The 72,089-nt window shown below is 40.5% G+C and overlaps 1 protein-coding gene across 2 annotated transcripts; it reads right to left on the bottom strand.

The window, feature by feature from the left end:
* Positions 1-9,622: 9,622 nt before the first annotated feature.
* Positions 9,623-42,532, bottom strand: dffb (DNA fragmentation factor, beta polypeptide (caspase-activated DNase)). 2 transcript variants are annotated; one of them, XM_051931211.1, is made up of 7 exons: positions 42,303-42,532; positions 31,395-31,521; positions 30,736-30,924; positions 30,004-30,083; positions 24,136-24,309; positions 21,334-21,434; positions 9,623-9,679 (listed from the first exon to the last, which is right to left on the bottom strand). In XM_051931211.1, exons 1-7 carry the CDS (start codon positions 42,414-42,416, stop codon positions 9,667-9,669), a joined length of 798 nt encoding a protein of 265 aa, XP_051787171.1. In that variant the 5' UTR covers positions 42,417-42,532; the 3' UTR covers positions 9,623-9,666. The 2 variants fall into 2 exon arrangements, with proteins under 2 accessions (XP_051787171.1, XP_028663157.1); XM_028807324.2 differs by lacking the exon at positions 9,623-9,679 and adding an exon at positions 18,459-18,846 and having other exon boundaries at positions 42,303-42,530.
* Positions 42,533-72,089: the final 29,557 nt, after the last annotated feature.

The raw sequence follows: 72,089 nt of genomic DNA on the forward strand, positions 1-72,089 counted from the left end.
GAGTTGGAGTCCGGCTTCACAGCCCTGCTGGGTGCCGTGGGTGCCACCAGGACACGCTGCAGGGAGGCCTGAGAGTTTATATTTCCCATATAGCCCGGAAACACTCGTGAGTCATGGGGACGGAACCACAGGAGTACTTCCGGGCTGAAGAAATCCACAAAGACTATTTAAAGGGCTGGTGGAGACTCACCAAGCAAACCGAAGTTGGGTGGGAGCAGGACAGAGCTTGATGGGAGGAGAGATTTCTGAATAGTGATTGTTACTTTGCTTGTGTATGGTGGTGGAGGTGCTTTTGGGCACTGCATCAGGAAGAAAAACCATTAAAGATCTTCTTGGCGATTTTACCCTGTGTGCAATGTGTCTGTCTGTCTGTTGGGTTGAAAAAGGCAACAGCAACCTCTAGCGTCCACAACTGCTATACAGTATATGAATGTACAATACAGTGGAACCTCGGTTCACGACCATAATTTGTTCCAAAACTCTGGTCGTAACCCGATTTGGTCGTGAACCGAAGCAATTTCCCCACATAGGACTGTATGTAAATACAATTAATCTGTTCCAGACCATACGAACTGTATGTAAATATATATATATTTAAGTTTTTAAGCACAAATATAGTTAATTAAACCATAGAATGCACAGCGTAATAGTAAACTAAATGTAAAAACATTGAATAACACTGAGAAAACCTTGAACAACAGAAAAAACTAACACTGCAATAGTTCGCGTTATAGCGCTACCAACTGCTGGCTAAAAACACTTTTTTTTTAATGAGTTTTAAGCACAGGGAAAAAAGTAAACATTTGAAAAAATCCATAATTTAATAAACCACCAAGAAAAGTAACATTGCAACAATGCACGCTACGAACCGATCACTGTAAACAGAAGTGAAAACAAAAACAATCCTAGTGCATTCTTTAACTGCCTTCCTACCTTATGTGTCCAGCTCTCTCTCTCACGCTGCCTGTGTGTGTGTGTGTGTCTCTCTCTCTCGTGTGTGTGTCGCACTCTCTCGCTCTCTCTCTCTTGCTCACTGCACAGGAAATGCACTGGGAGAGACTGAACACGTACAAACCGAAAGGGAAACTGGCTTGTTCATATACCGAGTGTGTGGTCATGAACAGATGCAAAAGTTTGGTGAACTTTTTGGTCGTAAACCGATTTGTACGTGTTCCAAAATGTTCATGAACCGAGTTTCCACTGTATAAGACTTGGAACATTTTCACTAATACTTGTGTGTTTGCTAAAAATGCAACATGTCAACTGTGGCACACTGGTTAGTGTTATAGTTGGCTTTTATTGCACTTTTGGAACTATTGTTTCTTTGTGTTTTAGTTATCCTTACATGTTTTTTTGGGTTGCTGAACTCATTTTCAATGTTGGTTTGTTCAGATGCTGCCATTGCAATGTAGTGGAATTTAGGATGCGTTTTCTCACATCATTTTGTATTTCTATTGTTGTCCCCCTTTTTTAATGCTTTAGCATTACAGATGCTAAGCAGTTCATAAGCAGTGACATGCGGGATCACGCTTTATGACATTGTGGGTCATTTTATATATAAACATCTATGCGTGGAAGTGTGTATGTCTGTCCGGCCCGGAAGTGAGAGGTGGAGACGGGGTAAGTGCTCAGAAAACAGAGGAAACAGAAAACTATCTGTTTGTCCAGCCCAGAATTGCGAGGCTACTACAGCATAAAGCTCAGAGAGCTGGCAACGCTGCCCCAAGTTAACAAGTTGGAAGAAGAAAGCGACTCTGTTGCCAAAGTAAAACCACAGAGTAAAGAGAGAAACTCTTAAACAAGCGAGACGTGCACATCGGCAAAATGAAACCCTAGGAGAGAGATGCCCAGAGTAGTTCCTTTCAATTACCTCACATCTTTACATTTCGATTTTTTTTTCTGACAATTTCAATAGTTTCTAGGACCCCGGACTTTTTACAGCACAGGCTTACACAGCTAGTAGGGTATAAAGGTCAGCCCCTGGGATTCCCAGATTTCCAGACAACTAAAGAATTCTCAATTGCATATGTAAAGAACATTTTCTGTGGCAAAAGATTAAATTCTCAATTATGCCTTCGAGACAGGATACATTTTGGCTTGGACTCTTGGTACAACAGACTCTCTGCTTATGTCTCAACTCTCACAAAGTGTGCTTTTTCCAGCAGCAGAACAGTTAATATGGTATCCTCCCAGCTGCAGGTTGTCCCCATATGTCAATGTTTTTTTCTCTCATTTTCCTTCCACATCCGAACCATGTATGGTAGCCTCCTTAGTGTTATGTTTAGCCCAGGAAAACAAACCCAGAATGATGACTTTTTTTCAACAAGAAAAAAGTGTTAATATGTGTTACAAACATATAAACACTAAAACATCAACATAAATACAGTAGGAAAGGTACAGTATGTCTAGTGTCCACTGCTGTACTAATGTAGATATTAATACGCATCCTTTGTGTGATATATTGTGAAACACACAGCCCGATGGTGCAATTGGGACAGAAGAAGCGTGTTTCTTTGCATGCTTTTCTTAAATTTATTCTGTTGCGTGCACATACAGTTAGGTCCATAAATATTTGAACAGAGACAACTTTTTTCTAATTTTGGTTCTGTACATTACCACAATGAATTTTAAATGAAACAACTCAGATGCAGTTGAAGTGCAGACTTTCAGCTTTAATTCAGTGGGGTGAACAAAATGATCGCATAAAAATGTGAGGCAACTAAAGCATTTTTTTAACACAATCCCTTCATTTCAGGTGCTCAAAAGTAATTGGACAATTGACTCAAAGGCTATTTCATGGGCAGGTGTGGGCAAGTCCGTCGTTATGTCATTATCAATTAAGCAGATAAAAGGCCTGGAGTTGATTTGAGGTGTGGTGCTTGCATGTGGAAGATTTTGCTGTGAACAGACAACATGTGGTCAAAGGAGGTCTCCATGCAGGTGAAAGAAGCCATCCTTAAGCTGCGAAAACAGAAAAAACCCATCCGAGAATTTGCTACAATATTACGAGTGGCAAAATCTACAGTTTGGTACATCCTGAGAAAGAAAGCAAGCACTGGTGAACTCAGCAACGCAAAAAGACCTGGACGTCCACGGAAGACAACAGTGGTGGATGATCGCAGAATCATTTCCATGATGAAGACAAACCCCTTCACAACAGCCAACCAAGTGAACAACACTCTTCAGGGGGTAGGCATATCGATATCTAAGTCTACCATAAAGAGAAGACTGCATGAAAGTAAATACAGAGGGTGCACTGCAAGGTGCAAACCACTCATAACCCTCAAGAATAGAAAGGCTAGATTAGATTTTGCTAATGAACATCTAAAAAAGCCAGCACAGTTCTGGAAAAACATTCTTTGGACAGATGAAACCAAGATCAACCTTTATCAGAATGATGGCAAGAAAAAAGTATGGAGAAGGCGTGGAACAGCTCATTATCCAAAGCATACCACATCATCTGTAAAACACGGTGGAGGCAGTGTGATGGCTTGGGCGTGCATGGCTGCCAGTGGCACTTTGACACTAGTGTTTATTGATGATGTGACACAGGACAGAAGCAGCTGAATGAATTCTGAGATGTTCAGAGACATACTGTCTGCTCAAATCCAGCTAAATGCAGTCAAATTGCGTTTCATGATACAGATGGACAATGACCCAAAACATACAGCCAAAGCAACCCAGGAGTTTATTAAAGCAAAGAAGTGGAAAATTCTTGAATGGCCAAGTCAGTCACCTGATCTTAACCCAATTGAGCATGCATTTCACTTGTTGAACACTAAACTTCAGACAGAAAGGCCCACAAACAAACAGCAACTGAAAGCCGCTGCAGTAAAGGCCTGGCAGAGCATTAAAAATGAGGAAACCCAGCATCTGGTGATGTCCATGAGTTCAAGACTTCAGGCTGTCATTGCCAACAAAGGGTTTTCAACCAAGTATTAGAAATGAACATTTTACTTCCAGTTATTTAATTTGTCCAATTACTTTTGAGCCCCTGAAATGAAGGGATTGTGTTAAAAAAATGCTTTAGTTGCCTCACATTTTTATGCAATCGTTTTGTTCACCCCACTGAATTAAAACTGAAAGTCTGCACTTCAACTGCATCTGAGTTGTTTCATTTAAAATTCATTGTGGTAATGTACAGAACCAAAATTAGAAAAAAGTTGTCTCTGTCCAAATATTTATGGACCTAACTGTAAGAGAGTAGAACGTCAGTGCCTGACCAGCACCATTGATGTTCTCCTTGTGTTACTGCAGGCTACCACAGCGCAAGGCTTAGAGATTTCCACATTTCTCTTGATGCAAACAGTGACAGTTGCTCCATTGTGTGCAGGAGGCTACCATCTTTCATGTTCTTCCACTTGATAGAAATCATTTTGCCTTTTTGCCATATAGATGCTACACCCCACTAAAGCATTATGTGACTAAAGTCACCAGGCGTATCATGGTCTTTTGGTCATTCAGTGCCTTATGCAGCAGTTTCATTATTCATGTCAAAGTCTGATGACCAGTTCACATTGTCATCACTATAACTTGATTCAACTTTTTTCTAAAACTGGCTTTACAGCTGTTTGTTTACAGACCATTGGGTTCTTTTGGTTGAAGGATCCACCCAACTTGTGAATACTGATGAGTTATCATAGATTGGCAAAACATATAGAAGTACAGTAATCCCTCGCTATATCGCACTTCGACTTTCATGGCTTCACTCTATCGCAGATTTTATATGTAAGCATATCTAAATATATAACGTGGCTTTTTCGCTGGTTTACTTCTGGTACATGCTTCCTCAGTTGGTTTGCCCAGTTGATTTCATACAAGGGACGCTATTGGCAGATGGCTGAGAAGCTACCCAATCAGAGCACGCAGTTAAGTTCCTGTGTGCTGATTGGCTCAGCGACGGTGTGCCGAATTCAATTCCGCTGCGTTAACCAGGAAGTCTTGTCTCGCTCATTCAGCATCAACATGTTTCGCTGTGTAAAGAGTTAACTTTTGTGTTTATCTTTGTACATAGTCAAGCCCTTCGTTATGGCTCTAAAACGATCTGCTCCTGCTACTGCTTCAGGGGCCGTGCCCAAGTGCCAAAGGAAGATGCTTACAATTGACGAAACGGTAAAAGGTTTCGATATGTTGAAGGAAGGGAACAGCTACACCGCTGTAGGACGCTATTACGGCATCAATGAGTCCATGATTCTTTTTATTTAAAAAGGAGAAAAAGTATATAAGATCTACGGCTGTAGTGTCCTTTAACCAGGGCGCAAAACGAGTTGTAAGTGGATGTAATAAGGCGGTAAGGTTTATAAGAGTGTGGAAAGGGTTTATAAAGCCTTAAAATATATATAAATAATAAAATAAATATAAGGTCGCTACTTCATGGATTTTCACCTATCACGGGGGGCCCTGGAACGTAACCCCTGCGATAGGTGAGGAATGACTGTACCATGATTTTTTTGCAGCATGCTGTTATATTATCCACTAGATGGCAAAAGAATACTGTCCAGAGTGTTATTCAGGCTCCAAACTTTACATCAGAACCTAACACGTTAACCCAAGAGACACTCAGGCTTAAGACAGAAGAAGAAGATAGAAGATAGAATTCTTTATTGTCATTATGCATACACATAACAAACTTTTTTGTTGGTAGGACTCAGCTTCAAGGCAGAATACTTAAATACACAATACACTATAAATAATAAAATAAACATAATGAGTATAAAAGACAGCAGCAATAGAACATCATCAAGTCCAGACTTTTCCTGAAGTAGTACGCCTGCAGAGACCAGTGATCTGTGTGCGTGGGTCTGCAGGGGAGGAATACGAGTGTGTGTGTTTGATTACGAGGGAAAGTGTGTGTGCATGTTTACAGGGGGGCAGGTTAGGGGTAGATGTATGTGTGTGTATCAGCAGGGGCAGATGGACTTCACAACTCTGGGGAAAAAGCTGTCTTTCAGTCTGCTGGTACGTGTTTTTATGTTTCTGTACTGCTTTCCCAAAGGCAGTGGTACAAACAGTCCATTTCCCGGATGGGTGAGATCCGCAGCTATACATTTGGCTCTCTTCGGCACCCTTCCAGCATATACAGAGTCCAGGTCTAGGAGAGGACTTCCCACGATCCCCTGTGCTGTTCTCACCACCCATGCCAAGTCCTTCCTGTCCTGTGCAGCTGCCGTACCACACTGTCATACTGTGACAGAGTATGCTTTCTATAGCGGATCTGTAGAAGTTTTTGAGCAGCCGAGAGGAGAATCCAGCACGTCTCATCTTCCTGAGGTAGAAGAGCCTTTGTTGGGCCTTCTTTACCAGGTGAGATGTGTTCAAAGACCAGGTCAGATCCAATGTGATGTGGATACCCAAGAACTTGATATTGTCCACACACATTACAGCCTCCTCATGTGTGAATATAGGACCCCTATAGTCCACAATGATCTCTTTGGTCTTGGTGGTGTTCAAGATGAGGTTGTTGGCTGAGCACCATAGTGCTAGGTGTTGTATCTCCTCTCTGTAGTGAGTCTCATCAATGTCTGATATGAGACCCACCACGGTCGTATCATCCGCAAACTTCACAACCATATTTGTTGCATGGATGGCAGAGTAATAGTGCATAAATAATGTGAAGAGTGCTGGGCTGAGCACACAACCCTGTGGCGTGCCTGTGTTCAAAACCAGTGTGGCTGATGTACGATTTCCAATTCTAACCAAGTGAGGCCTGTTGGCGAGAAAGTTCCTGATCCAGAGACACAACGATGTGGACAGACCCAGATTATGAAGGTTTTGTTCCAGCTTGTCCGGGATTACGGTGTTAAATGCTTAACTAAAACTGACAAATAGTATCCTAACATAAGTGTTAGGGCACTGCAGATGAGTCAGGGCTATGTGAAGTACTATTGAGATGGCATCTTCTGCGGATCTGTTCCTCCTGTAGGCGAATTGATGGTTGTCAAATCCAGCAGGGATAGCATCCTTGATGTACTTTAGGAGGATTCTCTCAAAGCACTTCATTATTACTGGGGTCAGAGCCACAGGGCAGTAATCATTAAAGCAGGTGACCACTGATTTTTTAGGCACTAGCACAATAGTGGAGGATTTGTGGCAGACAGGGACCATTGCAAGTTGTAGAGAAAGGTTGAAAATGTCCAGAAAGACTCCTGCCAATTGATTGGCACATATTTTCAGTGTCTTACCCGACCCCTTATCCGGTCCTGCAGCTCTCGTGGTGTTGATCCTCCTCAGGGTGGACCGCACTTGGTGTAGCCATTTTTATATTGAATTCCAAGCCCAAGACAGGCTCTGGGTTAACACCAAGGTGGTTAAACTAGTTGGTAAGTGTAAATTAGCTCATTATAAATGTGCAAGAAAGTACTGTAGGAAAAGTAAAGAGATTTAATTTGGTTAATTAATTATCAGTTCTACCTTTGGCAATTTGGGAAATTAATTAAATAACTTGGTAAGGCTACTTTATTTACCTTATCTTTCATTGTTGTAGGAGGAGGGTCTCTGGCCATTAGACTCATATCAAGATGAGTTTAGCATACTTGTTTTAAGAAACAGAATAATTCAATTTATTGATAAACACAACGATTATAGAAATATTATAAATTGTCATAGCCAGGAAGACACCTGGAGCCCACAATAAATGTTGGGGAGCCAGCCAGGCAGCTGCTTAATGAAATCAAAAAGAGAACATTTGGGTTTAAATACAGCAAACAAAAATTTGGCCAATCCAGACTCACAATACTCTTGATTTTAGACAACAGGCTTCAGGCAGCTCAGGTGCTCCTTCTACTTTGCAGTCTGGGTCCATTGTGAGACACTGCTCTCTTTTTATGTGGTCCAGACTGGAAAGGACGGAGTCTTATCCAGGATCTGCAGGCAGAGTTAGCTGGTGACGTTTCCCTCGGTACTGCAGGTGGAAAAGAAAGGAGAGTTAGCGACAGAGCCTCCTCTTAGCCCAGGTAGTATTGTTTACTTCTACTGAATCTTGAAGGTAATCCCCAGGAGCACTTGCATGACAATACATTACATATTGACATACAACACTGGACGTAACACAGAATTGACAGACAAACATATAACATAGAAAGGTTGACCGTTTGCTTGCTATTTAGAGTTATAATTATTATCTTGGCACAGATAAACAGTTTTACGATACCAAAGCTTTAAGGGTGATGTCCAATGTTGTATAGAGGTGTTGCTGTTGTTGTTCTGGGTTCAAGTGGAAGATTTTTCTTGCATTGGAGTTCACTCTTTCTCTTTACAATGTGACCCTTTGTTCATGATATTCTGTGATTTCTTCAGTTAGGTCGTTTGATGTGTTCTCTGTAACTTCATTGGGAAAAGTGTTTCTCTTTCTGGAATAAGAGTTTATATGCTGAAGTGATTAGTGATTTTAATGATTGGCAATAATGGATACAATGAGGTTATTAGAAATAAACTCGATGCATTAGGATTAAAAGTCAAGACGGAGGTAAAAAGCTTAGGGGTAACTGTTGACTGTAACCTGAATTTTAAATAGCATATTAATCAGATCACTAGGGTAGCATTTTTTCACTTAAGAAACATAGCAAAAGTTAGGCCTGTTATATCATTGAAAGATGCCGAGAAATTAGTTCACGCGTTTGTTTTCAGTCGACTAGATTACTGTAACGCAATCCTCTCAGGACTACCCGTTTGCAACTAGTGCAGAATGCAGCTGCTAGAATCCTAACTTGGAAAAGAAAATCCGAGCACATTTCTCCAGTTTTGAAGTCACTACACTGGTTACCTGTGTCATTCAGAAATGACTTTAAAATTCTGCTTATGGTTTATTAAGCCTTAAATAATCTCGCCCCATCTTATCATTATCTTATCGGAATGTCTGACACCCTATATTCCAAATCGTAACCTTAGATCCTCAAATGAGTGTCTGCTTAGAATTCCAACAGCAAAACTTAAAAGAAGTGGTGAGGCGGCCTTCTGCTGTTATGCACCTCAAATCTGGAGTAGCCTGCCAATAGGAATTCGCCAGGCTAATACGTGGAGCACTTTAAAAAACTGCTGAAAACACATTACTTTAACATGACCTTCTCATAAATTTCACTTTAATTTAATCCTGATACTCTGTATATTCAATTCATTATAATAACTATTCATGGTGGCTCTAAAATCCGTACTAACCCCTACTCTCTCTTCTGTTTCTTTTCCCCGTTTTTTGTGGTTGCCACCACCACCACCTAATCAAAGCATCATGATGTTCCTACATTGATGGATTAAAAGCCAGAAGTCTACATGACCATCATCATCAAGTCCTTCCGTGAGAACCCTAATTACAAAGAGGACTATTTCATTTATGTTAGGTAGAATGCCCAGAGGGGGCTGGGTGGTCTCATGGTTTGGAACCCCTGCAGATTTTATTTTTTTCTCCAGCCGTCTGGAGTTTTTTTTGTCTTTTCTGTCCTCCCTGGCCATCGGACCTTACTCTTATTCTATGTTAATTAATGTTGTTTTATTTTAATTCTTACTTTGTCTTTTATTTTTCTTTTCTTCATCATGTAAAGCACTTTGAGCTACATTATTTGTATGAAAATGTGCTATATAAATAAATGTTGTTGTTGTTGTTGAAGTCCCTTTCTTCAAGTATTGGTGGCTTCTCTGCCCACTGGCACAGATCTTGGCTTGGCAGGGTGGGTCTCAGCTTAGAGGTCTACAAAGAGAAGTATAGAAATTGTCAACTTTCAGCTTTCCAAACATGGATGGGCAATTCAGCTCATATGTTTCAGAGAAAAGTTATCTTAGAGAGTGCAAGAGGTCATTTGTATACAGTGTCCAGAGAGTTCCATGAAGATGAGTGCATGTAGTTTGTAATGTGTAACTTTTTGTGCTTGGATTAAAGTCACTTCCAGTTACAAAATAAGTGCCTGCTTATAGGACTGTTATTTTGTCCATCATGGTGACCACTCATTAAATTCTGCCTCTTTGTTCTAGACGTGGGTGTCTATTTGGTGACTTCTGGTTTGCATCTTTGTCTACATCTTTGTTATCAAACAAACTTCAAGGCCGAAATTGGTAAAACTACAGTTCAGCCACTTAGTTTCAAATGTAAGTCGGGTTTGGTAAGGCTGGATTTTTACATTCCTGTTAAATCTGCTATCTTAACAGGCCTGGTGTGCCATTAAAAACCTAGCAGAATGTGCAATGCCCACTTTGTCCTACAGTGCCCTGTGAACATCTGCAGTTGATCCCTGACACTTTTGGGATTGGCTCTGGCTCCCCAGTGAAACTAAACTGGATATGCATGTTAGAAAATGGAACAAGGCAAGTTGATCAATAAATTTAAAACTAACCTATTGTTGTTTCCAAAATCTTTTAAATTATTTTAGCCATTAATTAAGGAAATATTTTATAATCATTATTTAGAAGGATAATGGGACATCAATTATCAAAGTTGCCCAGAATTTATATATACTATATTTATTCCATGTGTGACAAAAGCTGCTATACCAGCACTCAACCTGGCACAGACAGACGCAGGAGACACACTGATAAAACAAATAAATGTTTTTGTTTTTCTTTTCTTCTCCTGTGGGCAACGCCTTCCCTGTTCCCACAGGCACAACACAGTCCCAATAAGCACAAACCCACACAATTCTTCTTCTCTTTCTATTTCTCTTTCTCTTTTCTCCACCACTCCTCTCCGACAAACTTCACACAGGCTCAGGAACCACTGCAGCGCCCCCTGGCGGCACCCCCGGATCAAAAGGGGTTGTAGAGAACTCCATCTCACATGGAGCCCTGGGGGAATCCGAGGCACCACTGCCACCAAGGGGGGCTTCCATCCAGCATCCTGGGGGAGATACTGTTTAGTCCCTGCTTGTTCCCCCGGACCATCGGCCGGGCAAGGGCCCCAGCCATCCGCCACACGTGCAAAGACAGAAATACAGTAAAATAAACATTGGCTTACTGTGGACATATTTCTTTAACATTGCTGGTAATTTGGTGATTGTCATTTGATCAGTTGACATAACTACTTGAATTGTAATTCTCCAGTTGAGATCAATTTAATTATTTCTTATTTTTATAAACACAATTTGGCCATATGCATGGAAAACAAGCCCAAAATGGCCCATGAAAAATAATAACCTTAAAATGATGCTAACATTATTATCATAATGACAAAATATTTTAACAACCAGGTAAACATATCACAGAGGCTCTAGGCTAACAAAGTAAGATCATCCAGATGGTTGAAAATCCTCTTTCATGACCCTTGCTCCCAGGGGACTTATGCTTTTGAAAATGTATAATCTTTTATTTTTTGATAAAATATAAAAATCACTATGCAGTATTGGGTGGCACGGTGGTGCAGTGGGTAGCGCTGCTGCCTCGCAGTTGGGAGACCTGGGTTCGTTTCCCGGGTCCTCCCTGCGTGGAGTTTGCATGTTCTCCCCGTGTCTGCGTGGGTTTCCTCCGGGTGCTCTGGTTTCCTCCCACAGTCCAAAGACATGCAGTTTAGGTGGATTGGTGATTCTAAATTGGCCCTAGTGTGTGCTTGGTGTGTTTGTGTGTGTCCTGCGGTGGGTTGGCACCCTGCCCAGGATTGGTTCCTGCCTTGTGCCCTGTGTTGGCTGGGATTGGCTCCGGCAGACCCCCGTGACCCTGTGTTCGGATTCAGCAGGTTGGAAAATGGATGGATGGACTATGCAGTATTCTTTAATTTGCTCAATGTCTGCCCATCTATTGTGAAACTGGTTTAATTTTGTTCAGAAGCACCAAGACCAGTCGTGTCGCACTCTATCTACACAAGCCAGGAACCTACCCTGGATGGAATGCCAGTCCATCACAGGCCCACTCTCTCAGAAAGAGAGTCAACTATCAGCCTAATGTCTAATGGATGTGGGAGAAAATCACACAGAGACACAGGGAAGAGCCCTCAGACACAGAGCAGCTAGAGTTAGATGCTGAAGCTGTGAGACAGCAGAATGAAACACTGCACCTGCTTTGTGCGCCATCATCCAATTCAGTTTCGAAACTATTTAATCCAGTTTGGGTTTAAGTGGATGGGAGCCTTTCAAGGTAGCACAAGTGCACAGCAGGATGAATCACCAGCTTGGATGCCATTCCGTGACCAGGAGCCCTCACTTGCAAGCCCACATTCTGTCATGCAGGGTGAGTCAGAGTGGCCAGAAAGTCTAACTTGCACATCTTTGGCATGTTGTAGGAAACTAAAGTAGTGAGTTCTGAGTTTTATGAACATTTTGTATGGTGGTGCTCTTGATAGATGGCTCGATCCCAGCTCTATAGTCCTGGGTCCCATTCCCTGCCAAGTCACACCTTATGTCAAGTTTGGAGTTTCCTCCCATTGTTATGTCAAGTTGTTCTTATTGTCCTTGTGTATTTCCTTCTACATTTCTAAAGGCACTTGGTACTCTAAATTGGTTCACTTTGAGTTAATATAGCCCATGATGGGCTGCAATTCTGTGAAAAGTTGTTTTTTGCCTGCCACAAAATGCTCCAATTACCTGCAGCTCATATTGGAAAAAGAGGTTTTAGAAAAATGAGTGAAGAATAAAAAATATCACAGCAGCATTCAGCATGAAAGCCTGCTACTTTGCACTGGCACTGATGACATTGCCCCTTTAGGTAGCAGGTGTACCCAGGTTACGTATGTCCTTTGGCTCATCTTATGTATCCAATCCACTGAAGTGCTGTGATTATGGTTGTGGTGTTTGGTGGTGGACAAGTGGTAGTTGGCATTAAATGGTTAAACTCTAGAAGCAGTGCTGCCTTTAATCGCAGTGAATTTATGCAGAGAAGACATTGACAGGGTGTGATTAGGGACCCATTCTGACACTGTGTGATCCATTAGCTGATCACAGTGCCATAGACATGAGGTGTCATTACTGCCTGCCAGCAGCAGCAACATTTGACTGACGTGTTCTGCCTATCAGATTTGACTACCCTGAAAGAAAGTTATGGAAGAAACTCCTATGGAAAAGAAGAAGGATTCTTTGAAATTCCGTTTCAGGTGAAATTGAACAGTATTAGGAGTAAATATCTAATTACAATGATCATTAACAGGTCTGACTGGTGTGTTTACTGCATCAATGAATAGCAAAGACAATTATTGAAATATTAATTTAGAGGCATTATGTTATTCACTTTTCAAATCTGCTGATTCTGACATATAGGGACTGCAGCACTGGGTGCATGAACCCAACCTAGATGGTATGCTGGTCTGCAAGAGGGCACACTTGTATTCATATGCCTACAGTCCTTCACTCAAGGCCAGCTGACAGGTGTCCATCAAATGTACAGGAAACCTGCTGACTTGAGACCATCACACCACTCCACACTGCAGCCTTCTCAGCAACATATTTACACGTTAGACGTCCCCTTCATTCCACTGAGAGCCAGGAATTGTGCAGACCACTGAGGTAAACTAAGTCACTGCCTTGTTCATGAAAGCTGCCCGACATGATGTTCTTTTGTATATGGTAAAAAATCCTGCTGAAAATACCCATTTGAAAAAGGACACAGAGGGTCCATGACAAACCTAGGTATGTGTTAGCATTCATATGATATTTATTTGGTATTAAAAAATCTAATATGTGTCAAGAAAACTTTCCCCACACATTACACAACCATGAACAGCCTGCCCCTTTCACACAAAGCAGGCAAGAGCATGGATTCATGTGGCTTACACCAAATTCTACCACAGCATTTGCATTTCACAGAAGAAACTAAGATTTGTCAAAAAAGCTAAATTTTTTCAGAATATAGTCGTCTTGTTTTGGGCATACTGTGTCCAGTGCTGCCTCATTTTCTTGTTCTTAGTTGGCAGAAGTGAAACCCTATGCATACTTCTGCTGCTATAATCGATCCAGTTCAAGGTCTGGCAAGGTGTGTATACTCAGAGACTCCCTCCTACTCTCCACTGCTGTAAAGAGTTGTCATCCAAATATTTGTAGCCATTGTGTTAGTTTAATGAAGTCTCGGCATTTTTCCCTTATTGACAACAATTTCACCCACAGGATTTGCTTTACATACTGTATCCAGCAGGGGGTACATACTCCATGGGAATGTGTTCTTCCAAGACTGTAGTCATACTTGAGACAATATGCACTGATCAGCCACAACATTAAAACTGATAGGTGAAGAGAATAACATGTAATATTTATAAAGGTATCTGTCCATGGAAGGGATATGTTACGATGAATGTGAACAGTCAGTTGTTGAAGTTAATGTGTTAGAAGCAGGAAAAATGTGTAAGCATAAGGATCTGAGAGAACTTGACAAGGGCCACATTTTGATGGCTAGATGACTGGGTCATAGCATCTCCATAATGGTAGGTCTTGTTGGGCCTTCTCAGTATGCTGGGATTAGCAGCTACAAAAAGTGGTCCAAGGAGGGACAACAGGCTAGTGACAGGGTCATGGGCACCAAGGCTCACTGATGCATATGTACAGTGAAGGCTAGCCCATCTGATCACGCAGAAGTGACACTTGTCACAGGAGGCTGGGGGTCAGACCCAGCCGGGATGCCTGGAAGGACCGGGAAGTGGTCTATACGTCCCCCGGGCCACGAGGGGGCAACTACCCGGGATGATGAGAGGACCACGGGGACGGAGCAAGGAGGCTCAAACCCACAGGGGCCTGTGGCCACCACCAGGGGGCACCCCGAGCGTCGTGGAGCCCGGGAGATCAACACTTCCGCCACACCTGGGAAGGTGGAGGAAGGACCTTCCAGGGACGCCTGGAGTGCTTCCAGGTGCAAGGGCGGCATTTCTGCCGCACCAGGAAGTGCTGCCGGAAGAGTGTCATTAGGCACCTGGAGCACATCTGGGTGGAAATAAAAGGGGCCGCCTCACTGCAATCAGAGAGTTAGAGTCTGGAGCGGAAGCAGAACCAGGATGAAGCTCCCGTGAGGAGAGGAAAGGTGGGACACGGAGACTCAGAGAAAGGCCCGTGTGGAGGGTGATTGGTGACAGGAGCACTTTTTGTTGGGCGTGCTTTTATTTGCAAGAATAAAAGTGTATTTTATAAAGAAGTGGTGTTTGTCTGATGGTGTTCGGACCCGTGCTCACAATGGCACCCCAGATGGGACCCTCTGCCTGTTCCAAGGCAGGGACCCATCGCAAAAATAATTTTGTGAGTGGTCCGGCACTTCAGACCACCGCACACACATGCCGCGTGGAAGCGGCCCGCACACACACCGTGGATGGACTGCGACTCACCCAGGGTACCGCTGATGGTTTGCGGATCCACCATCTCCACCTGATGCGGACAGAGAAAACCCGGTGTAGCAGGAGTGCAGCTGACTCCCACGAGCGCGCCGCCGCTAAGGGTGCCCAGGACGGCAGTGCGTTGGGGAAGGCCATGCCGAGGAACTCCCCACGGACAGACGAGATCCGGGAGGTAAGTTCCCTGCCTAATGGCATTCAGCCCTGGGAGGCCGGACCTTATTTGTGTGTTGTAGGCAGGGACTGCCCAGATCCGCGTCGGTGGCAGATGCGCGCAAATCCATGGGGCTTTGGCAGCTCGAAGAGCTGGGGAGGAGGAACTGTTGCAGCTCGGAAAGCCGCTGCAGCAGAGGAGCTGCCAGGAGGCTTGCCACTGCACCAGGGACCAGAAGAAGATGGCGGAGAACCGGAAGTCCCTCCCTGAGGTGGATGAAGGATTGAACAGTGTGTGTCGTGTTCCCGTCGATGATTGGTCAGAGGCGGGACCGGTGAACTTCCATCCCGAGCCGGGGGAGGACCCGACGAAAGCAGGAAGAAAGCTCCACAGTGCGCTGCTGACGCGCAGGACTGATCAACAGGTAGGTCCTCCGCCAGCTGATGTTCTGTTTGTGCCTGCGGCTCAACATGACCCAGAGGTTTCCCTTCAGTTCACCGAGTCGTTTTGACAGGTATTACGTGACCTTCGAGACTGCACAGTCGAGCTGGAGGGAAAGGTGATCGTGCCACAACAGACACTATGACAGTGGGCAGAGCAGTGTGGTGCTGGAATCTCTGGTTGGAGGATCGTGGCGGTGCAGGTGAGGCCTGTACCGTAAAGGGAAATGGAGATGCGCGCGAAAGCGTCCTGGTATCGTGCAGTTCCGGTGACCAAGTAGCCACACCTTTCCCGTAGGGAGACTCAAACCGTCAGGGCGCCCCAGAGGAAAAGGAAGAACCGGAGGAGTGAAGCCGGCTCTTCCCACAAAGTGAGACGTCAGCTCGGTGACGGGTCACCCTCTGCGGTGGCAGAGGGAAGCCCCGAAGTCAGCGGGGAAGACGGGAGTGCGAACGGTCCTGTTAGACAACCCGATGACGGGGGCACGAAGGCCGCGGAGCAGGTGCCGAGGTTTCGGCTGCCAGGATGCCGGCCGAAGGGGGGAGCGTTGGCCCTTTAACCTAATGGAGAACGCCAGGCAGTGGTGTCAGGGCAACGTCTCTGTCCATTTCCGCTTTGTCTTTTACAGGACCGGGCCCTGGACCACCACATTTTGAACCCGCTTCGTGGGAGACCTGCCCTCATGGGATGGGCTGCTACGCCCAACAGGTCTCCACCGGCGATGGGGCAGTGTCACAGGAGGCTGGGGGGTCAGACCCAGCCGAGACGCCTGGAAGGACTGGGAGGTGGTCTATACATCCCCTGGGCCACGAGGGGGCAACTGCCTTGGATGATGAGGGGACCACAGGGACGGAGCAGGGAGGCTCAAACCCACTGGGGCCCGTGGCCACCGCCAGAGGGCGCCCCGAGCGTCATGGAGCCCAGGAGATTGTCACTTCCGCCACACCTGGCAAGGTGGAGGAAGGACCTTCTAGGGATGCCTAGAGTGCTTCCGGGTGCAAGGGCAGCACTTCCGCTAAACCAGGAAGTGCTGCCGGAAGAGTGCCATCAGGCACCTGGAGCACATACGGGTGGAAATAAAAGGGGCCGCCTCACTCCAATCAGAGAGCTAGAGTCAGGAGCAGGAACAGGACGAAGCTCCCATAAGGAGAGGAAAGGTGGTCCACAGAGACGCAGAGAAATGCCCGTGTGGAGGGTGATTGGTGCCGGGAGCACTGTGTGTTGGGCGGACTTTATTTGCAAGAATAAACATGTGTTTTATAAAGAAGTGGTATTTGTCTGATGGTGTTAGGACCCGTGCTCACACACTGTAGCACAAAACGCTGAATGAAATAAAGGTGACAGAACACACAGTGCATCTCAAGGTGCTACGTTTGGGGTGCTGTTGTCACAGATCATTCAGAGGGACCATGCTGAACTCTGTCCATAACCAAAAGTGCCTACAATGGGCACACGAGTGTCAGAACTGGAACATCTAGCAACCGAAGGTGGCCTGGTCTGATGCATCTCAATATTCTCTTAGGTCATGTAGACAGCAGTTGCCTGTGGACTGTTTTCCTACAGATGAGATGGCAGCAGGATACCCTATGGGAAGAAGGCAAGCCGGCAGAGGTAGTATGATGCTTTAGGCAATGTTCTGCTGGAAAGCACTGGGTCCTGGCATTCATGAAGATGTTACTTTGACACATACCACCTACATAAAGATTGTTGTAGACCATGAACACCCCTTCATAGCAATGGAATTCCCTGACGGCAGAGGCCTCTCTTAGCAGGATAATATGACCTGCAACACTGCAAAAGTTCTTTAGGTATGGTTTGAAGAACATGGCAAAGAGTTCTAGGTGTTGACCTGGCCTCCAAATTCCCCAGATCTCAATCCAATCGAGCATTGGTGGGATGTGCAGGAAAAACAAGTCCGATCAATGAAGGCCCAAACTTGCAACTTACAGGTCTTAAAAAGAACTGCTTCTAAAGTCTTGGTGCCAGATACAACCACAGGACAACTTCAGAGGTCTGTTTTAGCAGCACAAGGGTGGCCTATACAACATTAAGTGGTTTTAATGCTGTAGGTGATCAGTGCATCAACCCCAGTAACCATTACACAGATATTAACATTACGGTACAAAAGAAAGGATGTATTAAACTGGTTTAAGTAATGCACTTACTCCTACAAACAAAATAACTGTTGTAGCCTACAGGACAGTACAATTGTCTTATGATGTTTAAGTAGGGTCTTCAATGATTGCCTGTCCACTTTTCGGAAGATACAGATGCATTGTTCTTGGCACAGATAGATAGCAGGAGATGTCTTGCACCCTTCCATAGTTTGGAATGGATTGGATTGTAGACACATACACATACATATATGTGCTGATTGATCTTTTTGTAATAGTATTTATTATACTCTTTTAATTGTTATGATAAAAAGGATATAAAGATTGTGCATGAAAATATAAATGTGTTTACTAATTTTACTTTACTAGTTTTACAAATCATCTGGGCATAATGATAAACGGACCATCACATTTGTGATTTTGTTGTTAGATATTTGGATCATATGTGCAAAAACAGCATTAAAATCCAATGTAATTCTCTCCAGTGGTGTTTCAAGCTGGCTACAAAAAGAAAATCCTACACATAAAATAAAAATTATATAAAAATGAACAAAATATTTTAATAAAATCAGCATTTCAAAATTAACACTGTTGCAAGTAATACACTTTCATTTGCATGAATAAATATATTTTTGGGAAATCCTTCATTTACTGCTGCATTTGGTGTTATTTTTCAAATAAAGATATTATGCTTCTATTTCTTAGTACTCTGTTTTTTTTCCTTCCTTTTAATTCTAACATACACTCTCTTTGCATCACAAGTCAAATTGTGGACTGTTTTCTTGTGGCAGGCGATGTGAACCAACTTGAGGTTGTCTATGGTGAATAGGAGTCTGTAAAAATAGTTGCAGTTAACTTCTCTACCGTTACGATTCTTCACAGCTTCTATCAATGCCGGAATGATGGCTCGTTTTTTTTCAATCCTGAAAACAATTAAACATTTCTTTAATAGTTTGCAAAAGTTAAAAACTTTTATTAGTATATTAAAATGAATGTGCATTCATCCATCCGTGTATTCTAGTAACTAGGTTGTGGCATAAAGCTCAGGCTATCCTGCCAGAATGAGGTGTAAGACAAGGGCCATCCTTTCACAGAGTGTCAGTTCATTACAATTATTCATACACCCACACTCACTAATAGGATGAAGGTTCAATAAAATCAAAGCAAATAAAAGAAGACACTATTTATGCTTGCACTTTCAAAGAAGCAACTACATTTTCTGTAGATGAACAATGTCCAACGTAAAGCATTTTCAGGTAAAAGTATAAAAGTAAGGGAATAAATCTATGGAGGATGGAAAGGAATTCTGTACAAGTAACTGGAATCTGGACGACCAAAAGTGCATTTTGCTTTTCACTGTTAACTGGATAATGAACAAAACAGTCAATATCAAATGGTTCGAAGGAATGAAAACAGGAAGGATCATTGGCTTTTGACTACTGCAGATAAAGTGGAGGCTTTCTGTCACGTTCCATCAGAAATAACAGAGATTATGGAAATAACGCCTAAGTCACGCACAAATTTTTAAAAAAAAAGTGTCACAAACAAGAATTACAAGATTCAAAGTGTTAAAGTACATTTTCTTGTCAAATATCAAATTGAAATAAGTTGCTTTTATATAGTATGTGCATTCAACTGTTTAAAAATATTGAAACAATTAACACAGATAAATAAGCATTAAGCAGCTATTTAAAACGATTCAGACATTGTGAAGTTCCCAGAAAAACAGACCAATAAAGTCAAGAAAAAATATAATTATTACATCATTAGGTTTATGAAGGCAATGCAATGATCACAGTGCAGTACTTATAATGTTACAAAAGCACCTACATTATAGCAAATATTAGAATAGCACAAGTTATAAAGGTGGGTATAAAGTGCAAAAAAATGACAAAATTGGTAAATGAAGGGAATAAACTAAGTGTAATCTGAAAGTAGAAAACAATTTTAAAAAAATAGGAGAACCAGAAATAAGGAGAAAGAAATACGAGAAAACCAAAAGAAGTTTGAAAAAAATGTTTATCTTGGGTGAGATGTTAATGAATGATTTTGGTTTTGATTATGAGAAACTATATTAATAAAAACACAGCATTATACACAACTAAGAAAGCTACAAATGTTTAAGTCAGTGAAGTACGTTTTTCTCAACTAATAATTATTAAGTTTTATTTGTTTTGAAAAATTACCCATTATACCTCCTTACCACTCTTTTATACTTATACCACCTACCTTTATACCTCCCTACACAGTTCACAGGAAGCCAAAAATCACAACTTCAGTTAAAACTGCATCTCTCCAAAAGTGATGCTTGAAAATACTCACTGACATCGAGGCAAATGAGTGGGAGATTGATATTTACGTTTGGCTAACATCCAACTGGCACAATCCTAATAGCCTCATACACAATATGTTGGTCCATTTCGCAGCTCTCCGAAGCAACAGTAGTTCAGTTAAAAAACACTGTAACCTGACCAGACTTGACCAAAATGTTATCCAGTATGAGCTCCTGGTGGGAACGACTGACTCAATGACAGCCTGATGACTTCAACTGTAAAGTAATTTTAAACAAAATAAGCCTCTCGAAAGCATTACTGTCTAACGCAAGCTTTCCAATGCAGGTTCTCACTTAACAGGCTAATAAGAAACATAAGATATTCTATCCAAGGAAGCTTGTTGGATTAAATGATCTCCTTTCATCTGGCAAAATTGGTATATTCTTATAAAACAAAAGATATGTAGGTAACCTGGAATGGAAATAATATTTTTATGAAATTATGAATGTATGGTATATGAAAAAGTTCATATAAATAAATCACATTTTAAACAAATTAAAAATGCATCAGTTGATTTGAAATATATTTTACATTATTAGCCTGTACTAACTCAAGGGAGAGCTGGGCTCTCACTAGGTAGAGATATAAAAAAAAAACACAAGTATTTCTAAGTGGAGCACAAAAAGAAACCCTGAAAATTTGCAGAGCATCCTGGAGTATGATTCAGGAAAGTATTTACATTTACATGTGAGAGAGCACAAATGCGACCTAAAGAGCGAGATTAAACATTTTAATCCAGTTCCTGATCATTTATACTCCTGTACTATCAGGTTCAAGTTATTAACAGTACCTTATGTCAGCATCTGATCTAGAACCCGTTTTGTAGTATAATAAGCCTAATAAAAGAGACCTGAGGAAAAAACATAATATGAGACAATTGACACTTGTGACACCTGAAGAGTGTCAATTCTAATGAAACAGTGAAAAAAGTCCTAGAAGTGACTTCCTTACATTACAGTACTATTAGTTGCAATTTTAATGTTCAAGTGGCTTCTGCTAAAAAGGTTGTGTATTAGTAAAATGCACACTTTCCTCTTTTTGCATAAAAATTATCTAGATGATAAGTCAATACATTACCTGTGGTCAAGGTTCCAGGTGCTAAAGAGGATCCTACTTTCTCGATTCCCATAAGGATTGATAGAATGCAGTGATAAGCACTTGTCTGTATCAAATGCTCCCTGAAAATACATTGATAACAAGTTAATACAGTAAAGGTTGAGAGATTTACAGGTATTAAAAGCTGCCTCAATAAATACACATTTTTAAGCTTAGAAAACTAATCCATTCTGTTGAAGGAAAGTGTAATATACAGTGCATCCGGAAAGTATTCACAGCGCATCACTTTTTCCACATTTTGTTATATTACAGCCTTATTCCAGAATGGATTAAATTCATTTTTTCCCTCAGAATTCTACACACAACACCCCATAATGACAACGTGAAAAAGTTTACTTGAGGTTTTTGCAAATTTATTAAAAATAAAAAAATTGAGAAAGCACATGTACATAAGTATTCACAGCCTTTGCCATGAAGCACAAAATTGAGCTCAGGTGCATCCTGTTTCCCCTGATCATCCTTGAGATGTTTCTGCAGCTTAATTGGAGTCCACCTGTGGTAAATTCAGTTGATTGGACATGATTTGGAAAGGCACATACCTGTCTATATAAGGTCCCACAGTTGAGAGTTCATGTCAGAGCACAAACCAAGCATGAAGTCAAAGGAATTGTCTGTAGACCTCCGAGACAGGATTGTCTCGAGGCACAAATCTGGGGAAAGTTACAGAAAAATTTCTGCTGCTTTGAAGGTCCCAATGAGCACAGTGGCCTCCATCATCCATAAGTGGAAGAAGTTCAAAACCACCAGGACTCTTCCTAGAGCTGGCCGGCCATCTAAACTGAGCAATTGGGTGAGAAGGGCCTTAGTCAGGGAGGTGACCAAGAACCCGATGGTCACTCTATCAGAGCTCCAGAGGTCCCCTGTGGAGAGAGGTGAACCTTCCAGAAGGACAACCATCTCTGCAGCAATCCACCAATCAGGCCTGTATGGTAGAGTGGCCAGATGGAAGCCACTCCTTAGTAAAAGGCACATGGCAGCCCGCCTGGAGTTTGCCAAAAGGCACCTGAAGGACTCTCAGATCATGAGAAAGAAAATTCTCTGGTCTGATGAGACAAAGATTGAACTCTTTGGTGTGAATGCCAGGCGTCACGTTTGGAGGAAACCAGGCACCGCTCATCACCAGGCCAATACCATCCCTACAGTGAAGCATGGTGGTGGCAGCATCATGCTGTGGGGATGTTTTTCAGCAGCAGGGACTGGGAGACTAGTCAGGATAAAGGGAAAGATGACTGCAGCAATGTACAGAGACATCCTGGATGAAAACCTGCTCCAGAGCACTCTTGACCTCAGACTGGGGCAACGGTTCATCTTTCAGCAGGACAACGACCCTAAGCACACAGCCAAGATATCAAAGGAGTAGCTTCAGGACAACTCTGTGAATGTCCTTGAGTGGCCCAGCCAGAGCCCAGACTTGAATCCGATTGAACATCTCTGGAGAGATCTTAAAATGGTTGTGCACCGACGCTTCCCATCCAACCTGATGGAGCTTGAGAGGTGCTGCAAAGAGGGATGGGCGAAACTGGCCAAGGATAGGTGTGCCAAGCTTGTGGCATCACATTCAAAAAGACTTGAGGCTGTAATTGGTGCCAAAGGTGCATCGACAAAGTATTGAGCAAAGGCTGTGAATACAGTAATCCCTCGCTATATCGCGCTTCGCCTTTCGCGGCTTCACTCCATCGCGGATTTTATATGTAAGCATATTTAAATATATATCGCGGATTTTTCGCTGCTTCGTGGGTTTCTGCGGACAATGGGTCTTTTAATTTCTGGTACATGCTTCCTCAGTTGGTTTGCCCAGTTGATTTCATACAAGGGCTGCTATTGGCAGGTGGCTGAGAAGCTACCCAGCTTACTTTTCTCTTTCTCTTGCGCTGACTTTCTCTGATCCTGACGTAGGGGGATTGAGCAGGGGGGCTGTTCGCACACCTAGACGATACGGATGCTCGTCTAAAAATGCTGAAAGATTATCTTCACGTTGCTATCTTTTGTGCAGCTGCTTCCTGAAACGATATGCTGCACGGTGCTTCGCATACTTAAAAGCTCGAAGGGCACGTATTGATTTGTGCTTGAAAAACAAACTCTCTCTCTCTATCTCTCTCTTTGTCTGCTCCTGACGGAGGGGGTGTAAGCTGCCGCCTTCAACAGCTTTGTGCCACGGTGCTTCGCATAGTTAAGCCAAACAGCCCTATTGATTTGTTTGCTTTTCTCTCTATCTCTGTGACAGTCACTGCTCCTGACACGCACTCCTTTGAAGGGGAAGATATGTTTGCATTCTTTTAATTGTGAGACGGAACTGTCATCTGTCTTGTCATGGAGCACAGTTTAAACTTTTGAAAAAGAGACAAATGTTTGTTTGCAGTGTTTGAATAACGTTCCTGTCTTTCTACAACCTCCTGTGTTTCTGCGCAAATCTGTGACCCAAGCATGACAATATAAAAATAACCATATAAACATATGGTTTCTACTTCGCGGATTTTCTTATTTCGCGGGTGGCTCTGGAATGCAACCCCCGCGATGGAGGAGGGATTACTGTACTTATGTACATGTGATTTCTCAGTTTTTTTATTTTTAATAAATTTGCAAAAACCTCAAGTAAACTTTTTTCACGTTGTCATTATGGGGTGTTGTGTGTAGAATTCTGAGGAAAAAAATGAATTTAATCCATTTTGGAATAAGGCTGTAACATAACAAAATGTGGAAAAAGTGATGCGCTGTGAATACTTTCTGGATGCACTGTATAAAACACTAGTACAGTGTACACACCTGACAGGAAAACCAGCCTTCTTGAGTGCAGAGATGATTACATTCCTTTTCTTGTCTGTCAAAATAACATCCATTATACTTTGCTTGCTTTAACTGGTTTATCATGACATCCACCACCTTTCTGTACTCGGTCTGAAGCTTCTGTGTGTTTAATTTTGAAACAGAATCCTCTACCTGAAAAGCACAATAGATTATTCCCAGGAATAGAAAGGCTTCTCTAAAATAAAATGCATCGTACATAATTTATTAATTATCATGGACACTACTGTAAAACATTGAAAGACTGTTAATTTGGTAAAAGATGTTCAACTAATGTACCTGTTGAATTAACTGATCCAAATTTTGGACATGGCTTCCCATCTAAGACACTAATCCAAAACGTGAACCCATTGTAGTAGCAAAACATACAGTTAGGTCCATAAATATTTGGACAGAGACAACTTTTTTTCTAATTTTGGTTCTGTACATTACCACAATGAATTTTAAAGGAAACAACTCAGATGCAGTTGAAGTGCAGACTTTCAGCTTTAATTCAGTGGGGTGAACAAAACGATTGCATAAAAATGTGAGGCAACTAAAGCATTTTTTTAACACAATCCCTTCATTTCAGGGGCTCAAAAGTAATTGGACAAATTAAATAACTGGAAATAAAATGTTTGTTTCTAATACTTGGTTGAAAACCCTTTGCTGGCAATGACAGCTTGAAGTCTTGAACTCATGGACATCACCAGATGCTGGGTTTCCTCCTTTTTAATGCTCTGCCAGGCCTTTACTGCAGCGGCTTTCAGTTGCTGTTTGTTTGTGGGCCTTTCTGTCCAAAGTTTAGTCTTCAACAAGTGAAATGCATGCTCAATTGGGTTAAGATCAGGTGACTGACTTGGCCATTCAAGAATTTTCCACTTCTTTGCTTTAATAAACTCCTGGGTTGCTTTGGCTGTATGTTTTGGGATTATTATCATGAAACGCCGCCCAATCAATTTGACTGAATTTAGCTGGATTTGAGCAGACAGTATGTCTCTGAACACCTCAGAATTCATTCGGCTGCTTCTGTCCTGTGTCACATCATCAATAGACACTAGTGTCCCAGTGCCACTGGCAGCCATGCACACCCAAGCCATCACACTGCCTCCACCGTGTTTTACAGATGATGTGGTATGCTTTGGATAATGAGCTGTTCCCTGCCTTCTCCATACTTTTTTTCTTGCCATCATTCTGATAAAGGTTGATCTTGGTTTCATCTGTCCAAAGAATGTTTTTCCAGAACTGTGCTGGCTTTTTTAGATGTTCTTTAGCAAAATCTAATCTAGCCTTTCTATTCTTGAGGCTTATGAGTGGCTTGCACCTTGCAGTGCACCCTCTGTATTTACTTTCATGCAGTCTTCTCTTTATGGTAGACTTGGATATCGATATGCCTACCCCCTGGAGAGTGTTGTTCACTTGGTTGGCTGTTGTGAAGGGGTTTCTCTTCACCATGGAAATGATTCTGTGATCATCCACCACTGTTGTCTTCCGTGGACGTCCAAGTCTTTTTGCGTTGCTGAGTTAACCAGTGCTTGCTTTCTTTCTCAGGATGTACCAAACTGTAGATATTGCCACTCGTAATATTGTAGCAATTTCTCGGATGAGTTTTTTCTGTTTTCGCAGCTTAAGGATGGCTTCTTTCACCTGCATGGGGACCTCCTTTGACCACATGTTGTCTGTTCACAGCAAAATCTTCCACATGCAAGCACCACACCTCAAATCAACTCCAGGCCTTTTATCTGCTTAATTGATAATGCCATAACGATGGACTTGCCCACACCTGCCCATGAAATAGCTTTTGAGTCAATTGTCCAATTACTTTTGAGCCCCTGAAATGAAGGGATTGTGTTAAAAAAATGCTTTAGTTGCCTCACATTTTTATGCAATCATTTTGTTCACCACACTTAATTAAAGCTGAAAGTGTGCACTTCAACTGCATCTGAGTTGTTTCATTTAAAATTCATTGTGGTAATGTACAGAACTAAAATTAGAAAAAAGCTGTCGCTGTCCAAATATTTATGGACCTAACTGTATTGTTCTGCCTACTTTTAACATGCAAATGGCACACATTAATTCACATAAAAATTAATCGGGTGACGATAAAATTATGAGTTTAATATATTAGAGGAAATAAATATAATGTGCATGGAGGTACCCTCTTTAGCAGTATCTGCCCTACCTGGATTATGTCACGTGACTAACATATACTTTTGTGGGATTGGTTCTAGTCATTGCACTAAAAAAAACTTTTCAGTTCTAGAGCAACAAATTATGTCCAAGAACTAACAGGCAAGTTTGACAGACTAAGGAAATTAAACATTTTCAGCCTTAACAAGAGAACCCTGAATAGGGACTTAATATAGGTCTTCAGAATTCTCATAGGCACTGAAAAATTCATCCATGTTTTCTGTTTTTGTTTTAATCCTATGTACTTTGTAAATGTTCCTTTTTATATTGAGTACAGCTCACATAATCTTAGCACATAATGGCCAGACTTTAGATCCTTGTCCATTCATTACCTGAGTACAGTAACCAGCCAATTATCTGTTTGTAACAACACACAATGTCCAAACCCCACATGACTAACTGGCATAAAAAACAGACCATGAGAGAAGGATGACATTGGAGAGAGAAAGAGAGACAGAGACACACTCCTTCCATCTAGAAGTCAAAAATGATGTTCATTCATTGGCCCAACTGCTGAATCTGAAAGCACCCCCTAATATCTCTCCTCCTCTGACACAGATGTTATTTTAACTTTACAGAAAGTATTGTTAATGCTTTTAGAATTTGAAGTAATGGTACATTTTTAAGGCATTACATCCATTATTTTTTATTATTTACCATCCGTTTATATTTTCTGTAATTTATTTAATAAATATTTTTCTGTTGCTCTTGTTCTGTTCTTAATAAATGTTATTTTGCTTTTAAATTTCTATACTTTGACAGTAAATCTTTAGTGAGTGAAGAAATAAAAGTGTGGGGAGATGCCACTTTCTTTCTTACTTGGTTAGCTGGCAGAGGAAAATATAGTGAAAGTAATGCATCATTAGTTGTTAAGTGACATTCGTCATAGTGTATCAAACTCCATTTGTCCTGGTTATTCTTGGGGACCAAAGTGCATCAGCCTGTAGGCCTACATTAATGTCTGCGTGTTGTGGCCACCAGTTTACCAGGATTGCACAGCAGGCTGGCTGCCAGACTGTCTTTACGTGGTGAAAGCAGCAGTGCCGGTTGCAGTTCCACTGCATTGCAATCTGGTTTGTACCTCTTGTCATTATAAGTGATGGTCCTCCCAGGCAAATATTGCTGTAGGCACATCAGATACATGAACCTGATCAGCACCTCGATCAGCTGATGCTGGTACCTCACATTAATTTTCTATCACCTGTATCAAAATAAAAGTCTGACAAGTCACAGTCCAATTCAGCGATAATATGCAAAACTTCATCCATGGAGTATACTGCTTTATGCACTCTCTTCCATCTCTCGCCAGATATCGATGCCATTTTTGCCTTTGTATGCTCCTCGCTACTCACACGAGCACATGGAATTTAGGTCAGACCAATGAATTTAACTTTCCTTCTAGCAAAGAGAGTCCAACTAAAACAAAATGATAGATTTTGTCACCATATACAGTTGATTATCACCGTGAACCCCTCATTTTCACAAAAGTCGATATCCTCCCTGAAAGAGTTAATGGTTGCCCTCATGTTCGCATATACCCTACGATTCACATAGGAGTTATGTGTCTTATACAGCCTATATAGCTGTTTTTTTTCCTTTGCAGATTCTTTTCCAATTTTTTATTGACCTACTACAAAGTTTTTTAAATGTCCTACTAATTCCAAATTTATGTATGTACCTGTCCCTGCATTATATGCAAAATGTTTATAAACCCATTTTTAAACCTGTTTCATGTCATGTTAAGGCCTAGGAAATTTCCAGGAACTGCAAGTACTTTTTATATATGCAAACTATTGTACATGTATAAAAAATGTAGAATCCTGGGTAATTTGACCCAGTAGTTTTCCAAAGATCTTATATAACTCCTTGCTTCAATGGTCTGTATATACGTATGCAAGTTCTTATAGCATCAAAGGAATAAGAGGATTTTAAGGTAAATACATCTTCACAAATAAATAAAATCCAATGCTCATATTGAGGAAGCTGCCAATTACACTGGTCAACAAAGAGTTTTCCCAAAGAACAACTTGGGTGGGTTTAAAAGCACTTTTTCATTCTGATTTCAGAAATGCAATCAGACAGAAGCACCTATGTTGTTATATCTTTAAAAATGCATTTCTTGGATTCTCATCTGGACATTCCCCCTGGAAATCTCAGAGTGGTCAGGTATGAAGATGACAAACAGTGTCATCACAACATGTCTGAAGTGGAAAAGTGATACCAAGCCAAGTGGAGTCCCAGTATGCTTGTTGACTACTGCGGGACCCTTAAGAGGGCTATTTCTGAAGCAGAGTACAGCAGAAAATTGTGAACTTCTAGCTTTTTTATAAGACACTCCTAACATGTATGAGGTGCCACCTATTGCATGGTTGTGCTCAGGTCCTAATTGGGATCTGAGGTGGTTTTTTGTTTGTTTTGTTTGGCAGGTGCAGCAACACACAATGCGGCAGTAAATGCTCCCAACCTCCTCCTCCTCTGACATGTATATGTTACGGCCAAAACCCGAAATCGGCCAAAGCAGGAAGTGTCCAACCAAATCGGGAAATGACCAATGTCGCTGTAAACTGACCGGCCAATGTCAGATCTCTTCCTCGATTTGGCCAGCCAGGCGATCGGCCAAAGTCGAAAGAAAAAAAGGCATAAGCAGCAATTTGTTGCGCACTTAGTAGTGCAATTGCATCGAGTGTAGCCTTGGCAGCTCTTGTTCAGAAAGCAGACACCACTTGGTTGTTTCACAATAATTAAGATTAGGTACATAAGTAGGTTTCACATTTCTGTTATCATTTTAGCCCTAAAATAGTGACTTAACATCAGGGACCTATTTTATTGACCTTAAGATTAGTGTTTGGGCGAGGGGAAGGCCATCTCAAGTGGCACTGCTTTCTGGACAAGACCCGTCTTGAGCAGTTTCTCGTGCAGAGTGAAAACTCACTTCTGAATCTGCATCTGAAATTTTTAAGCATCTTCACAACTTGAGTGGACAGTCTTACATCAGTGCATCGAATTTTGGCCAGGGAGTTCTCGCCACTTCGCGAAATGGTCAGCCAAAGTAGCATATACACTGGTCATTTATAGTAATTCGGACTTTGGCCACACCTCTCAGCCAAAATGCTAAACAATTCGGGAACTACACAAACTTCAAGTTTTGGCCGTAACATATATATAATATAAATAAAATTTCAATTGTGCGTAACTTGAAATCCTTGAATGATACAGAAAGTCTGATTAGATACTGGAATTCAGTACGGAAAAATACTGTAGGATTCACCTATATTGATTTATGTGACACATAGTTAAATTTTGTTGCTAAAATCTATAGATTTTAATGTTTGCTTGAAATTAATTCTTAAGATTTAATATATGATTTGGTTGGCAGTAAAAGTGATTTTGTTTGATTAATCCTGAAGTCAAGCTTCAATGTTATATGAATATGAAAACACTTCATTCAGAAGTGCTTATTAGGTCAGTCTAGTGCAACATTACTTACTTAGTTTTAAGCAAATGTTCACTTGTAAACACTGCTTTAAAGTAATATTTTACCTGCATACTACATTTAATAGTTTTCTGAATTACCTATAATGAATAGCTAAGGTCTATTTTTTCCTTTTATCTATTAACTGAATAAACATTTTGTAAAATATTAATAAAATTACACTGTACCTCCTTCTGATAGCCACGGATCCTGCTCTCACAGCTGTATTTAAGGTATGCTGATTTGGTCTTAAATCTGGAATCAATGCCTACAGAAAATTGATATATCAAATTGGGGAAAATTAAATATATAACATAAAGTTACATTACAAGGGCAAAACATATAATTAAAGAACACGGATGAGTGCTCTACTAGAAACACTCCACAGAGAAAAATAAGGAACACAAATTATTTCTGATAAATAAAAACGACTTCTCAATATGGTGTTTTCCTCCAGTTACGTTCTTATTTCCTTTTATATAAAATGTATAAATTATACTTACCTTTAAAGGAGTAAAACAGGTGTCTCAAACTTAGTTGGTAATTAGTGCTGCTAATGTAACATATTTTGTTGCCGGTTAACAATAAATACTGAGCTGATCCAGGTCAAAAACATTTGGATAATAGTCACAGACAAAGAAAATAGATTAGAAAAGTCTGATGTGTCAAACTGAGTATATGGATTGCCAAGCAGGGGTCTCAAACACACTTCCCAGGGGGCAACAATGGCCTCAGGTTTTCACGGCAACCTTTTTAATAATTCAGCTGATTTTTGCTGTTAATGATGTGTTACTTTTATTAATTATATCACTTGGCTCTTCAAAGTACATTTATGTAGCTTCAGTATATGCTTTTAATTAAGAAAGTGTGTGCAAAGAAAACCTGTAGCCTCTGAGGTAAAAGTGTCATAAAAAACATACCTTCAAACCAAGCCTCGTCCTCTTCTCTGCATTCAGCATCAGTGTTCTCACTAAGGTTGGCTATGAAGTCTTGCAGAAGCCGACGTCTTTTGGGTGCCTTTTCAGCGACCAAAAGATTTTGGGCAGCTTCAATGAGTGATCTGGAATGTTCATCAGACATGCCCAGCAGACATTCAATGTCAGAGACATCTAGGGGGAAAAAAGTTAAAAAATGGCTGCACATCCTAGTCCACACTAATATTCTAAAATATGTTTCATAATCCACTGTACCATTTTTACATCTGAATTTTATCCCATAGCCAAAAAAGCTGAAAAGTGTCACCAGAAGATTTTTTTCTACCTGTTTCTCCCTATGTCTAAGCTGACTATGCTGACTGAAGACTTGTTGGAAGAAGGTTTCTTTCTCATTTTTCCCTTAAAACTTCACTGGGCAGGCTGGCTGTGCTGTAGCTGAATGGAAACTCCAATCCTGATGCATCCTGCAGCTATTTAACAAAATTATTTGTTTTATTTTAATGTTATGTTTGGAAAAATACATGGTTAAATACAAAGATATTATCTCATTTTTAAGGTGAAGGAAAATCTAAATATTAATACTTACACAATTGTACACAAGAGTCACAAAATAATCTAACAATGGAAACACACTTAAGACTTACAACCATGCCAAGATTGCCCCTTCGGAAGTAAAACAAGTTCAGTGTTGTTTGGGAGCCTCTGGAAGTAATCTTCAGTCACTTCTGTTCCATCTTCATATAGACAGACACGACACCCATCCAGGGGGACCTAGTACAAAGGGAAGAGGTAAAACACTTGTTTAAAGAAAATATGATCTTATAGTCTTGTCAAACATCAGTCCTCTACAAAAGTTGTAACTTTCCTTTAAACGAAAATTAAAAATCAAATCATCATCCTAATGAAAATAAAAAAATAAATGACTAGACTTTTAAAAGTGCAGCATAATTCACTTCTTCCATCATCAAATTCATTCACTGGAATGAAAACGTGTACATCATGAACAAAAATACATAACACAAAATGTCATGAAGAAAAAAACAAGGGAGGTTACTCTTAAACCATAGAGTGGACTCCTGAGTAACTTCCAGGGTGCATGGCACGAACGCTTCATTATGGTTTAAAAGGCTTAGTAGGTCTTAAAATAAAAGAAATCTGAATGGTATAAAAGTGTTGGTGTGAAAGAAATGTTAATATGTGTCATTTATGATTGTAGCTTTCCCTTCAAAATGTAATATACAGTGCTGCATTTCACTGATTTGAACATTCCATGCTGACCTGAAAGTGATGCAAAAGGCTGCATCTTGGTCTAAGAACAGAATGAGTACAGCTACACTTAACACAATAGACGGACTGTACCGAGAGCCAGGTAGAACAGCAAGTGTATATTCAAAAAAGAATAAAAACATTCTTAAAGGCCTTCTTAAGAGGGCAGATTATTTCATATCTTTCCCACAGGAATAAATTAGAAACCAAGAAAGTAGCAGAACTAAAAAGCGAAATTACTAGAATAGATGAAGAATATGCCAGGCTTCCAAGTGAGGCTCTACATAGGAAAAGGCAGGCTCTACATTCAGAACTCAACCTCCTGACAACTAAAGAAACTGCACAACTAATTTATACGTCCAGACATCATTACTATGAACACGGAGAGAAAGCTAATAAGCTTTTAGCTCAACAAATCCACAAGCAAGAAGTTCGCAATGCAATACCAGTAACCACCAACACGAACAGAGACAAAATCATTAACCATAAAAATATAATGTACACATTTAGAGACTACTATAAATCCTTATATTCTACTGAGTTCAAAGAAGACAACACACAATCTAATGCATTTCTGGATACATTACAGTTACCACAAATAGATACTTTTAATGCAGAGGAACTGGATAAACCTCTGCCGCTATCAGAATTACTAGATGCTATAAAGTCACTTCAAGGCGGGAAAGCAGCAGGCCCTGATGGCTACCCTGCAGAATTTTATAAGAAATTCCCCGCTCAGCTAGCTCCCCTCCTATTGGCAACATTTACAGAAGCTAGAGACAATCAAATTCTACCTCAAACTTTTCGCCAAGCATTAATCACCGTCTTCCCTAAACAAAATGACTTATTACAATGTGCATCATACAGACCAATTTCACTTCTGAATAATGATATTAAGATACTCTCAAAAATCATAGCTAGAAGGATGGAGAAAGTGCTGCCTTCGGTAATATCACAAGATCAAACTGGATTTATCAAGGGTCGACACTTATCCTCCAATCTTCGATGCCTGTTTAATGTAATATACTCACCAACAAAGTCAAACACCCCAGAAATATTATTATCATTGGATGCAAGAAAAAGCATTTGACATGATTGAACGGAAATAACTTTTAACTACATTAGAGAAATTTGGGTTTGGCCCGAACATTTGTGCATGAATCAAACTACTGTATACCAATCCAGAGGCTTCAGTTCGTATTAACAATATTTGTTCAGACTACTTTAAATTAGAACGTGGTACCAGACAAGGATGCCCCTTGTCACCACTGCTATTTGCAATCGCCATTGAACCACTGGCAGTTCACTGTCGAAATGCAGATCAGATAAATGGGATTATCAGAGAAGGACTGGAACAGAAAATTTCTCTATATGCAGATGATATGGTACTGTATATATCAGACCCACAAAATTCTGTGCCTGCAGTCTTAACAGCACTTACAGAATTTGAAAAGATCTCTGGTCTCAGAATTAAATTGAATAAAAGTGGACTCTTTCCAGTGAATTCTCAAGCACACAATATTAGATTGGACACCTTCCTTTTTATTATTGCAGATCAGTTTAAATACCTATGGATAAACATCACAAGTAAACACAAAGCTCTTTATCAACAAAATTTCGCCGGCTGCATGGAAAAAATTAAGCAAGACTTGCATAGATGCTCAACCCTTCACCTCACTATAGCTGGAAGAATTAACGTTGTTAAAATGAATATTCTTCCTAAGCTTCTTTTTGTATTTCAAAACATTCCAATATACATCAATAAATCATTCTTTAAGCAATTAGATTCAACAGTAACCTCATTTATTTGGAACTCAAAACATCCACGTATCAAAAGAGCGACCCTACAAAGACCTAAGGCAGAAGGTGGCATGGCTCTACCTAACTTTCAGTTTTATTACTGGGCAGCAAACATACAAGCTATAAAAACCTGGACACAAATAGATGAACTTAAACAGGCCTGGTCCGCAATAGAAGTAAAATCCTGCAGTACTTCTTTATATTCCCCGCTTTGTGCCCCAATAAATGCAAGGTATCGGCAATATACTAATAACCCAATTGTGCTTCACTCACTCAGAATATGGAACCAATGTAGAAAGCATTTTAAGATGGAGAAGCTTTTATCTGTGGCACCTCTGCAAGAGAACCACCTTTTTCAACCCTCGCAAACATATGCAGTTTCTAATATCTGGAAAAGATTTGGGATTAAATTGCTCAGAGATCTTTATATAGACAACATCTTTGCATCCTACGAACAATTACATTCCAAATTTAACTTTCCAGCTACACATTTCTTTCACTATCTTCAAATTAGGAAGTTTGTTAAATAGAACCTGTCCGATTTTCCTCATCTTGCACCCTCGTCGACACTGGAAAAAATACTGCTCAATTTCAGGGACTTAGACACCATCTCTGCAATATATAAAATTATTTTACAGTCCCTCCCTTTCAAGGATCCAAGAGGACAATGGGAAAAAGATCTCTTAATCAATATATCAGAAAAGGAGTGGAAAACAGCAATGCAGAGACTTCACTCGAGCTCCATATGCACAAAGCATACAATTATACAACACAAAATTATATATTGAGCACATCTGTCTCACCTAAAACTGTCCAAAATTTTTCCAGGGCAAGATCCAACCTGCAAACGCTGCAATCAAGTCCCAGCCTCATTGGGTCACATGTTCTGGGCCTGCACCAAATTAACATCATTTTGGACCAAAATTTTTAAGTGCCTTTCAGACAGCCTTGGTGTCACAATCCCTCCTAACCCATTAACAGCTGTGTTTGATGTTCTTCCAGATGGTTTTAAAGTGGAGAAGGACAAACAAACTGTGATTGCATTCACTACACTTTTGGCACGCAGACTTATTTTGCTGAACTGGAAGAATCCTAACGCTCCTCTTTGAAGTCAGTGGGTAACCAATGTTTTATACTATTTGAAATTGGAAAAAATCAACTATACAGTTAGAGGTTCTGTACAGAATTGTTTTTTAAAACCTGGCAGGATATAATCAATAAAATTTTAGAATAAGCTCTTAAAGCACCAAGGAAGCAATTATCTCCGCATCTCTTTTTCCTCTCCGCTCATCTCTACTGGCCTATTAAACTCCTCAATTTAGGTATGTCTACAAACCTTAAGTTTTACTCTGTTGGCCATGCTCTCTCTCTCTCTGGGGTGGGGGTCGACTTGTTTTCTTTGGTTTTTTTTTTCCAATCCTATTATTTGTAAAAAATTGATTGATTTGTATGAATTATTACAATTACATTATAAATAATAAAAAATAAAAAAAAAACATTCTGTATCCAATCATATTTCTTGGTAAGCAACACTATTACACCTATATAGATTAGACAGCAAGAGATTTAAGCTTAGGAGGCTTATAACAATATTAAAGCTTGCCCTGAATAAACTCAAAAATCCATATGTTTGATTATGTCATGCCTGGGACAAGATCCTCTACTTTCCAGAGCTAACATAGGTCAATTTTAAAGGTAGCAGAGCTTGGACTGTGGCAATACTACCATAGGCTTCGCTCAATTGTTGCTAGCTACTTAGTATCTTTTGGTGTTTTATATTTTCTTAAGGACACATACATCTGTCTCATCTCTAATCAGAAAAGATAATTGCTGCACAAAACAGTGCTCATCTGGAATGTACAGTTTTAGTCTCTGTACTACAAAAACAATATAGCCACATTAGAGAAAGAGCTACTAGTCTTGCACAAGGACAGCAAGCTTTAGCAAGTTAATACTTGTCATTTTAAAGAAGCAAAGGTTAAGAGAAGATATTGGAATCAGTATAGTGACTGCCAGCATTTACTTTAAAATTAGTTCTTCAAAAAGAAGATAGAGGCCAAAATCAAATGCGGCAAGAAGAAAATTTTGCAGAAAATGCTGAGCAAAAAAAAACCCAACTTTTATTGGCTAATTAAAAAGATTACAATACACAAGCTTTCCAGGCAACTCAAGCCCCGTCTTCAGGCAAGATGTAATGATGATTAACATACTTCAGAAAAACATACTTCAGAATTCCTATAATATACAGTACGTTTACATGCAAACATAAATTGTGCCATTGGCATTCAAAAAGAAAACTGTAGCTTCTTTCTCCGGTGCGATGCCCCAGTGTCCCTCCTGCTGAAGGAGTCTTCCCTCAACAGGATGCCAGACTGTTTGCAAAATCTAAATAACAATATCTTGTTCCACTGATTCACAAAGATTCATTGACTACAGAAAAAAAATCAATTTATTATATGTTACTCTTTTATACTTTACACTATAAATACAAATAATACCATGAATTATATCAGAAATTACAGTGGAAATTCTTTCTATTCATTATTTGTGCTGGAGGTTTAAAAGATTCACGCTGTACATGTGGACAGGAGCACACCAGGTTGGTCCTAGATGATCTTCAAATGGATAATTTTTTCTGCCGCATTACAATGTGTGCACATACAGTGCATCTGGAAAGTATTCACAGCGCATCACTTTTTCCACATTTTGTTATGTTACAGCCTTATTCCAAAATGGATTAAATTCATTTTTTTCCTCAGAATTCTACATACAACACCCCATAATGACAACATGAAAAATGTTTACTTGAGATTTTTGCAAATTTATTAAAAATAAAAAAATTGAGAAAGCACATGTACATAAGTATTCACAGCCTTTGCCATGAAGCTCAAAATTGAGCTCAGGTGCATCCTGTTTCCCCTGATCATCCTTGAGATGTTTCTGCAGCTTAATTGGAGTCCACCTGTGGTAAATTCAGTTGATTGGACATGATTTGGAAAGGCACACAGCTGTCTATATAAGGCCCCACAGTTGACAGTTCATGTCAGAGCACAAACCAAGCATGAAGTCAAAGGAATTGTCTGTAGACCTCAGAGACAGGATTGTCTCGAGGCACAAATCTGGGGAAGGTTACAGAAAAATTTCTGCTGCTTTGAAGGTCCCAATGAGCACAGTGGCCTCCATCATCCGTAAGTGGAAGAAGTTCGAAACCACCAGGACTCTTCCTAGACCTGGCCGGCCATCTAAATTGAGCGATCGGGGGAGAAGGGCCTTAGTCAGGGAGGTGACCAAGAACCCGATGGTCACTCTGTCAGAGCTCCAGAGGTCATCTGTGGAGAGAGGAGAACCTTCCAGAAGGACAACCATTTCTGCAGCAATCCACCAATCAGGCCTGTATGGTAGAGTGGCCAGACGGAAGCCACTCCTTAGTAAAAGGCACATGACAGCCCGACTGGAGTTTGCCAAAAGGCACATGAAGGACTCTCAGACCATGAGAAAGAAAATTCTCTGGTCTGATGAGACAAAGATTGAACTCTTTGGTGTGAATGCCAGGCGTCATATTTGGAGGAAATCAGGCACCTCTCATCACCAGGCCAATACCATCCCTATAGTGAAGCATGGTAGTCGCAGCATCATGCTGTGGGGATGTTTTTCAGCGGCAGGGACTGGGAGACTAGTCAGGATAAAGGGAAAGATGACTGCAGCAATGTACAGAGGCATCCTGGTTGAAAACCTGCTCCAGAGCGCTCTTGACCTCAGACTGGGGCGATGGTTCATCTTTCAGCAGGACAACGACCCTAAGCACACAGCCAAGATATCAAAGAAGTGGCTTCAGGACAACTCTGTGAATGTCCTTGAGTGGCCCAGCCAGAGCCCAGACTTGAATCCGATTGAACATCTTTGGAGAGATCTTAAAATGGCTGTGCACTGACGCTTCCCATCCAACCTGATGGAGCTTGAGAGGTGCTGCAAAGAGGAATGGGCGAAACTGGCCAAGGATAGGTGTGCCAAGCTTGTGGCATCATATTCAAAAAGACTTGAGGCTGTAATTGGTGCCAAAGGTGCATCAACAAAGTATTGATCAAAGGCTGTGAATACTTATGTACATGTGATTTCTCAGGTTTTTTATTTTTAATAAATTTGCAAAAACCTCAAGTAAACGTTTTTCACGTTGTCATTATGGGGTGTTGTGTGTAGAATTCTGAGGAAAAAAATGAATTTAATCCATTTTGGAATAAGGCTGTAACATAACAAAATGTGGAAAAAGTGATGCGCTGTGAATACTTTCTGGATGCACTGTATATTTATTGATCTATTCAAGTATTTATTTAAAGAGCTTCTGTGAAAAGTCAACTATCCCCCTGTGACAAATAAAGTTCTATCTAGCTACATTACTGTGAACATTTCTGCATTCCTTTGTGCTACGGGTTTACTGATTTAAGAATATTTATTTTAGACAGAAGGCCCAGTGGGGGCAAGGCAGTGTTTTAGTCTTGAACCCCTAGTACTCCCAGCCATCTGTCCTTATAAATGAACTCAGCTTTTACAAACTTGCAGTAAGAGAATGTATATAAGGATGATACTCTTTACTAATTATATATCTGTTTTATAAGATCATACTGATTTATTAAAACATTTTTTATTTTTAATTACATATTATTCTTATCTAATCTTATTATATTATATAACTGGACTATGTAATACACGTTATTTTTGACGTTACCCTACTGCTCTATATCGTGTTGCCGAGTATAGCGTTGTATGTTCAGCTTATCAACATACATTTAGCGATTTCTGAAATATTAAGACAAGACTATTTCAGCCAGCAGAAGAAATAATGCAATTGTCCGAATATTTGCTTCTGGAAGTGAATTTTGGGGAAGTTTCTACCCATGGTCACTAAAAGCGTGTGCGAACAAAGTAAATGTGCAGACTACAAAATCCTTAACATAAACTCAGATAAGGGTTTACATTGACTTGTACTTGGGTTATTTGTGGAGAAATCTACCTCTGTTAACCAGGTAATAATGTTTTACCATTTTTTAATGAACATGTAAGATTAATTTAGAGGAGAATTAAACAAAATCCCCAGAACCTTTTTGGAAGGTTTTCAATAATCATGAATTTCATGAACTCTTAATCCATAACACTCCTCTAACGTTCATCTCTAGTCTGGCACGTAGATGACACTGGGTCATTTGCAGTGTGCTCTGAGCTGGGGATGATACTGTGCTGGTCTGGTCTTAGTAGGTATTTACAGTATCTAAACTTACTTCGGGGGTTGGCACTTTAGCAGTATGCCTTAGAGCTGTGGACTAGAAGTGGATCAAGAACAAGACTAACTACAGTTGCAGTGTGCTTTTAGAGCTAGAGATGAGGAGCAAAGTAGCATATTAACTTTAGAGCACCTCGTAAGAAGATTTAACAGACTTACAATGTTGTAGATAATGTTACAAAATCAATTCCTTATACATCAGACAGTTACGAACATGAAAAAGCACAAATATCTCTCTAATATACAAAAAAATCTTGGGACGAGACAAGACTTTTTTTTCCTGCAACGAGATGTGATCTTTTTAAGAGAGACAGAGAGACACTTTCACATCCCGCAAGACGGTCAAGTCATGTCATACTTACAAGCTTTGGAAGCAAGTCCCGTGAGACGGTGACTTTTGCAAGTCATGTCCTACTTACAACCATTTTCAAACAAGACGACGGTCATCTAACCTCTCAGTTGTTGGAATGCTTTTGGCAGACACACTTCCTGTGCTCTCTTTGTGTCAAGAGATTTAACCAAGCCTGGGGCCGGAAAAAAACCAAAGTAGAACATCGTAATGAATTCAAAAACGTTGCCGCAATACACATGCAGAGCAGGTTAGAGATAATGGAAGTAGGAAAATTCAAAAGTCTCAAAAAAATGATAGTAAAGATCACATTAGCGCAAACAAATGGAAAATATTACTCTGTGAAATAAAGGAACAGTGAAAAGAGATCGAATAGTGTTTGAGGATGTCTGGGGGAGAAGAGAGACAAGGCAATGAGACAAAAGGACAGCTACTATACATGCTTTTAAACGTTCGAAGCGCCGCACGAGATGTAGATCATGTGGCACGGCAGCAGCAATATAGCAGCTGATCGAGCAAAGAGGAGGTAAAAAATAAAACTATTTGTTTCCCATTGTTTCACCGTTTAAGAGGGGTTTTGGAGGAGCGACCACGTCTCCTTAGGGTGCATTCAGCCCCCCTCTTCACAACAGCGCATAGCGCTGGCGGGGGTGGGGGCAAAGCCCCCTAGTGCTATTAAAAAATATCAACACATTTTTATATTAATGTTTGAACTTAAGTATAATGTGATAATGCATCAAATAATTTAACACACATATAAAAATCAAATGAGCCAGTAGTAGTCTCTCTTGAAGATTTAAGACAGTGGTCATACATACAGTACATTAAATCGAGGGGCACCAAATAATACACGAATAATCACATACGTGTATTGTGTGAAAGAACCCAAAGTACTGGTGAAGCAGAAAAATGCTGGTGATATTGAGAGAGAAGCAAGACATTAGAAATATGACACAGCTACTTTTAGCTATCAGTGAAATTTCTAGTGCATAATCTACAGGTCAGTCTGTGACAGCAGATGAATTCTGAAGTGATTCAAATCTTACAGTATGGAGTGGGGGGACTGTTATTTTGGCAGAGGTAATATCAATATCCAAAAATCCTGTTGCAGCTAGTGAAAATATTACTTAATGCTCAATACAGTAACGAGTAAAATATAAATACATGTGACCTTATGACCACTACAGGCTCTCCTAATAGTATACCTGAATTAATAAATAGCACTTTCATATTTAAAGAAAGATAAAAAAAAAAAACTCTTGGCTTGGGTGACTCACACACACATGAAGTGCAGGGTGTTGAATGCAGCAAAACATCTGCATTACTTTTTTCTCACATATATGTCAGGGGGCACACCAAGGTCACACTGATGGTAAATCATCAAACACCCAAGAGTAGTAGAGAGACCGTTATACTTCACACATTATTCTACCACAGGGGTCCCACTATGGCTGCAGGTTTTGTTCCAACCAGCTTCTATTTTTAGTAGGGCTCCGGGATAATTAAGTGAAATGTTATTTCCCAGATTCTGTGTTTTGGGAACACTATAGGAATTAAAAAAATAAGTTTGCTAAAATATATATATATTAAAAAATACTATGACATTATATGGGATTAATGCATGTTTTTTCTTTTTAACAATATTTTCATCTTGATTTTCATTCCACTTTTCCAGATGTTCCAATTGTTTAATTAATCCATTATTTACTAATTCCTGCGTCTGATGCTAAAGTAGTTGCAGCCTTTCACGATTCACTGTTGTTTACCTGGGTGTCTGCTCTGCTAGTTTTTAATTGTCATTACTAAGATACAATGAAGGGAGCAAACTGCACAGAGAGAGGGTGAATATAATGAAATCAACAAAAGAGAGTTAAGCATTTGAGTTTATAGCAAAAATAGCACTTCTAGATGTCTTATAATTGCTGTAAAAATCATGCTGCTGTACTTTTCTGAAAGTAGAATACGAGAAGAGAAAAACACCGGGTAATTAAATGAAATCAGTTGTTGTCATGGATTATGAATATGGCTGGAACAAAAACCTGCAGCCACAAGGGGTCCTCAGGACCGAGGTTGAAAACCCCTGTTCTACTACATTTTACCTCATGTCATTACCTTCTATATACTTTGCATTGATTGCATGACCTTTTCAGCCGCTAGACGTGAATAACACTTACAATAATGATAGCGACACCCATTTCAATCTAATGTAGCTTAACTATTGCCACTACTTTTATTACCTTTACATGAGAACGTACTTTTTCCTGTGATCTGACCTTTTAAACCGAGAATGTACAGGAACAAGACGTTAATCGAGTTAGCACTAAACGATCATTCCTGGAACGTCGCAATTAACTGGGTAATTGCCAGCTGAGCAAACCGAGCAGAAACGTGAAACAACATCAGTATTAGCTGCGTCTTAGTTAAACTCGATATTGATTTTGTTCGGCTATTCATTGAAACAGCACGTAGACAGCAGGACTGTCTCCTCTTAGTACTGTACTATGTACTGTAGTCTGGTCTTGATCCGCAGGTACGCGGCAACTGACACTTGATGTGCCCTTATCGTCTGGTGGTGGCTCAGATAAACCTGGCATTTCAATTTAAGCGAGACATGCACGGTAAACGCGATTTGTGGAATTGCCCACAAGTCTGGAAAGTGTTGTTTTTCAGCGGAGTAGATTTGGCATCGTAACAAGCTCTTCACTTTGTCTAAATATCCTCATACATGTTCAGAATGAATAAGCTTTGTTTGGGTGAATTTCGAAATGTAAAGAGCAAAGACGCAATTTTTCTTTCCATTTACACATTCGAACACTATACAATGATTTCGAATCACCAAAATGCACCTGCGTTTAAACACACCTGAAAGGTCACACGGCATTTTTTAAGCAATTCTTTTGTGCTGTGGGCTGCAATTCCGTATTTCTGTCGGTCATGGTGCCTCCGGATTTTAAACAATTTGATTTTTTCTCCCATCCTGTACTATACGTATACCCATTAAATCATAAAAAACGGCGCAGTGTTTACAAACTTCGTGACGGCTCTTCCTCTTTCGGGTATCACGTAAAGCAAAGCGGAGCACCCAAACAAACAAGAAAACGAAATGCCGGAAGAAGAGAAACTACTGGTGCTGCTGCAAAACCGAGTGTGTTACACTGCCATCTGCAGGGCGAAGCTGAAACACTCATCACGGGGATTTCTGCTAAAGCGTACAATACGTTGGGGTAGCCTACTCGTGCTTTTTCCGATTACAGAAAAAAAAAAAGAAAAACAACATAAAATGAAAAAGGTATGCATGTTTTTGTTAAATCTTCAAATGCATAAGCATAATCATAAAATAGTTCATCCTCATTTTTCTTATGTGTGTCATGGTTGTTAGACCAACCAGAATGTGAGCTGAGACAGTAAAAGCCAAAATTACACTTATTTATTGACATAATAACATCAGCTGAATATAATGATTTTCTGAAGCTCATATTAATAAAGCATTTTATGGAAACCAAAAAAGTAAAAATTAAAATACTTAATAATTATGACTTAGTATGAAGTAGCGATGGACAACTCTGCGGCACTGCAACAAAAATTAAACTGTTAATTATGATTTATTTTATGTTGGATTTCAAACAGTTCTTGTGTTTAATGTTGGGTTATAGATTTCGGCAATGGAAGTGTTTTATTAAAGTTTATGGGTTGGAGTTTACCTACCAATGCTGACTGACGCTGCCTGGTGTATGAATCCAAGTATCAGGACTAAAGAGGAGGGCTGAAGTTGAATATTGCCGTTTTGTAGCAATCGCTGTACTTGAATGTATAACTCTACCAGAATTAAAAGAAAAAGTGTGTCTATTTGACACACCGGTCTCAGAAGCAGAATAACCTTTTTTTCGGACCAAGTGACATTAAAATGGACAACTCAAGCAAGAAAGCACAACATTGGCGAGAGGGGCAAGATGAGGAGATCACTGAGGCAAAAAGACAGCTAGATTGGACATACCAGGCTAGGGAGCGAAATCCTATGTCAATGGGAGTGAAGCCACATCTGGTGCCGACATTCTCGGGCGACTGGTGACCCACCAGCACCCCCTAAAGTGAAAGTGGGCTGCTATGATGGCACAGCTCCGTGGGAACCCTACTTTGTTCAGTTCCAACTGGCCTGGCACAAGGAATGGCATTCCAAAGAGGCGACAGTACATCTTGCTTTGGCACTGGACGGTCACGCTCGTGAAGTGCTAGTGGAGCTCAGACCCGCTGAATGTGGAAACCTCATCTACCTCACCACTGCTCTACAGCATCACTTTGGCCGTCGCATCTCCAGTGAAGAGATGCGAGACAAGCTTATAACTCACCGGCGCAAAGACGGGGAGACCATTGGGGCACTCATAGTGGATATTCAGCATTATGCCCGCCTAGGATACTCATCTTTTTCCACCTTAGCTCAAGAAGAATTAGCGCTATACGCTTTCCTGTACGCCTTAGTGACTCCACCTTCAAATATGTCTCTCTGCTCCTCACTTGCTCTCCAAGGCTATCTATGAAGCTGAGCGTGTGGAGGATATTCTAAGAACGAGTGCTAGAGGGTCACCCTACAGCCAACAAGTTGACATTACATCGCAGTGCGAGGATAGTGCTGTCGAGGAAGGGCTGCACGCAGCAGAAGTCCCTGTTCAAATGGCTGCGCCCAATGGGAAAAAGGTTGCCTGATGCCGTCACTGTGCAAGAAGATGGGGTAAGCCCTGTGACTGCGGTAATACAACAGAAAACAAGCACTGTAATGTCAGGAAACTTGCAACAGATGGCGTAATGAAAGGAACACCATCACCCTCAGCTAGTCCCCTCACTATACAGCAAGTTGGAGAGAGACGCACTAGAACTCTATCTTCCATGTTACCTGGAAGGTAAAAAATGCTGTGGACTTGTGGACACAGGCTCAACCATTTCTCTTGTGCGCCCAGGTGTAATGCCTCACACAGAATGCAGTCAGCCTGGTGGGTGGAGGCCAACAAATGTTGGCTTGCGCACTTTCACTGGAGCACTGACAGAAATGAGAGGGAGGCGAGTCCTGGCTTTATGGTGGCAGGGGAATCGAGTAGAATATGAGTTTTGGCTGGCGGACAAATGATTACTAGGACTGGACTTTCTTATTGCAATAGAAGCCTGCTTAAATGTCTGTAAAGGAAAGTTGATTGTAAAAGGGCATTCTATCCAGCTGTGGTGTGGAAGACAGGAAGCTGACAAAAACTCGCTTAGCTCTCCAGACACCACTAACTGCCCCTGGCACTGTTCCCAGCCACCATCCAGATGAAATGGCTGCAGCCTGCCACTCATCAACGTCGGCTCGGGGCATCAGCCAGCCATAGCCTGATGCAGTGCTGCCAGCTGCAAGTTTGGATCATCGACAGCAGACACTGAGCACACCACCAGCCTGCTAATCTCCACCATCAACTTCAGATGCCAGTCGACTGCAGCCAGCTGTAGTGCAGTCAAAGCCAACACCTGAAGGTGCCTGCGAACTACAGACCACCATATTATTGTGAACCAGCACCTGTCCTGGCCTCCACCCCACCACTGAAGATCTCCATAGTTGCAGTAAAGCTGGGCTGGAGTTTTGCCAACAGCAACTAGTCGATGAGCTCCTTTAGGAATTCGCCGACACCTTCACTGCAGTGGACAAACACTGTGGCCACACCAACTTGGTGCAGCACATGATTGACACAAGTGATGCGGCACCAATCAAGCTCCACCCACATCACCTGCCTTTTGCCAAATGTGAAGCAGCAGCTTGGCAACTACAAGAAATGGTGGAGGCTGGCATCGTTGAACCATCTGACAGTCCATGTGCAGCACCAGTTGTACGAGCCCAGAAAAAAGATGGTAGTTGGCAATTATGTGTGTACTCCAGGCAGCTTAATAATGTGACCAGGAAGGATACCTACCCAATTCCACCCATTGACGATGCACTTGATCACATTGCCTGTCCACAGTGGTTTTGCTCACTGGACATAAGAAGTGGGTACTGGCAGAAGTGTCACCAGAGTTTAGGCCAAAAACAGCCTTCTCCTTGGGTGAGGGTCTGCGGCAATTCAAAGTTAAGTCATTTGGCTTGTACAACACCCCCTCCACCTTTGAATGCCTAATGGAGAGGGTCCTTGCTGGCATTCCCTGAAGCAAGTGCATTGTCTACCTGGATGACCTTCTTGTCCACTCCCCAACGTTTGAGGGAGCCACCTAGAGTCTGAGAGAGGTGTTCTTGGCCATTCAAACAGCTGGCTTCCGTCTGCACCCTAAAAAGTGTCGCTTGCTCCAATAGAAGGTTCAATTCCTTGGCCACATTGTGGGGCCCAAAGGAGTAGCCATTGACCCTGCCAAGACACTGCTGTTTGAGACTGGCCAGTTCCCTGTAACATCAATGAAGTGAAAAGCTTCCTGGGCCTTGTTTCATACTACTGCTGTTTTGTTCAAGGCTGTGCCACCATTGTAGCACCCCTGCAACGTTTGACCCATAAAAAACAGCCCTTCCAGTGGGATGATGAGTGCAATGCTGCCTTTGATGCTCCAAAAGAAACTCTTGTGAGTTCTCCAGTCCTGGCCTACCCAAATCCCAAACAATCCTTCATTATCGACACAGATGCCATTCATTTTGGAATCGGTGCAGTGTTATCCCAAGCCGGACCTAAGGGTGAGCAAGTCGTAGCCTACTACAGCTGAGCATGGTAAGCACCTGAACGCAACTATTGTGTCACCAAAAGGGTGTTCCTGGCAGTCATCAGTGCCCTAAAAAAATTTCGGCCTTATTTGTATGGTACAAGGTTCCTGTTACGCACTGACCATGCTTCTCTGACCTGGCTGCTAAGTTTCAAGGAATCATGGGGCCAAATGGCTAGGTAACTTGAGAAGCTCAAAGGGTTTGATTTTCAAGTACACCACAGAGCTGGAAGCCAGCATGTCAATGCTGATGCTCTGTCTCGCCACCCTTGTGCAGCAGCTGACTGCCACCACTGCTCACGGCTAGAAGGAGATGAACCACTTTTGACCACTGCATCTTGCCTCCAACTTGACGAAGGAGCCACACTGTTAGCACTGGACCCAGCTGAAGTAGGCAGAGCACAAGCTGCAGATCCAGTGCTTTCAAAGGTTCGACAGTGGGTTGAGTCTGGAAGCACCCCAGATCATGGATAACTGTCACAGATGAGTACCACAGCAAAGGCCTACAAGTCTCAGCTTAACATCCTTGCACTGCACAACAACATCTTTTATCACAAATGTGTGGAGCCTTTGCGGGGAGCAAGGTTTTGGCAGCTTGTGGTTTCTCCAGCAATCCAAAAGACCGCTCTCCAGGCAGTCCATGGCCTTGTGTGGGCGGCACATTTTGGAGTGGCGAAGACACTGCAGCAGATACATGGAAAATTCTACTGGGTTGGCTGCCAAAAGGATGCGGAGCTCTATGTGGGGGTTTACACCATCTCCACTGCCCACCAGGGGCCTACAGAACGCTCCCGCGGCCCTTTTGCAACACTACCAAGTAGGTGCACCCATTGAAAGAGTTGGTGTAGACATCCTTGGCCCTTTCCCATGCACTGAGGATGGAAACCACTTTGTGCTTGTCACCATGGACTATTTCACCAAATGACCATAACTTTTCCGGTCCCTGACCAGAGTGCCACCATGACATCTGAGAAGCTGGTAACTGAAATGTTTTACCAGTTTAGGGTACCAGAAGAACTCCATAGTGATCAGGGAAGAAATTTCGAAGCTCAACTGTTGAAAGAGTTCTGCCAGCTAATAGGGGTGCACAAGACCAGAACCACACCCCTACATCCCCAAGGTGATGGGTTGGTGGAGTGCTTACATCCACCTACCAACAGGACTAGGACCAATGTCTACTACTCATTTTATGGGCTTACCACTTGGCCATTCACAAGTCGACCAGATGCACCCCAGCAGCCCCGATGTTTGGTCATGAGTTCTGTTCTCCAGTTGACCTTGTCTTGAGACAGCCTCCTGAAGAAGAGATTCCTGGTGCTCCTGGTCTGGAGTACCTGACCCAGCTCTGAGACTGGTTGGAGACAGCCCACGAATTTGCTAGGAGCCACCAGACTAAAGCCGGGGCCCACCAGAGAAGAGCTTATGACCACCAATGTCTGGGGCAACCTTTTGATCCTGGAGACCAGGTGTGGGTGTTTAACCCCCATTGCAAAAAGGGATTGTGCCCAAAACTTGCCAGCCACTGGGAAGGTCCAGGTATAGTCCTGGAGAGTCTCTATGAAGTAGCATATAGGGTCCAGATTCCCAAAAAGGAACAAGCTAATGGTGTTCCATCAGGATTGCCTGGCACCTTTCAAACTCCAAAGGACACCAGAAATCCCCAACATCCCACCAATCCACTTGGCAACACCAGAGCCAACAGCCCCACCTGCGGAGCCTTCCCTTAGACCCCAACGCCTAAGACATCCTCCATGCTGGCATAAGGATTTTATTGTGGACTGCGGGGGTGACAAGGATGACTGAACCCCCTTGGGTGGGGCGATGTAGCGACGGACAGCACTGATGTCCCAGTAGGCTCTGCGGCGCTGCAAATAAAATGAAACTGTTAATTATGACTTATTTTATGTTGCCGTTAGCGAGAAGTCAAGCAAAATTACACTTTTTATTGGCTAACTAAAAAGATTACAATATGCAAGTTTTTGAGGCGACTCAGACCCCTTCTTCAGGCAAGATTTAATACAGAAACTGGAGTTCCCTGTGTTTATATAGACACCAGGACAGATACAACATTGGAAAACCTTTAAGTGAGACATCTTAAATGAGACATCTTCTTACTACATCCATAATGGCTAACACGGTACAACACCCTATTAAACCGTTAGCAATATTTTAAAGTCAATTCTGAATAGCAAGGGTAACCAATGTAATGACATCAAAACTGGAGAGATGTGCTCAGATTTTTCCTAGTTAACATTCTGTCAGTTGTTTTCTGCATTAGTTGCAACTAATTGATGTCTTTCTTGGGTAGTCCTGAAAGGTGTGCGTTACAGCATTCTAGTGGAGTAAAAACAAGTGTAAACTAACTTTTCAGCGTCTTCCAAAGTTATAAGAGATCTTACATTTGCTATATTCTTTAAGTGAAAAATGCTGTCCTGATAATCTGATTAATATGTGATTTAAAATTTAGGTCAGATTCAATGATTACCCCAAAACTTCCCTCTGTCTTGACTTTTAAGACTATTGGATAAAGTTTATCTCGAATACCCTCACTATATCCATTTTTGCCAATAACTAAGATTTCTGTTTTCTCCTTATTTAGTTTGAGAAAATTACTACTCATCCGTTCAGAAACACAAGTAAGACATTGTGTCAGTGCAACCAAGAGAGTTGGGTTCATCAGGTGCTATTGATAAATATAGTTGTGTGTCATAAGCATGGCTGTGATAGCTCACATTATGCCTTGATATTATATGACCTAATGGAAGCATGTAGATTGCAAAGAGCAGTGGACCCAGGATAGATCCTTGTAGAACACCATATAGAATATCATGTGTCTTCGAAGTATAATTACCACAATTAACAAAGAATTTTATACCTATTAAGTAAGACTCAAACCAATTTTAGACATTGGCAGAGAGGCCCACCCATTGACTAAGACGATTTATAAGAATATTGTGATCAATGGTATCAAATGCTGCACTCAGATCTAAGAGGATGAGAACAGATAAACGGCCTCTGTCCGCATTTACCCACAAATCATTTACTGCTTTAACCAGTGCAGTTTCTGTACTGTGATTTGTTCTAAAAACTGACTGAAAATTGTCAAGAATGGCATGTTTATTCAAGTGATCATTTAGCAGAGTAATGATGGCCTTTTCTAGAATTTTACTTAAGAAAGGCAGGTTAAAAATAGGTCTAAAATTTCCAAAAACGGAAGAGTCGAAATTATTTTTCTTGAGCAGGTTGTTTAACAACAGCAGTCTTAAGACAGTCTGGGAAGACCCCCGTATCTAATGATGAGTTTACTATGTCAAGTACACTATCATTTAGCACATTGAATACTTATTAAAAGAACTTGTTGGTATTGGGACAAGGACGCAAGTTGAAGGTTTCAGTTTAGAAATTATTCAACTTATATATGTAGAATCATTCTACATAGATAAGTCTATCGTGGTGAAAGAATTTAATTAGCTTAAAAAGTGATTTAATAGGATCAGCTTTGGGCGAATGTACTGTACAATATTATTTCTAATATCATTAACTTTGTGTTTAAAAAATATAGCATAAGCCTCACAAATTTCACTGGTAATTTTTTGGGGGCATTCCATGGAGTGACCTGGGTTTAGCAAATGATCAATAGTAGAGAATAAAACTCTTGGATTACCAGCATTATTATTTGTAATTTTAGAGAAGAAGCTCCATCTCTCCAGACAGACTATGTTGTTATATTCCATTATTTTAGTCTTCAATATTTCACAGTGAACTATCAATTTAGTTTTTCTCCATTTACGCTTAGCTCTCCTGCATGTTTTCTTTAAATCAGACACTCTTTGGGTCTTCCCTGGTATAACAATGCTGGAGGATATTGTAACTATTTTTTCAGGAGCAACTATGTCAATGGAAGCTCTTACTTCAGCATTAAAATTTTCCATCTTACTATTTACATTATTATCACTATTAGCAGTAAGCCCTACAAACCGACTGGTTGTTTAGAATGTTATCAAACTTTGAAGCTACAGATATATCATAATAGTGTTTTTTAACAACATGCTATTTATTAGTTGTACCTATCAGTATTTCTACATTAAATAATATAAAAAATGGTCAGATAAACCAATATCCACGATCTGTCTCACGTCAACTCTTAATCCTTTAGTAATCACTAAATCCAAGGTGTGACCACCCTTATCTCTGGCCTTGCTAGTGTGCTGGCTCAGATCCAAAGAGTGCAGGAGGTTCTGGAAATCTTTTGCTTTCAGGTCACACTGTTTATTAACATGAAAATTAAAGTCACCAACAATTAGGAACCTGTCATAGTTAATTGTTATAATTGACATTAAGCCTGAGAATTCCACAATGAAAGACGCATTATATTTAGGGGGTCTAAACATAGACAATACTAGAGACTGAGCAACTCCTTGAATAACAATGGCAAGTTACTCAAAAGACACAAGTGTACCAAAGCCGATATCTTTACATTTTAACCAGCTTCAATAAATGTTTGCTAAACCACCGTCTTTCTTGCCTTGGCAAACTGCATGACTAAAGCCCCCTTTCACGTTCCAGACTGACTGGCTGCTCTCAGGACACTTGGGCCAGAATGGAGGGGTGTAGCACAGAACACTGGGCCCTATACATAAGCAGTCTCTGTGGGCCCCTTCCTCTCGATCCATGTCTGTCATACATACTTTTCATTCCAGGGTTCAAGGGACCCCCACCCAGTGGGCCCTGGGTAATTATTACCCATTTTCCCCCACTACAACACACATGATGTGTGCCACCCATCTCTTCTACTCTTCCCCAGTCTCTCACTGCACATCTGTCTCTGCTACTACCGTATTTACTCTTGCTGTTATCTAAAGCTATTTTATTTTTGCATTGAAATGCATGTTTTCAATTTAAAACTTTAGAATGCATTGTTTACACATAACTACCTCAGCATCTCATAAACAAATAAAGCAGAGGTTGAGCTTATATGAGAGATGCCCCTTCAGTCTCAGCTTTGAAATTTAGGCTGAAGACACACTATTGTAGTCTTGCATACTATGAGGAGAGTTACTGATGCATAGTACATCTTTGTTAGCCATTTGTACAAAAATACAAGTGACACTTTAATTATAAACCATCACTAACCCTTCTCCATTCTGTTTCTCTTCTTAGAATCTTATTGGGGCACTTGGTGACACTGCTGTGCTGCCAAACTGTTTTCCTGCCCATGGAAATGATACCTGAGATACTTTGGACCCTTGGAATTAACGGCCGGAAAGATTCTGACATCTTAAAGGTTGGCCTAACATAGACTGTACTGTAGGGGAGGGAGGGAGACCGGTTGCCCAAGGTCTCCAGGACTGCATGTTTAACAATTAGTTATTGGAAAAATATTACTGGACTCCATTTATATTGATCAGTTTCAAATCACTTTGTTACCTGTCTGTTTAAACAAATGTATGTATTTATGTGCTCTCATATATTTAACAATTTATTAGTTTGCATTTGTACCTGCCTGTGAATCTATCACAATAGTTTGTGCCCGCACTCAGTGAAGAATGCAATATAACAATACATGTTTTGTTTTTGATTTTTTATGAATTTTTTGAACTGTAGCTGTGATATCTTTCACTTGAATGTTATAGGTTGCATTGAGTAAGTAAAGCTGGGAATAAATATTTTTTTGTGTGTTTTCATTTAAGGCTGTAAAGCAGAAAAAATGGGAATATTTCAAAGGGAGCGATTCTTTTCTATACCCACTGTATATTAATAAAGCAATCCCACAAGCTATTTTAAAATAACACTAATGAGTTCTTTCCAAATTCTAAAACAGTCTTGAACTGATCCTTGTAGATATTTTATTTATTATTATTATTTTTTTTTTTTTCCATTTTAAGATAATACAAGGCATTCAGTTCCTCTTATTTTGTGCAGTGGATTCAGATTCTTCCAGTTAAAGCGGAAACTTTGCTGGAAAATGCAAATCCATCTGGTGTTGCTTTAATTATTTCTGTTAAGGTTTTGGGATTGATTTTTAGATATAAGGCAAATCTGAACAATATGCAAAGTTGTTAACTCAGAATGGTCTCAGTTCAGACCACTCTCAAAACAGAAGGAAGCTACTGACAGAATTCAAAATTTTTTGCACAGTTTTAAGTCTTATGTGGAACACTGGAAGAGGATTTAGAGGTTACACAACAACTCCTGTGTTCATCTTTTGTTCCTACAGTTGGGAGGATATCAACCCAGAAGAAATTCTCTGAGCCATCCTTTGACACTGCACCTACTAAATCCCTTCTAATAATAATAATAATAATAATAATAATAATTTGTATGTATACAGCATCTTTCTCAAATCCAGGTATGACATATAATTATTTAAATATATTAGAAGCCAGAAACATATTGTAGTGCTGTATGGTGCTTGCAAGTGCTAACCCAATGGATTTTTGCTTATTTCATTGAGGAGCTTGCTGTCCTTAGAAGGACTACTTCTTTTGTCCACTAAGATAGTGACAGACAGGACTATGGCAGCTTTTTCTGAAAACGTCTCGTCTCATCTCTCTGAAAAAGTCTTGTCTCGTCCCAAGATTTTTTTATATAATAGAGAGATATTTCTGTACTAATGATTTCCAAATAAAAATGCAGTATGCAAAGCCAATCAGCAGCTCTAGTCAGAGTGTATCAGACTAAGGTAATGAGTCTTCAGCCTGCATTCAAAAGCTGAAACTGAAAAGGCATCTCTTATATTAGCAGGCAGATCATTCCAGAGCTTTGGGGCCCTCTAACTAAAAACTCAACCTCACACTTTTATTTTATTAATCCTTGGGACCTTTAGTAGGCCAGGATCTTCGAATCTTAATGTGCACTCTGGTTTGTAAGTGATACGTTCATATGACTAAGCAGGGGAATTTTAAAAGAAGATCTAAGCTTTACTGAAATATTAGAATTGGAGTTACATGTTTTTACTTTCTTGTTCTTATAGATTCTTGCAACAGAATTTTTAAATAACTAAGGTCTGCATAAAGAATGATTTGAACAGCCTGTGAATAATACATTGCAGTAGCCAATCCAAATTAATGTTTCAGCATCATACATATTCAGAATACATCTTAATTTTCCAAGATTTTTAAGATGGAAATAACATGTTTTTGACAGTTTTGCAATATGTTTTTAAAAGATATACCAATGTCAAAGATAATGCCTACATTGCACTTTGATTCGGTAAAATTAATGGTCAGTCCAACCGAGTTAAAAAGTGACCAGATACAGTATGTTTGCGGTCTGCATCATTCTCTCCAATAAATAACATTTCCATTTTTTTTTCTGTTTTCAGAGACAAGCAGTTCTCATCCATCCACTCTTAATTCACTGACATAATTAATTAAGGACACCATTTGAAAATTAACATTTGGTCTAAATGAAAGGTATAATTAGACATCATCTTCATAATGACAATGAAAGTGAAAATTATTGTTATATTTTCTGATAGTTCCCAGGGAAAGCATGTAAAGTGATAACAGAAGAAGTATGAGTACTGAGTCCTGGGGACACAATATTTAACTTCTTAGGATGATAATGTAATACTATGGGGAAATTTTTGTGCATACTGAAATCCACTTGATTAATATGAACTAAACCACACAAACATAGTGTCTGAAATGTAATTTTCCAGCCTGCGTAACAGAATAGAGTGGTCTGTGTTGTCAGATCCAGTGCTCAAATCAACAACATAAACAACAACAAACAACATAATTGCTGTGGAATTTCCTTCATCTGAGGATATAAGAATGTAATTTACAACACAGATCAATACCGTTTCTGTACTGTGACCAGTGCAGAAGCCAAACTGGAACTTCTCAGATAAATTGTAATGTATAGGTTGAGACAGAAACTGTGTGGTATCTGGTTTTTAAAGTATTTTAGAAAGAAAGATTAAATTTAAAGTCGGTGTATAATTGTTAAGCATATGTGGGTTTTTAATGGTGTGAAAACCAACACTTCTAGTGCATCATGAACTGTGCCATTTAATAATGAACTATTGAGAATACTGAGAATGGGTGCTGCCAGAACATCTGTTGAGCTTTCTTTTCTGTTATCAGATTCAAATTTCTAAAGTAGTGTGTGCAAAGAGAGATGTTTTGTCAGTGTAATATTTAGTTTGTAAGGTGACATTGAAATCTGGGATCTTATTTTGTTAATTTCATCATTAAAGGAGTTTTTAAGGTCTCTAAGCTAAAGTTTGTATGGATTTCACATTGCAGAACAGACTTACCATTTGTTAGATTAGAAACTGCTATAGACAGTAAATGAGGAATATTTCTCTTTCCATCTATTAACCTAGAATATTAACCGAGAATAGTAGCCAGAACAAGCTTTAAACAGTGCTTTATTAAACTTTTTAACACTCTCTGTCCATGTAGTATGGTAGACCTGCAGCTTTGTTGCTCCCAATTTACGCTTTAGTTTTCAACACTCTAATTTCAGAGCATAAGTAATGTCATTAAACCAGGTAGAACTTGTACTTTAGGGGTCAAGATTTCTGACATAGAGGCAGCATTGGATCGTGTTGCCGACAATGAAATATCTACCTTATTGCTGCATGTTGGCACTAATGATATTTATTTACAGCAATCTGAGGTATTAAAGAGGAACTTCATCTTTCTACGCACCAAAGCTAAAAGAAAATGTTGGAATTTTGTTGTATCTGGCCACTTACCAAGATAATATAGAGGGGATGTAATTTATAGCAGATTGCATTCCCTTCACTGCTGACTAGAAACCTGGTGTGCAAATAAAAGCATAGTGTTTGTGAACAATTGGGATGATTTTTGGGAAAGGCCTGGATTTTTCAAAAGAGATGGTCTTCATCCTAACTGGAGGGCATCTTATGTATTATCCCAAAAATGGCATCAAAACTGCCTGGTTGACTGATTAGAGCACCATCCAGGCTGCAGTCATGTGATCTTAAGTCATAGGCTGTTGTTTATCCCACCTGTTACTATCCTGAAGCTGGTACCCATAATCCCTGTTGTGGGGTAACCAGTAAATTTAGTCATGATGCAAACCTTAAATTACTTGATAACCAAAAAATAAGGCGTATAATTAGACCAAGGGATAAAACCAGACCCTCCACCAAGGGCATCTGTAATAGAAATTTACTTCAAATTAAAACAAAAAATATATCACCAGTTCAGAAAGAAGCATGCAGTTTTAAATACTCTCTTGGCAGTAAAGCTGTTTTTGTAAATGATATTATATTAAGTACAAAATCTGATCTGTGTCTTCTGACTGAAACCTGGCTTAGTAAATGTGACACTGTTCCCCTAACTGAGGCGTCACCAGATGGATACTTGTTCCTTCATAAGTCTAGAGATTCTGGTCGAGGAGGAGGCCTTGGAATAATTCACTGTAACAAAATGCAAATCATGTCTAAAAATTTAGGCGACTTTACATCCTTTGAGGCATTCATTTTAAATATTAAAACAGATTCCAACACAATTAAAGTGCTAGTCTACAGACCACCAGGGCCATATTCATTGTTCATGACTGAATTTAGCAACCTTTTATCTTATTTGGCTATAAATTATGATCATGTAGTACTGATGGGGGATTTTAATGTACACATTGATGTGAAAGTGACACTTTTAGCAAATGTTGTACTTATTTGTTAAATTCAGTAGGATTTTGTCAGATTGTCAAACGTCCAACTCGTAATCATAACCACACATTAGATTTAATTATAATTTACAAAGTTGAAATTCAAAATTCAAATATTACTCCATTAAATTAAGTTATTTTCGATCACTACTTAATTAAATTTGATTTAGTCCTGCCCATGCCAACACACTCACACATTAAAACAAAGACAGTACATCATCTAGATTGTAATTCTGCCTCAAAATTTATAGATACTTTGAGTAAGTCGAGTGTAATTGTGGAAAACCATTTAGATCAGTAACATCAAATGTAAACATGGAAAACAGTTTAGATCAGCTAACATCACATTGTAATGTGACCTTGAGAGATGCTCTGGACGCAGTGGCTCCCCTTAAAACAAAAGTGATCAAAGCACATAGAAACTCTCCCTGGTTTAATGAAAACACTCGAGCTCTTAAATTAGAGTGTTGAAAACTGGAGCTCAGATGGAGAACAACAAAGCTACATGTCTTTCAAATTGCATGGACAGAGTGTTAAAAAATATAAAAAAGCTCTCTTTAAAGCTCACTCAGAATACTATTCTACAATAATAGATAGCAATAATAAAAATCCTCGGGTACTGTTTAGAAGAGGCTAAATTAACAAATGGGAATTCAGATCTACAGTGCAAAATACAAAACAGATATTAGCAGTACAGACTTTATGAATTTCTTCAATGAGAAAATTAAAAATATAAGATATCAGATCTCAGCATCACAGTACCAACTGCATGCTAGCTTAGCAGACCCTGCCTCACATTGCATTCAGCACTTTAGTAATTTTAGTCCTGTAACTGACCAGGAAGTCTTAACTTTAATTTCTAAAATGAAACCCATTATTTGTTCCCTAGATCCAGTGCCAACAAAACTAGTAAAAAGTGCAATGGATGTTCTTGCAGCGCCTATTCTTAGCATTATCAATAGTTCATTACTGAACCCAGCACAGGGGATGCACAAACCAGTGTGTTTCTTCGTGCCGGTCCCCAGCCCAGATAAATGGGGAGGGTTACACCAGGAAGGGCATCCGGTGTAAAATTTTGCCAAATCAATATGCAGACAACAATACAAATTTCCATACCGGATCGGTCAAGCCCTGGGTTAACAACGACTACCACCAGTACTGTTAGCCAACAGGGTGCTGGCAGAAATTGGGCTACTGCTGGCCGAAGAAGAAGAAGGAGATGAAGAGGAGAGAGACGTGTCCGGAGGCAGGAGGAAAGGAGGAAAGTAAAGAGAGTGGAACTGAGGGTAGGAACTTTGAATGTTGGCAGTATGACTGGTAAGGGGAGAGAGTTAACAGATATGATGGAGAGAAGGAAGGTTGATATATTGTGCATGCAAGAGACTAAATGGAAGGGGAGTAAGGCCAGGTGGATTGGAGGTGGATTCAAATTGTTCTATCATGGTGTGGATGGGAGGAGAAACGGGGTAGGAGTTATTCTGAAGGAACAGTACATCAACAGTGTTTTGGAGGTGAAAAGAATGTCAGGCAGAGTAATGATTATGAAGCTGGAAATTGGAGGTGTGATGATGAATGTTGTTAGTGCATATGTCCCGCAAGTTGGGTGTGCAATGGGTGAGAAAGAAGATTTTTGGAGTGAGTTGAATGAAGTGATGAACAGTGTACCCAAGGGACAGAAAGTGGTGATTGGAGCTGATTTCAATGGGCATGTTGGTGAAGGGAACAGTGGAGACGAGGAGATGATGGGTAGATATGGTGTCAAGGAGAGGAATGGAGAAGGTCAGAGGATAGTGGATTTTGCCAAAAGGATGGACATGGCTGTGGTGAATACGTATTTTAAGAAGAGGGAGGAACATAGGGTTACGTACAAGAGTGGAGGAAAATGTACACAAGTAGATTACATCCTATGCAGAAGAGTTGACCTGAGAGACTGAAGACTGCAAAGTGGTGGCAGGGGAAAGTGTAGATAAGCAGCATAGGATGGTGGTCTGTAGGATGACGTTGGACATCAAGAAGAGGAAGAGAGTGAGTGCAGAGTCAAGGATCAAATGGTGGAAGTTGAAAAAGAAAGACTTCAGGGTTGAGTTTAAGGAGGTGGTGAGACAGTCACTGGGTGGTAGTGAAGAGTTACCAGACAGCTTGGAAACTGCAGCAGATGTAGTAAGGGTGACAGCAAGAAGGGTGCTTGGCGTGACATCTGGAAAGAGGAAGGAGGAAAAGGAAACCTGGTGGTGGAATGAGGAAATACAGGAGAGTATACAGAGGAAGAGGATGGCAAAGAACAAGTGGGATAGTCAGAGAGATGCAGAAAGTAGATAAGAGTACAAGGAGATAAGGCGCAAGGTGAAGAGAGAGGTGGTGAAGGCTAAAGAAAAGGCATATGATGAGTTGTTTTAGAGGTTGGACACTAAGGAGGGAGAAAAGGACCTGTATCGATTGGCTAGACAGAGGGACCGAGCCGGGAAAGATGTACAGCAGGTTAGAGTGATAAAGGATAAAGATGAAAACGTACTCACAAGCGAAAAGAGTGTGTTGAGCAGATGGAAAGAGTACTTTGAGAGGCTGATGAATGAAGAGAACGAGAGAAAGAAGAGGTTGGATGATGTGGAGATAGTGAATCAGAAGTGCAACGGATTAGCAAGGAGGAAGTAAGGACAGCTATGACAGGATGAAAAATTGAAAGGCCGTTGGTCCAGATGACATACCTGTGGAAGCATGGAGGTGTTTAGGAGAGATGGTAGTGGAGTTTTTAACCAGATTGTTTAATGAAATCTTGGAAAGTGAGAGGATGCCTGAGGAGTGCAGAAGGAGTGGAGAAGAAGTTTACTGGTGCCGATATTTAAGAATAAGGGGGATGTGCAGGACTGCAGAAACAACAGGGGAAAAAAATTGATGAGCCACAGCATGAAGTTATGGGAAAGAATAGTGGAAGCTAGTTTAAGAAGTGAGATGATGATTAGTGAGATGATTATGGTTTCATGCCAAGAAAGAACACTACAAATGCAATGTTTGCTCTGAGGATGTTGATGGAGAAGTTTAGAGTGCCAGAAAGAGTTGCATTGCGTCTTTGTGGACCTGGAAAAAGCATATGACAGGGTGCCTCAAGAGGAGTTGTGGTATTATTTGAGGAAGTCGGGAGTGGCAGAAAAGTACGTAAGAGTTGTACAGGATATGTACGAGGGAAGTGTGACAGTGGTGAGGTCTGCAGTAGGAGTGACGGATGCATTCAAGTTGGAGGTGGGATTACATCAGGGATTGGCTCTGAGCCCTTTCTTATTTGCAATGGTGATGGACAGGTTGACAGACGAGATTAGATTGGACTATGATGTTTGCTGATGACATTGTGATCTGTAGCAATAGTAGGGAGCAGGTTGAGGAGACCTTGGAGAGGTGGAGATATGTTCTAGAGAGGAGAGGAATGAAGGTCAGTAGGAACAAGACAGAATACATGTGTGTAAATGAGAGGGAGGTCAGTGGAATGGTGAGGATGCAGGGAGTAGAGTTGGCGAAGGTGGATGAGTTTAAATACTTGGGATCAACAGTACAGAGTAATGGGGATTGTTGAAGAGAGGTGAAAAAGAGAGTGCAGGCAGGATGGAATGGGTGGAGAAGAGTGTCAGGAGTAATTTGTGACAGACGGATATCAGCAAGAGTGAAAGGGAAGGTCTACAGGACCAGCTATGTTATATGGGTTGGAGACGGTGGTACTGACCAGAAAGCAGGAGACAGAGCTGGAGGTAGCAGCGTTAAAGATGCTAAGATTTGCACTGGGTGTGACGAGGATGAATAGGATTAGAAATGAATACATTAGAGGGTCAGCTCAAATTGGATGGTTGGGAGACAAAGTCACAGAGGCGAGATTGTGCTGGTTTGGACATGTACAGAGGAGAGATACTGAGTATATTGGGAGAAGGATGCTAAGGATAGAGCTACCAGGGAAGAGGAAAAGAGCTAGGCCTAATCGAAGGTTTATGGATGTGGTGAGAGAGGACATGCAGGTGATGGGTGTAACAAAGCAAGAAGCAGAGGACAGAAAGATATGGAAGAAGGTGATCCACTGTGGCAACCCCTAATGGGAGCAGCCGAAAGAAGAAGCAGAAGATCAATAGTTCATTATTGCATGGCACAGTACCTGATGCACTAAAAGTGTCAGTCATTAAACCATTACTTAAAAAGTCAGATCTAGACCCACACATACTAAATAATTATAGGCCTATTTCAAATTTACCCTTTCTCTCTAAAATACTAGAAAAAGTAGTCGCCAATCAGCTTCAGTCACACCTTACGCATTACAATTTATTTGAGAAATTCCAGTCTGGTTTCCACACTGGTCATAGTACAGAAACGGCAGTAACGCGGGTTGTAAATGACATTCTGATATCCTCTGATGAAGGAAACTCCACTTTAATTATATTGTTAGACTTAAGTGCAGCATTTGACACCATTGACCATTCTATTTTACTGCACAGACTAGAAAATGATGTTGGCCTTACAGGCACTGTGCTCGCTTGGTTTAGTTCTTATTTATCAAATCGATTCCAATATGTACAGAAATGTGCTGACCGTACTCCATCATTATACACAGAAGTGAGATATGGTGTCCCGCAGGGCTCAGTACTGGGACCTTTACTGTTTTCACTTTACATGCTTCCACTGGGATCTCTCATTAGGAAACATAATGTTAATTTTCACTCATATGCAGATGACACCTTTCATTTAGATCAAATAAAGTTTCTCTGATGTTGTCTTTAATTATTTGTGTTAGTGAATTAAAGGAGTGAATGGATGAGAACTCCTTGTCTTTAAACACAGATAAAACAGAGATGTTAATTGTTGGAGGGAATGACGCTGATCACAACAATATTTTGTCATCATTTAACTCAGTTGGACTCACCATTAATTTTACTGAATCAGCCTGCAATCTAGGAGTTCTTTGATTCTAGCATGTCATTTAAAGCTCATGCATTTATTTGACTACTGCAATGCGGTGTTCACTGGATGTTCAAATTGTTCTTTATACAGCCTCCAGTTAATCCAAAATGCTGCTGCAAGAATTATTACAAGAACAAGAAAATACGAACAAATAGCTCCAGTTCTTAAATCCTTACACTAAGTTTAGGGCAGATTTCAAAATCCTCCTTTTAACATATACAGCATTAAATGGCCAAGGTCCGGCTTACTTGTCTGAACTTATCATGACTTACAAACCAGAGCGCACATTAAGATCTCAAGATGCTGGTCTGCTTATAATTCCAAGGATTAATAAAATAACAGTGGGAGGTCGAGCTTTTAGTTACAGGGCTCCTAAACTGTGGAATGGTCTGCCTGCTACTATAAGAGATGCCCCTTCGGTCTCAGCTTTTAAATCCCAGCTGAAGACTCACTACTTCAGTTTAGCATATCCTGACTAGAGCTGCTGATTAACTGTACATATTGCATCTCTGTTGTTAGTCATTAGCACTAAAACATAAGTAACATGATCATTATAATTTGTTACTAACCCTCACCTATTCTGTTTCTCTTGTTGGTACTCAAATGTGGCACTTGGTACCACGGCCCACCTGCCAAGTTGTTTTGCCTGCCTAAGGTAAAGTCATCCCTGATGGAGGATCACAGGAATCGTGGGGTATAGGGGTCCTTTCATAGGATTGGCTGGCCAAGCAATGTTTCAGCTGTGGAATGGCCAAATTGGGGAGGCAGCTTGATGGCTGAGGTCTCCAGGACTCTAAACAAATCCAAATCATATTATGTGATATCATCTACAGTAATCCCTCCTCCATCGCGGGGGTTGCGTTCCAGAGCCACCCGCGAAATAAGAAAATCCGCGAAGTAGAAACCATATGTTTATATGGTTATTTTTATATTGTCATGCTTGGGTCACAGATTTGCGCAGAAACACAGGAGGTTGTAGAGAGACAGGAACGTTATTCAAACACTGCAAACAAACATTTGTCTCTTTTTCAAAAGTTTAAACTGTGCTCCATGACAAGACAGAGATGACAGTTCCGTCTCACAATTAAAAGAATGCAAACATATTTTCCTCTTCAAAGGAGTGCCCGTCAGGAGCAGAGTCTGTCAAAAAGACAGAGAGTAAAGCAAACAAATCAATAGGGCTGTTTGCTTTTAAGTATGCGAAGCACCGCGGCACAAAGCTGTTGAAGGCGGCAGCTCACACCCCCTCCGTCAGGAGCAGAGAAAGAGAGAGAGAGAGAGAGAGAGAGAGAGCCAGAGTAAAACAAAGTCAAAAATCAATACGTGCCCTTTGAGCTTTTAAGTATGCGAAGCACCGTGCAGCATGTCCTTCAGGAAGCAGCTGCACACAGAAGGTAGAAACGTCCCTATCGTCTAGGTGTGCGAACAGCCCCCCTGCTCACACCCCCCTACGTCAGCGCAAGAGAGAGAGAGAAAGTAAGTTGGGTAGCTTCTCAGCCATCTGCCAATAGCGTCCCTTGTATGAAATCAACTGGGCAAACCAACTGAGGAAGCATGTACCAGAAATTAAAAGACCCATTGTCCGCAGAAACCCGCGAAGCAGCGAAAAATCCGCGATATATATTTAAATATGCTTACATATAAAATCCGCGATGGAGTGAAGCCGCGAAAGGCGAAGCGCGATATAGCGAGGGATCACTGTACTGTTAAATTCTTCTCCGTACTTGTAAAATTTTTATTTTTATACTGTATTGAGGATTTGTTCTGTTTTGTGTATTGTATTGTATTGACCCCCTTCTTTTTGACACCCACTGCATGCCCAACCTACCTGGAAAGGGGTCTTTCTTTGAACTGTCTTTCCCAAGTTTTCTTGCATTTTTTCCCTACAAGGGTTTTTTGGGAGTTTTTCCTTGTCTTCTTAGAGAGTCATGGCTGGGGGGCTGTCAAAGACCTGTTAAAGCCCATTGCGGCACTTTTTGTGTGACTTTGGGCTATACAAAAATAAATTGTATTGTATCGTATTGTATTTATGTTTTAAGGGGAGCCATGGTATCCAAAGACACTTCAAAGTCATATTATAGCTAGATGCTAACTGATTCACATCATTTTCCATAATTACGTTTGAGTGTGTCAAAATAACTTCAAACTAGACCAGGGGTCTGCAACCTTCACTATCAAAAGAGCCATTTTGCTCCCTCTTCCTCCAAAGAAAAATAGTCTGGAGCCGCAAAACATAACACAGCTTATAAACTTTTAAAAGTTTTAATCTTTTTTTAGATTTTACATGTTACAACCACGGAATACAACAAACAGAAGTGCAGTGTGCATGTGTAGGGCTACTTTGAAATAAATGTAACTGAACTCTGCAGGCCTATTTGAGTCCTTCCTATACCTGTATAAAATTAAAATAAAAACTAGCCCACTTTAATATAAATAAAACATTTAGCTGTAGCTTAGCAGCTTTAAAAAAGTAAACATAAAATTCATTTTTCAGTGTGCTCTCATCCTCTTCAGGTTTCCCTCTCAGCCAGCAATCAACTGAAGCACCTGAACATACAAAAAAACCTACATCAGCTCCGGGTCTGAAATAAATGTGTTTTTTTTTTTTTTTTTTAAATATTAGCCTATTAAATGCTATTGTTCTCACCTGTTTAATGTGACTTCTGTTTCTGAAGTTCGCTGCAGATCATCTCTAGCACTTTGAGCTACTTTTTGTATGAAAATGTGCTATATAAATAAATGTTGTTGTTGTTCTATGTCGGGGCTATACGATGTGACTTTGACCTTCACACAGGACTGCAGGCTCATGTGTGAGGTGGGAGAGATATTTGGACTTTATGAAGTTCATTCTTGAGAAAACTTGCTCACATAAGTATGTTGAGCCAAAGATGGACAGGACTCCAAATGCATATTTTTTCATGTTCATATATGTTTCGGGAATGGCACTCCATGTATTGAAAACAAGTTTGTCGGGTTTGGGGAGGTTTTCAATATCAGTCCATTTGTGCTCTTTAGCGAGAGTAGCCTTCTGACGGGCGACTTCTTCAAGATCCGCTGTCAGGCATTTGAACTTGGACACCCATAAATCTTTATCCGCTATGCGGCCAGTTCAATTTCTAGATCGGGCTTACTTACTCCTGTGAATGCACATGTGTTCAGCAGGGATGGGTCGATGTCCAGGGAAGGAGAGAGTGTTTTTTTTCTTTCTGAACTCACTGAATCTTTCTCTAAATGCAGCTTGCATTGCAATAATTGTACGGTGGAAATAATCACAATTTATGTGAATGTTCACTGCTTTGAACTCTCTCAGGGAGGGGAAGTGAGAGAGTGTACCTTTCTGTACATCTCTGGCAAACACTGTCATCATGCACTCAAACACCAAAACATTTAAAGTCAGAGAATAGATGCTCTGATATTTTTATGAACGATTCTTTCATGTATTCTCCGTCTGTGAACGGCTTACCCCTCCTTACGATCTCTTGAGCTGCCACAAAACTAGCAGCTGTAGTTGATTGTGGAGAAGTGATCCACTTTTTGAAAGTATGTTTGCTCTGTTCAGCTTTCCGTTGCAGTTCCGAAATTGCTCTCTTTCGCTCATCTTCACTTGGGTATTTTTCAGTGAATGCTGAGTGCTTGTTTCGAAAATGTCTTTCAACGTTACATTTTTTGTTGTTCGATAATTTATCGCCACATATTAAGCACACCGGTAAGCCAGCGTCGTTGGCGGTGAAGGCAAATGCTTCTGTCCACGCAGAATTAAACTCTCTGTTCTCTTCTGGGATTTTTCATTTTTGGGATTTATTCATGGTTAGTGCAGGGGTCGCACACTCCAGAAGCCACCTGCAGGTAAAGGCGAGGGCTATAGACGTAGATGTGACGCATATTTTAGTTGACAAATTATAAATAAAAATAAAAATTAGATGTTAAAGTGTATAACAGTAGTAGTAGTAAATAAACATTATATATATTACATATATTATATACAAATTAAATTAAGAAATTGCCGTTATTCATTTTCATGTTTTTTTTTTTTTTTTTTTAAGGCCAAAAGGAGCCATTACAAGGAGGCTGAAGAGCCGCATGCGGCTCCAGAGACGCGGGTTGCCGACCCCTGAACTAGACAAAAAGCCTGTTTCGACAACGTAAGATGAAACGGGCACCAGTTTGTGTCAGTAGTGTATGAAGAACAAATGATAAGTAAGAAATAAATAAGAAAGTGATATAAATAATGATAATTAACTAAGAGGTTTGGGATATGTATGACTTTATCACGGCAAAAAATAATGTACACTTAAAAAAGACATGCTATCTATGACAATGTTTTTTGTTTGTATACTGGAGGCCTGTCAGTATGCAACTAAAGTTGTAAAATCTCTCTGTAGACTACATTTTTTGTGAAGACACTCACTGTTTGGTAGTAATTTCCCTTGATGTGGCCCATCTTTAACGTGCACCTTCACATCACTCGCCCGCTGAAAGTACATAATAATAATATGTTCTTACGTATTATTTTGAGTGTGAGGGTTGGCTGTGATCGGGGCTAATATCCTACGCCTGGGCGGAAGGATTTTGGATTTCAGAATAATAATTCCGAAATGCGTAGGCTAAATCCGCCGCCAGCCGCGATGAAGCAAATTTTCTCTTTAGAGGCATTTGTATAAGTTGGAAGTGAGACGAACTTTGAAATGTTTAAGTCATGAATGTACCTGTTGAAGACAGTTGTATAATGCACAGGCTAAATCCGCCGCCTGCCGCGATGTTGGGGTTGGATTTTGGTCTCGTAAGGTTTTTCGGGCAGCGGCGCAGAAGGCGACTGCGCATTCGGCTTCGGACAGACGTGAGTGAGTGAGTGAGAGGAGTGAGTGAGTAAGGAGGCTTGCGAATTATGTATTAAGATGTTGATGCAGAGATACGTTCTAGATGTCACAATATCCTAGTTTTAATAGGTGATTGTATTGGTAAGGTCAAAAACAAATCAGACGTAATTAAGTAGTCATCAGGAATTACTTAATTTAATTAAATGAATTATGAAACCAATTAAATTTACTCTACTGTATGTTTATGGCTATGAGTCAGGCCATTAACAATTTTGCAAAACCCTACTGTGTTTAGCAGATAAGTAATTATTTGATAAAAGCATCAGTTTCCGTATCAATGTAGATATTACAGTCCACAATCAACAATACATGGTAATAAATTATAGCAAAATCATTGTCTTGAACAATGAATATGGCCCTGGTGGTCTGCAAACTAGCACTACAATGGGGTTGGAATCTGTTGTAATGTCTAACATACATGCCTCAAAGGATACAAATTCACCTACATTTTTAGCAGCAGTTATTAGTTCATCGCACAGAAGTATCCCAAGGCCCCTTCCTCAACCAGTATCTCTTGATTTATAAAGGAATGTAAAACCATTTAGTGCCGCCACAGCTGAAAAAAAAATAATTGTCTGATTTACTAAGCCAACTTTCAGTAAGAACACACAAATCAAATTTTGTATGTAATATAATATTGCTTACCAAAACAGCCTTATTTCCCAGAGAGCAAATGTTTAGCAAACAACAGTTTAAAGTGCAAAGATGTTTGCTGGTATTATACTTTTTGTTTTAGTTCTGAATTGAGTAACTAATGCAAGTTCCCCTCATTTTAATCTAATTTTAACTTATGGTCTAATTAAGCTCTTTATCTTCTAGTTATTAGTTGATTTATATTTTACTACAGGACTAAATTTCTAAGATGCCCCACAACAGGGATTCAGCTATAGAATAACAAATGGCAACTAGCCAAGCATTTTTGCTGCCATATTTTGGGATAAAATAAAAGATCCTCTCCAGTTGGGTGAAGACCATCTCTCTTGAAAAATGCAGGCCTTTCTCCAAAATAGTATAAATTATTAACAAAGGCTATGCTTTTATTTTGCACACCAGGTTTCTAACCATCAGAGAAAAAAAAATACAATCTGTTGATTACATCCCCACTATATAATATTTATTTAGGGGCCAGGTACAATTATGTTTTAATATTTTCTTTTAGGTTTGGTAAATAAAGATATGAGGTTCCCCTTTGTGCGTGTACCATTTTACCAATTTTGAGCACTGTTGTTCTCAGCCCTGGCAGATGTCCTGCTTATCCGTGAGTATCTAAAAAGACATGGTGGCTTTCTCTTTCCCATTCTCCTGTAACTGATGTACTCAGCCAACAATTGTTGTCTATACAGTCTCTCCAGTCACAGCCTCTGTAGTTTGTAATTTCTTCAAAGTCATCATAGATCTATTGGTGGCCTCCTCCTGTTAAGGTTGATTAAACCAACATTAATGGGATGGCCAGGTGAAGAGTTATAAGCCATGCAAGAAACTATAACCATTAGACTATAACAAATATCATTATACCCAAAATTCATAGTAGAAAAACCTAAAACAAAAGTAGGAAACCAAGGGATCTTTAGCATGTATTTGTTAAGAAAGAAAATGCTCAAAGGTATATTCAGAATTTGTAAAACTAGGATATTTTACAGTTCCTTTGTGCTGATCTTGAAACCATTGTGCTGATGACATACAGTAATTCATTAAACATTTGGGACTGCTCTTCTTGGCAACCACAAACACAAGATGGCTACAGTGTCACAAAATAATAGTGACCAGAAGTAAGAAAAAATAAAGAAGAACCGTTTAAAAAATAAAAATAATTTACACATTGTCACACATGTGTGTATGGGAAGCAGTCAATGGGCTTAACTAAAGTTAACAGGCCGAGGCAGGGGTTGATGAAGTGCTCTAATGTCTTTTCTCACTCCTCTGCAGATTACCTGAAGGAAAGACCAACTAAACCCCAACCAAGTTCCACTTTCGTCTCTGCTCCAACTGACCTCACTTCTGCTTGTGCCCTGTTGGACCCTTCTCTTCCTTCCCACTGCCTGCAAAGCCAGCCACTTGCATTTCCCAGTCAGTCCTTTGTCTGGACTCAGTTGTTTGAGACTACTTGGCGGAGAACCACACTTTTACATAATAATAACTACAATATATGGTGTGGAACCCCAAACCTTTTTCCTGTTTTTTGTGTTTCTTTCACAACATACAAAAGAAAAAACTTAAACACAAGTTAAAAAATAAGAAAAAGATGAGCCAGGAAAGAATCACAACTCCTCAATTATTCTTGCACGGTCGCTCAATTTTTGTGCATGGCCTTCTCTAGGTAGATGTAAGCGGTGGCCATACTCTTCCCTTTACTTTATTTCTGATTTAACTGGATTCCAGGGTACATTCAGTAATTTGGATATTTATCCCCTGAATTGAGGTTTTCAGTCACTTTTTCACAGAGTTGGAGTGTTCTTTTTGCCGTCATTGTGTAGGATAGGCTGCAAATCTAAACACATATGATCTCCATTTAGCTAAGTATGTGAATCCTAAAATGAACTGGCTGCACCAGCAGTGATTTAGGTGTGTCATATCAAAGTGGGTGAGACAATTATTTTTTGTTTTATATTTAAAATTAATTTAGACCGCTTTGCAAAGATCTATTTTCTCCTTAACCTTCTTCTTCATCCCCCTCTCCTCTGTATCTTTACAGCATCTGCACCTCATTATTCCGCCTTTGATATTCTTCTTTCTGTTTTGGCAAACTATTTACTTTATTCATTGTTTTACCCCTTCTCATAAGAATTATGTACATTTTCTAACCACAACTTCCTTGGCCTTCTTCTATTTCTACCTCCTTCTATTCCCACATCCAGCACTTTGTTATGTATTCTATCATTGTCCATTTTTAACACACGACTGATTCATCTTAGTTGTTTCTTTTTTGTTTCTCCCCTGAAAGGCTTTGTTCAGCTATTCTGTTATCTTTGTGTTCCAAATTCTATCCACCTTTGTTTTTCCTACTATTCTTCTTAAATATTTCATTTCTGATGTTTATGCAGCTCTCATTTCCATAATCCAACAGAATTCTGTACTTACTTATAAATTTTTAATTATGCTTTTTCACCACTTTTTCCCCTATAATTGCACTATTTAATCAATAGCAAACACAGCTGGATGTATCTATTCTGTTGAATAAGTCATGGTTTATTTTATAGTTATTCTTTTTTTGTGTGGTTGGTGGAGCAACACACTATCAGCTCATGCTTCCAACCTTTATAATTATTTCTAAATATTCATATCTATCCACCCATTCCACTTCTGGCAGTCTTATTCTTCTAAGATTTCTCCTTTCTTACTTACAAATATGACTCCCACTTACAGGCCAGGTGGATTCTGATGACATTTGGCAAACTTAGTAACATGGACAAGAATAAAGTTCAAGCCCAGGAAGTCAAGAAAAATGGGAAAGAGACCAGCGAGGTCCAGCTCCAAATCCAGGGGGAGGTTACACCATCATTTGAGGAAACCCAATAAAATGCCTATGGAAGTGGTATAACATCTCTCTCAATGATAAAAGCAATGAATGCCTGAGAAAGATAGTTGGCTCAGGCTTATCATAGAAAGTTCAAGACCTGGCTCTTCCAGCATGGTCTGCTACCTAGGGTCATATGGCTGCTGCCTATTCACAAAGTGACTATAATATCAGTGGAAGGAGTCAAGAGGCATGTGAACAAACACCTCACAAGTGGCTTGGGATTCCACCAAGCTTCACGTCAGTTTGCTTACACATTAGTTCTGGTCAGTTACAGCTACCCCTATTACCAGTGGTGGAGAAATTCAAGGTGGAAAAATGCAGGGCTGTGATGATGTTCAGAGACTCCAGTAATAAAAACGTTATAGGCACTGATGTCACCATAAGGACTGGACATACTGTAGGTGAGTGGCTGACACAGCAGTGATCCAGTCAGAGAGCATGCTGAAATTGAAGGATATCATCAAGAACTTGTGCACAGGGAGACAAGGACTCAGAACCACCCATTTTTAGCAATGGGAGAAAGCAGACCTAATAGAGAGATATGATCCAAGCTGAGATATGGCACCTTGATGAAGAAGGACAAAGGTTATGGGCTGTGGAACTTGCATTTCAAAAAACTTGGACAAAGTGAGATCTACCAAAGAGGAAGATCACATGGCCTGGACTTTGAATACTTTAGGCCTTTCACATTTCTTTCCTGCTCCAATCAGTGTAACACCAGCAAAACTGCATAGAGGGGAGTGAGAGAGGACCACTGTGCAGGTTATGTGGAGGGAGAGGCACCTAAGCACATACTAACAGAGTGCAAGAATACACCTACCCAGGGATGATTTATATGGTAGTACAATAAGGTCCTCAGAGCACTGGCAGACATGTTGGAGCAGTAGAGATGGAAAAAGTGACGACCCACAGGAGAACTGTTTCATCAATACAGTTCATCAGAGAAGGGAAGAAGACACTACCTTCCAAAAAAACCAAGAAGAGCCTTCTGCAGATGACATAATCATTGCAGGTGAGGGTGGATGTGGGTACAACTTTTTTTTTACAGGTCATCCAGACATCCTTGAGTTCTGACATATTCAAATGGTCTGAGGAGGCAAAGATGATTATCCTGATTGAATTAACAGTCCCATGGGAAGAATGTTGCCAAGAGGCCTCAGAAAGGAAAGCCACCAAGTACTAAGTTCTGATCCAAGAACTCAGGAACCAAGAGTGGCAGGCCTGGTTATTCTCCATCAAAGCTGACTGAAGGGGTTTTTCAGCACAGTCTGTACTAGTTCTAGGACTAGTAGGAAGAGAGAGAAAGAAAGCTGTTCGTAGGATGCGGGAAGCAGCAGGAAGAGTCGACTTGTTGACTTTTGAACAGGAGAGAAGAGCTGAGCTGGAAGTCAATAGAAAATGAGCATTGACTAGCAACCGTTGCCAATCCGCCAACTAGAGGACATCATGGTTGGTGTTAATAATATGTTAGATACGGTCAGCAGGATGTGACAGACCATATATGGTTGGATTGTAATTTGAGTGTGTGACATCATCGGGATGCGCGAGAGAGAAAAATAAAGAGGAAGTAAGCACAAGAAAAGACCTGTGTCTCGGAGACTCTTTGTATTAAGAGGGATAACTGATTACCGGAGTGAACTAAGCTTAAAACATGGTGGCAGCGGTAAAGTACCAATAAGAAAAGTGAAAGACTGAGGTAAATTGCTTCGGAAGAAGAAGAAAAAAAAAAAAAAAAGCGATTAAGGGAAAAGCGCGCCGAGCATGGAGGGTGCTTTCGGATTGAAGCCTCCAGCGAATTTTGACTGGAATGCAATGAACATACCAAAAGCTTGGAAAGCATGGGAAGAGGAGTTTTCCCTGTACATTGATTTATCGCTTACAGATGCGGATGACAAGACGAAGGTAAAAGTTTTCCAATATCTAATCGGAGAAACCGGGAGGGAACTGAGTAAGACGCTAGGCGCTGCCCGCCCGGCTGCCGGTGAACTGACGTTGGAAAGGCTGTTAACCCCGTTTAGAAACCACTGCAATCCGGCACCGAATGAAACAGTAGAAAGGTACAAATTTTTCTCCAGAAATCAGAACTCAGGCAAAATGATTGACAAGTATATTACTGATTTGAAAGTGCTGGCGGACACGTGCAATTTTGGTTCGGCTAAAGATTCACTGATTAGAGACCGAATTGTGTGCGGCATACTGAACTCACAAGTGAGAGAACGTCTATTAAGAGAGTCAGACCTGATGCTTGAGAAATGCGTAAGGATTTGTAGAGCATCAGAACTGTCAAAAGAGAATGTGATGACCATCGAGGGACAGAAAGTTGAAGAAGTGCACACAGTACAGAGACTCCAACGAGTTCAGGGAGCCAAACAAACACTAACATCTAAGTGTAAATTCTGTGGAAAACAGCATGAGTGGAAAAAACTGAGTTGTCCAGCTTATGGAAAGCAATGCAGAAAATGTGGCAAATGGAACCATTTTGCGGCCACATGCAAAACAAAAGAGATTAAGAGAAAAGAAATACACAGTGTAGCAGAAATAGAAGAGGAACCGTTTCATGAAATCCTAAGCCTTAGTTCGCAAATGAGGGAGGACAAACAGGACAAACAACTGTTTGCAGCCATGTTGATAGGAGAAAGACTAGTAAAATTTCAACTAGATTGCGGAGCCAGTTGTAACATAATCCCCGTTCAGCTGCTAAACCCTGACACAGTGATGGAAAAGACTGAACAGATTCTGGTCATGTATAATAAGAGCACCCTGAAACCAGTCGGAAAATGCAGAATAAAAATAAGAAACCCGAGAAACAGAAAACTGTACCGGCTGGAGTTTATTGTAGTGGAGGAAACCTCGTCAATGCCCCTGCTGGGAAACAAGGCTGTGCAAGCAATGGATCTGGTAAGAATACAGCACGAAAATATTATGGCAATTGATGATATTGTTACCACAGAAAGACGCAGAGAAAACGAACCA

Source organism: Erpetoichthys calabaricus, chromosome 8 (genome assembly GCF_900747795.2).
Source record: "Erpetoichthys calabaricus chromosome 8, fErpCal1.3, whole genome shotgun sequence".
Classification (NCBI taxonomy): Eukaryota; Metazoa; Chordata; class Cladistia; order Polypteriformes; family Polypteridae; genus Erpetoichthys; species Erpetoichthys calabaricus.

Coding starts and splice junctions, on each gene's coding strand:
- dffb (XM_028807324.2), bottom strand. CDS start 42,416: ATGGGAGAAAAAATCAAATTGTTTAAAATCCGGAGGCACCATGACCGA. Junction 30,925..31,394: donor GGGGCAATCTTGGCATGGTT/GTAAGTCTTAAG, acceptor TTTTCCCCCTAG/ATGTCTCTGACATTGAATGT. Junction 24,310..30,003: donor TCCGTGGCTATCAGAAGGAG/GTACAGTGTAAT, acceptor TGTGCTTTTCAG/GTAGAGGATTCTGTTTCAAA.